Source organism: Mya arenaria, chromosome 4 (genome assembly GCF_026914265.1).
Source record: "Mya arenaria isolate MELC-2E11 chromosome 4, ASM2691426v1".
Taxonomy (NCBI): domain Eukaryota; kingdom Metazoa; phylum Mollusca; class Bivalvia; order Myida; family Myidae; genus Mya; species Mya arenaria.
In genome coordinates, this window is record NC_069125.1 from 37,239,718 (window position 1) to 37,309,260 (window position 69,543).

The 69,543-nt window shown below is 34.2% G+C and overlaps 1 protein-coding gene across 4 annotated transcripts; it reads left to right on the forward strand.

Moving 5' to 3' along the window:
- The first annotated feature begins 18,358 nt into the window (after positions 1–18,358).
- Positions 18,359–40,293, forward strand: LOC128231232 (protein spinster homolog 1-like). 4 transcript variants are annotated; one of them, XM_052943771.1, is made up of 14 exons: positions 18,359–18,427; positions 18,535–18,693; positions 19,521–19,723; positions 20,206–20,357; positions 21,487–21,553; positions 23,870–24,006; positions 26,221–26,349; positions 26,975–27,170; positions 29,433–29,498; positions 30,062–30,160; positions 31,059–31,239; positions 35,352–35,375; positions 36,485–36,605; positions 38,622–40,293. In XM_052943771.1, exons 2-13 carry the CDS (start codon positions 18,567–18,569, stop codon positions 36,571–36,573), a joined length of 1,470 nt encoding a protein of 489 aa, XP_052799731.1. In that variant the 5' UTR covers positions 18,359–18,427; positions 18,535–18,566; the 3' UTR covers positions 36,574–36,605; positions 38,622–40,293. The 4 variants fall into 4 exon arrangements, with proteins under 4 accessions (XP_052799731.1, XP_052799728.1, XP_052799730.1 ...); XM_052943768.1 differs by having other exon boundaries at positions 18,365–18,693; XM_052943770.1 differs by lacking the exon at positions 35,352–35,375 and having other exon boundaries at positions 18,365–18,693.
- The last annotated feature ends 29,250 nt before the right edge of the window (positions 40,294–69,543 follow it).

Genomic DNA, 69,543 nt, shown 5'->3' on the forward strand with positions numbered 1-69,543 from the left:
CCAAATTGCAGAGAAAAATGCAAAATAGTTCGCTCGTGTTGCCTAAAAGAACATATAACACACGGGAGGACCTTGAATTCACGACGCCGAACAGATATGCAACACTTTCTGCCAATATAAGTGATGTCCCAGTGAGAAACAAACCCCTTTTCAGGTATTTTCACGCCAATGAAGAGACTTAAGTGAAAGGCCCCCCGCAACGATACAGACGAAAAATAGACTCACAGTTATTACCTCTAAAACCAAGACTTTTGAGTTTAGAGGTATATTTTATCGACACGAATTCACTCTTGTAATGCTATTTTTAACGTTGATAGAGTCTGAATAAAAGTACCTAGAAGTGTTATTTGCTAGAATTGGCTCTTTTTGTAAAGCTTAAGAATATAGTGCAAACCAAGCTACAAAAGCCACGTTAAGTTTGTTCACAAATGTCTATCTATTGCCTTACAAAATGATGTTTTAAAGAAAAATGAACAAACGATTATAGTATATGTATGTGAAGTGCGTAGCTACGGAAATAATCATATATTAGAAAAAGTACTGTTATTTTTTTAAGCATGTATTGAATATGTTAAGCAGTATACTAAAGTGTATGGTTTATTGCGATACCAGTGTAAAGCGATTGCAAATGGAAATTGATACACAAACGATCAGTTATAGGTCAAAGCTAATAGTCCCACATTACCCATACTCAACTCCCAGTATTGATATATTTTGGTATGCTTAGTAGATACATGTATATGCATGATGATAGAAAAAAACAATGGATAAAACACATATAAAATATATCTGTAAACTGTTGTATGATTAATATTTGGGATAATCATAAATTCTCAAGCACATTACGCCAATAAACGAGGTTTATGATTAATATTTTGGCTACTGAAGTTGTTTCTGTAATTTTTCACATACATATTCAAAGGTCCGGTCAAATGAAACTATATGATTTATAAATAAATGATTGGTATTCTACTTTAAATACATCAAGAAAGTAGCTATAGACTGTATAAAAAAGCTTCCAATTGGAAGAATATTTAGTAAAAAAACTGCATTTTTTGGAAATATTTAGTAAAGTTTAAAACAAAAAATATTCGACTACCATCTGAAGTAGGAAGCTGGAATAATATACAACTAAATGAAAGGAAATGTGGACATTGTGATAAAAACAGTATTGGTGAAGAATTTTATAATGTACTAGAATGTAGCTTTTTACAGAATACAGAATAAGATTTATCGAGAGAAAATTATAGAAATATCCTAATGGTTCGAAATTTAAAGAAATTATGAAAAACATTGAAAAAGATAATACAAAATCATATAAATATGTAAATTCATTAAGAATGTAACACTATGTCCTCCTCCATAAGTAAATATTGTTTGAACAGAAATAATAAGTTTCAAAAATGTAGTAAGTATTAGAAACTCTGAAAAAATATATATACTAGTATATCCAATATGTTTGTAATGCCTCATTTTGTTGTATTCTATCTTTTATTCATGCGCATTTTGTCCTGCATTTCTGATATTAGTGATTTTTAATAAACTTGCAAATTTCTTTCAGAACAATACATCTAGAAATAGTGGTTCTGGTAAAACAAACAAGCCCATTCACATGTTACTTAAGCCATTAATTTATTATAATAAAATAATTAATTTCAATGCAATTGTATTGAATAACCACAAGTAATACCTGTTACAGAAAGGGATTGTAATCAACATAAGGAAATACTATTAGTCGATTATGTTTCAGAAAACAAATATAAACGACATAATTTATTATGTTATTCGGGACATGCATCAACATAACTGTGTCTGTTCATCTTTCCCAGTCATATTACAAGACACAACCAGACCTAAGATAACCCGCCCACAAAATAGTCATTTAAAAAAGTCTGATTGGTTTTACTTAAAGTGCAGTGAGGCAAAATCCTTGTATAAAAATGTTTTGTATGTACTAAACTGTAACAAAAAAATGATGATAACAGGCTTTTTATGTTAGACTACAAACTATCCTACTAGCGTTTGGTTAAGCGAAAACGTAGACAATATGAAAATAAAAATTAAGAAATAAAAAGGCTAAGATATTCTAAGCCTCGTGCTTGGATATAAATAACAAATGTTTGTATGGGAGATTTTGACAATTATTTTTCATCATTGCAAAATGATAAAACTTCTGCTGAAAACTATGAGGCAGGCGATTTTACAATCATGATTTTGAAAACTTAAATCGCAGGTTTGAGGAACTGGATAATTTTGGGCAGAAAATTATGACGTACTGAGCGATTCTCAATTTGGATTTCGCAAGGGTCGGTCTACATCAGATGCAGTTTTTGTTTTCAATGCAATTGTGCAAAATATGTTAAATGATAAACAAAGATTGGATTTTTCCTTCATTGATATGAAACGCGCATTGATAGTGCTAGCTTTAATAGCTTCTGGTTAAAGTTATATACATGTAGATCAGGAGTTGATGGAAAAATGCTCGGAATTGATAAGAATATGTATGCAATTGTCAATTCATGTGTAAAAAATGAAGCTGTCCGAATATTTTGATTGTGCCGTCGGCCTTAAGCAATGGGAGGTAATGTCCCAAATACTTTTGGCCCTTTTCATTGATAACCTTACGTTACATGAATATTGTGTTAAATGGGGCCTAGAAGTTATTTACGATAAAACAAAGGTCTTGGCTTTTCCTATTAAGGAAACTACGTAACAATAAAAAATGGTTATACGACAATAAATACCTTTAAACGGTTGATATTTTTTATTACCTTGGTCAAATTGTTTGACGCTCTGTAAGTATCACATTGAATTATGGATGTGCAGTGTGGGGTTTTCCATATCAAAAGAAGCGTATTCACTTAATATTTGGCAAAAATATACAAGGGGTTAAAACGAGCTCATGCAATATGGCCGTTTCTGGTGAATTAGGTAGATATCTTTTATATGTACATAGATATGCTAGAATAATAAACTTTTGGTGGAAGACTATTTCAGATAGCATTATTATAAATAAGCTATACAATGATATGTTAGGCAGTCTTGCTAATCGAAATAATTGGTTTAATGATGTAAAGACTTTGTCAAATGTTGTGTGGATAAACCAAAACTATGTTAATTTGACAAGTTTCATATTGTGTTTAAGAATAGAGTGCTCGATGAATTTAAACAGTTATGGTCTGAAAATGTTCACAACAGTAATACCCTATGTATATTTATATCTATAAATACCTTAAGGGATTTGGAATCGAATTATATCTAGATGTTTTACACACAAAAATAAGAATGGCTTTGTCTAAGCTAAGATTGTCGTCAAATATACTACATATTGAAATAGGCCGATATAGCCGTAATATAATTGATTTGTCCTTATAGTTATTTGCCATGTTTCACTGTTGCCATATTTAGTATTTGGTATGTCATGTTTTGTCAAGAGACTGTTATGTTAACAACAATAAACAAACTCTGTCTGACTGCCTCTCCAATTTTAAGAAAGTGGTTCTCAAATATCATAAAATAACACAACTATAGGGGTGATTGGTATTTGTATTTCACAATAGTGCATACAATTAAAAATACAAGAATGTACTTAACTATGACGGAAACTTAAGAATAACAAAAAAAAAATACATAAATGGGTTGAATTTTAAATAAGAACACAAAATACGAAAAAATGATACTAAATTATGAATACATAAATACATAGCACAATGTATATAAACATTTTGGCCATAATAAATCTAATTACTTTTTAATGACTTCTTTTAAAGGTATAAATGAATAGCGCATAATATTTACAATAAATGTATTTACTGATATAAAAATAAAACATATATTAACTCATAACACAACGTACACTTTATTGTAACCCATTCATTTATATTATCTTTAGTTTTACTGAATGGGAAGCAACATCAACATTATGGCATTCTGTCTATTTCGCCAGTTTGCAGCTATTAATGAGCCTTTACTCTCGGTAAACCATTGGACGTGCTAGTGTTGACTTTCGCATCGGATATTTTGTTTTAACAGTTGCAGTAGTGTCTCTCCTGTTTTCTGGTTTTCAGGCTGTACATGTAGCCATTGACAACTAGAGTTTTTCTGCTATTCTTTATGAACCGTATATTTACTAGCGATTGCCATTTTAGGTGGGTTACGGATGCTGAGGAGACTGACCATCTTTATATACTATGTGTAATAATGACTTACAGTTAGTGACCCTTTCTTGGTGTCCAGCTGTTAATTATCGGAAATGTTAACTTAATTGGGACTCATCATAATTGTTTTTAGACTTTTGTACGTTTAGATATGCATTGAAAACATGTGACAAAAATATAGTTATATTATACAATCAGTATTTTTTAAACAGGATGAAACACGATACTAGTATCTGAAAAAATAAAGTGAGAAAAAGAAACGGTTTGGAAAGTGGGAACAAACCGATTTTATTTATTGAGGGAAGCTTCATGAAGTTGAAATGTTTTGTTATGTTTTATACTAATTTCTGGCGTTTATTGGTATTTTGAATTAATTTCGTATAACCCCTTTTTGAAAAGATTGTTTGTTTCGCCGCTACCCGTGGGACTGGGACAGAGTATGTCATTTCTTTTTTCGGTTTGTTGAAAAATACTTCTCAGAGTTTATCTTATTGATATCATTTAGTCGTGTTTTAGTGCAAACATTTTAATAAGTGAACAAATAAAAGATATTCCCAAAGCAATAAATCGTCAACCTCTCGTTTACCTATTGCCTATCCCAGTGATGGTAAAGAATTCAATCGCATATTAAAATGGCTTAAAGAGAATAAAAAATAAAAAGAATATATTGACATGAACCAAAATAAACAAAATGAAGAAACATAAGACAAATGAGAATCTTAAAATATCAGATGAGTATGAAGGACAAAAAGAAGAAGAAATTGGAGTAGTAACAGAAGAAGAAACTGATTGAAAAATAAATATTGAAGAAGAATTGATAGCAGTACTAGGTCACAACGATGGTATTGAAAAAGATGTGATTGAACATTATAAATTACCCTTCTTATCTACACTATTGTCCAAATACGATAAAGAAAAATGGAGAGAAAAACAAAACAAAACAAAACGTTAAAAACTTGTTGGTAATGATTTAAAAAGTTTATCTCAGGATATTGCTTGGTATAGAAACAAATGCAGCAGAAACTACTACATTTGCAAATTTTAAACCACTAAAAGTAGGTGATAATTTAAAAAAATGAAATAATTAAAAGAAATGATTAATATTCACCATAGCTTTTAACAGCATGAAAATAAAAAAATAGCAAAGGTTTCACAAAAACTACAAATGGTGAACAATATCTCGGTTTATCAATTTACATTCCTAAACAAGTTAACAATAATGAATTAATTGCTAAAACAGCGACAATGTTGTATTAAATGTAAAAGTTTATTCTGATTTGATGAATCTATTAACAAACAAATTTATTCCAAACAATGATCATTCGAAATAAGCCTAACATATGTTTAAAAGAATAAACACAACTCTTTGGAATGTAACCACTAAAAATAAGTAAACCTTAATCTAATTTGCAAATATGACATTATTTTTCTTTTTGAACCTTGGGGAAATAAAAATTCTAATTTTGAATTAAGTGGCTTTAAATGTTTCAATTTATTTAGAAAATTTCAAAATCGTCGAGCGAAGAGACATAGTGGCGGGGTTGTAGTTTATATCCGCAATAATATTTCAAAAGGTGTAAATATTGTCAAAAAACATTTTGATACCATTGTTTGGTTAAAATTGGACAAGACGTATTTTAAACTTGCTGATTTATATCTTGCCGGTGTGTATATTTGGGTCGAGAGTTTCCCTGCATATAATTTTATTAATGAAGATTTATTTGATATTGTTCAAAATGATATTAGTTATTATCAAATGCTTGGTAAAACTATGTTAATAGGTGATTGGAATGCGAGGGTCGAAAACGGGGACAAAGGGATTGCATTGATTGTGATCGTTTTGTGCACAGTATTGATGATGACGAGTATTGTCCGATCACAAGACCAAATTTGTTACTGTCATGGTATTAAATTATTAAACTTATGTAAATCATGTTCAATTCGCATTGCTAATGGTAGATTAAGTAATGATTTTCATAATGGGGATTTCACATACGTATGTTCAACAGGTGTTATCGACTATTTACTGTTAAGTGACCATGATTTTAATTTAGCACATAATTTTACCATTGGTGTATTTAACGAGTGGTCAGATCATGCCCCGATTTATTTTAGCATGCATACCTATTGGTCATGATCTAATATATAATTCTCACGAATGTGTCAAATCTAGTATTCGATGGAATGATGCACTTTGTGACTCTTTTCGATGCAATATTATTGCAAAATTGCCCGTTTTCAACTCTATTTTAAATGATGTTACATTTGATAGTCGTATTGCAGTTAATGATTGTATAAAAACATTTACACATGTCATTAATTCTGTAGCAGAGCCATTGTATCCGATAAGCCTATTGTTGATCAAGGCGTATGTAAAAAGGCTGACTGGTTTGATGAAGAATGATTTAATGCTTAACGTCTGTATATCAATGCACTGAATAAATATAATAGTTGTAAAAATGAAATAAATAGGCGATCATTTTGTGAAAATAAAAAGCTTTATAAATGCCTTGTTAAAAAGAAGAAAAGACGTTGTAAAATTAATAAGATAAAAGCAATTGAAAAGCTAAGGCACTGTTAACCAAAATATTTTTTCGGCATTTCAGTAAAATGAAATCTAATAATGATTACAGCACTGATGAATTCCTTCACTTTTTTCAACTTTGAACGATGATATGCCAACTTGCATCAAATGTAAAATGCAGAGAAGTTCTGTAATAATCATGATTTTGATAGTAATGATTGTATTTTTGAAGAGCTTGATACTCCAACCACTGTGCAGGAAATTGAAAATATAACAAAAGTATTAAAAAAAAATAAAGCTTTCGCCGGTGACAAATTGTTTAATGAATACTTCGTTGCAACTATTGACGTTTTATCGTCTTATTTGGTAGACATTTTTAACGGTATTCTTCATACCGGGGGTTTTCCCGACCAATGGATGGAAGGTTTTATAGTTCCTTTGTTTAAGAAAAATGACCCCCTTGATGTTAACAATTATAGAGGTATTACGCTTGTCAGTTGTTTCTCTAAAAAAAATCAGGAATACTTAATAAACGTATTACAGATTGGGCTAAAAATAATAATATTATAAGTGATGCCCAATTCGGTTTTAGAAAAGGTCGCCCAACAGTTGATGCATTTTTGTGCTGAATGCTGCTATAAGTAAATGTTTGAATGAAAATAAACGCTTAGCCTGTGAATTTATAGAGTTTACGAAAGCCTTTGATAGTATTTATAGAAATGGTCTTTGGGTTAAGTTATATAATGTAGGTGTTCGTGGAAAAACGTTGAAAATTATGCGCGATATGTACTCCAAGGTAAGAGCACGTGTTAATAAGTGTAGCTCATTTTCTGATTTCTTTAAATGTTCTGTAGGCTTAAAGCAAGGTGAAGTCATGTCTCCGATATTGTTTTCTTTATTTTTAGAAGATCTAGAGTTGTATTCATTTTATAGTATTGATTCAGGTATTACTTTAGAAGAAATATCTTTCATATTATGTTATTTGCAGATGATATGGTTATAATGGGACAATCTCCAGAAGATTTGCAAAAAAAAGCTTAAATTTGTTGAATTCATATTTTAAATGTTGGGGATTAGAAGTAAATCCAGATAAAAGTAAAATAGTTGTGTTTAGAGAAAGAGGTCCTATTAAAATTATTGAAAAATGGACGTACAATGGCTGTAACTTAGAAGTTGTTGATAATTTCAAATTATCTTGGAACGGTATTTAGTTATACTGGAAGTTTTATATTGAATCAATCGACACTTGCTGGTTAAGGTTTTAAGGCTCTTAATGTCCTTCTTTCAAATGTTAAAAATAAGCCTTTAAAACCAAGTACAGTATGTCAACTGTTTGATGCATTTGTCTCATCAGTTCTTAATTACGTTTGCGGAATTTGGGGATTTAAAAAAAATAAGGAAATCGAAAGGGTTCATCTGTAGTTTTGTAAATTATTGTTATTATTAACATGTTAAACAGTCCACATCGACAGTGTCAATTTATGGTGAACTAGGAGGATATCCATTGTATATAACAAGACATACACGAATTATAAAATTTTGGTGTAAAACACTAAATAACGATAATATTATCGTAAGTACATTGTATAATAATCTTTTATCAGATTGTGCGAAAGGGAAAACTAATTGGGCTAGTAATGTAAAACTGTTGCTTAACACAACTGGTTTTTCAAATGTGTGGATAAACCCTAGCTGTGTCGATGTGAACAGGTTCTTTTTAGTTTTAAAAGAACGCCTTATTGATCAATTTAAACAATCTTGGTATAATTATATACATAACAGCCCAGTCTTGTGTACTTACAAACATTTTAAAACTTCTTTCGAACGCTTGTATCTGGATACATTTTCTTCAAAGTATCGAATTCCTCTTACTAAACTGAGACCCTCGTCTCACCAGCTACGTATTGAAACTGGGCGTAATGGAAATAACATTGATCATCATGAACGTTATTGCACCATATGTAATAATGGTGACATTGAAGATGAGTTTCATTTTGTTTGTGTGTGTGATGTATATGATAATTTATATAGAATGTATTTGAGAAGAAAATATATCGTTAGGCCTAGCATGATCAAATTTATTGATCTTATGCAAGGTACGAATTATTCCGAACAGCTTAATTTGTGCAAATTTATTTCTAAAGCATTTGAACATCGTCATAACATTGTAAATATTGTTTCATGATCTTTATTGAAGGTTTACATTTTGGCATTTTGCATACCATAATATACCTTTAAAAATCTAGCTTTCATCATGAAAATTATTATATAAATATTTACTAATTAGTTGTTAGGCCATCCTCACTGTGTAAGTGAAATGTTAGTGAAATGTAAAAGTATCTAATGTTAAAGTTTCATGTTAAAAGATTGATTATAAGTTCTTTTCTCATGTCTGAGATTTCAAACCAATCATGTTATCGTTGTATATATGTTTAATTGAATGTATTATATTTATCATGTATTGAGGAGCATTTGTGTTCAAGTTACTTAATAAATAAGTTGAATCTTCAATCTTGAATCTAATATTCTGAAGGTGGATGCAGAAAGAATTTGTACAATAATCGGGATGAATTATTTGACTTTATAGAATTAACTGTAGATTTGAATGCTGCAGGAAATAATAGTTTGCATGTGATTATTGCAATTATTGATGAATTATTTAAGTTGGTGGCAATCACGGCGGATAAACATCAAGACGTTTATAAAAAAAAATGTATAATGGCATCATATTGCATAAAAGAGAAACAAAAGCTAACACAATTATTAAATCCTTAGTATGTCTTTTCTAAAAATAATCCGTTGCCGTTTTTTAATGAGAAAGGTAGAGAAAAGACATCCATAAAGCGATTTTTTCATTGCTTTCTTATAAATTAAACTTACCGTGAAATAAGTACTGTGGACCAATTTTGAGGGAAATAAGCAAAGATTGCATATAATTTAATTGTCACACCAGTTATTAATGCAAAGTATAATGTAGGTCTGTGACAAAACGGTAACACCCCCCCCCCCCCACCCGGAAAAATGACTATAACAAGGTAGATTTGTTAGAGTCCAAGTAAGCTGATACATTAGCGAATGATTTACACAAACCAATTAAATGAACATTTCGAAGCAGACGAGTTATTTCTATTGATGAAATATGGTCAGGAGGTTTGGTTGACATGCAAGGCTTTTCTGCATTTAAACAAAATAACAAATGTTTATTAACAATCATTGGCAAAGTTAATATGCGTGGATAATACCATCAAAATATAAAACAGGTATATCTATTTTACTTTATTAAAATGGCTTTAAAAAATGGCTTTCCAAAAGTTATATTGATATATGCCGGTTCCCAGTCTTAGTGCGTCCCATAACTACCTTCTAATTGTAACAGCCACTAAAAGTAAGTCAATGTGCTTGTTTTACCCAAATAGTGGGTCCCCAGACGTTGAGGGTCAAATTTGGTCAAGCTGACCATAAGTTGGAAGTTATTCGGCGGTACCGAGTGATATCCCTGAATGTCTCCTACATGCCAATACCCGGTCTTGGGGGGAGGGGGTCACATCGCCTCCTTCTGGTCGTAACAGTTACCCAAAGTAGTTAAATGTGGTTGTTTACCCAAAAAGCGGATCCCCAAACGTTTATGGTCGATTTTGGTCAAGCTGACCCCAGAATGGAAGTTATTTGGGTGTAAGGTGATAGCTATGGATATCCTCTACAAACCTTTTCCCGGTTTTAGGGCGTCACATCGCCTCCTACTAGTCGTACATGAAACCGATAGTAAGTCAATATGCATGTTTTACCCAAATAACGGGCCCCAGACGTTTTGGATCAATTGTGGTCAAGCTGATCCAAGATTTAAGTTATTGGGCATTGCTAGGTGATAATCCTGGATGTCCCCTACATTCAAGCACCTTGTCTTAGAGCGTCACCTGCGTCATTCTGGTCGTAACAGCAATCTGAAGTGCTTGCTTTACTCAAATAAGGGTTCATAAGACGTTGGAGTTATTTTTTGTGAAGCTGATCCCAGGATGGAAGTTATTTGGCGGTGTACGCGATAGCCATAGATGTCCTCTGTATGCCAGTACCCGATCTAAGGGCGTCATGTCGCCTCCTTCTGGTCGTACCAGAAGCCAAACGTATGTCAATGTACATGTTTTATCCAAATAATCGGCCCAGACGTTTTTGGTGGAGTTTTGCAAACCTGACCCAAGATTAAAGTTAATGGGCGGCGCTAAATGCTGTCGTCCCCTACCTGTCAGTACCTGTTCTAAAGGCGTCACATCACCTCATTCTGGTCATACTGCTAACCCAAAGTAGTCCAATGAGCTTGTGTTACCCAATTACGGGATACAACGCCGTTTTTGGTCAATTTTGGTCAAGCTGACCTGAAGATGGATGTTATTATGCGTTTTAGGTGAAAACCCTGGGTGTCCCTTCCATGTCAGTACCCGGTATAAGGGCATCACATTGCCTCCTTTTTGCCGTACCATACAACCAAAGTAAGTTAATTTGCTTTTTGTACGTAAATAGAGGTTGCCAAGACGTTGAGGTCAATTTGGTCAAGCTCACCACAAGATGTAAGTTATTGAGCGGTGCTAGGTGATAGCCATGGATGTCTACTTCATGCCAGTACCCGGTATTGTGGCGTCACATCGCCTCCTTCTGGTCGTTCCAACAGCCCAAAGTAGGTCAGTGTGCGTGTTTTACCCAAATAGGGGGCCCTGGACGTTGGGGTCGATTTTTGCCAAGCTCACCCCAAGATGGAAGTTATTGAGCGGTGCTAAGTGATAGTCCTGGATGTCCCCTGCATGTCAGTACCCGGTCTCAGGGCGTCACATCGCCTCCTTCTGGTCGTTCCAGCAACCCAAAGTAGGTCAGTGTGCTTGTTTTACCCAAATAGGGGGTCCTGGACGTTGGGGGTCGATTTTGGTTAAGCTCAAGCCAAGATGGAAGTTATTGAGCGGTGCTAGGTAATAGTCCTGGATGTTCCCTTTATGTCAGTACCCGGTCTTGGGGCGTCACATCGCCTCCTTCTGGTCGTTCCAGCAACCCAAAGTAGGTCAGTGTGCTTGTTTTACCCAAATAGGGGGTCCTGGACGTTTGGGGTCGATTTTGGTCAAGCTCACCCCAAGATGGAAGTTATTGAGCGGTGCAAGGTCATAGTCCTGGATGTTCCCTTCATGTCAGTACCCGGTCTTAGGGCGTCACATCGCCTCCTTCTGGTCGTTCCAGCAACCCAAAGTAGGTCAGTGTGCTTGTTTTACCCAAATAGGGGGTCCTGGTGGTTGGGGGTCGATTTTGGTCAAGCTCACCCCAAGATGGAAGTTATTGAGCGGTGCTAGGTGATAGCCCTAGATGTCCCCTTCATGTCAGTACCCGGTCTTGGGGCGTCACATCGCCTCCTTCTTGTCGTTCCAGCAACCCAAAGTAGGTCAGTGTATTTGTTTTACCCAAATAGGGGGTCCTGGACGTTGGGGGTCGATTTTGGTCAAGCTCACCCCAAGATGGAAGTTATTGAGCGGTGCTAGGTGATAGCCCTAGATGTCCCCTTCATGTCAGTACCAGGTCTTGGGGCGTCACATCGCCTCCTTCTGGTCGTTCCAGCAACCCAAAGTAGGTCAGTGTGCTTGTTTTACCCAAATAGGGGGCCCTGGACGTTGGGGTCGATTTTTGCCAAGCTCACCCCAAGATGGAAGTTATTGAGCGGTGCTAGGTGATAGTCCTGGATGTTCCCTACATGCCAGTACCCGGTCTTAGGGCGTCACATCGCCTCCTTCTGGTCGTTCCAGCAACCCAAAGTAGGTCAGTGTGCTTGTTTTACCGAAATAGGGGGTCCTGGACGTTCGGGGGTCGATTTTGGTCAAGCTCACCCCAAGATGAAAGTTATTGAGCGGTACTAGGTGATAGCCCTGGATGTCCCCTACATGCCAGTACCCGGTCTTGGGGCATCACATTGCCTCCTTCTGGTCGTTCCAGCCACCCAAAGTAGGTCAGTGTGCTTGTTTTACCCAAATAGGGGGTCCTGGACGTTGGGGGTCGATTTTGATCAAGCTCACCCCAAGATGGAAGTTTTTGGGCGGTGCTAGGTGATAGCCCTCTATGTCCCCTTCATGTCTGTACTCGGTCTTGGGGCATCACATCGCCTCCTTCTGGTCGTTCCAGCAACCCAAAGTAGGTCAGTGTGCTTGTTTTACCGAAATAGGGGGTCCTGGACGTTCGGGGGTCGATTTTGGTCAAGCTCACCCCAAGATGGAAGTTATTGAGCGGTGCTAGGTGATAGCCCTCTATGTCCCCTTCATGTCTGTACTCGGTCTTGGGGCATCACATCGCCTCCTTCTGGTCGTTCCAGCAACCCAAAGTAGGTCAGTGTGCTTGTTTTACCGAAATAGGGGGTCCTGGTGGTTGGGGGTCGATTTTGGTCAAGCTCACCCCAAGATGGAAGTTATTGAGCGGTGCTAGGTGATAGCCCTAGATGTCCCCTTTATGTCAGTACCCGGTCTTAGGGCGTCACATCGCCTCCTTCTGGTCGTTCCAGCAACCCAAAGTAGGTCAGTGTGCTTGTTTTACCCAAATAGGGGGCCCTGGACGTTGGGGTCGATTTTTGCCAAGCTCACCCCAAGATGGAAGTTATTGAGCGGTGCTAGGTGATAGTCCTGGATGTCCCCTACATGCCAGTACCCGGTCTTAGGGCGTCACATCGCCTCCTTCCGGTCGTTCCAGCAACCCAAAGTAGGTCAGTGTGCTTGTTTTACCCAAATAGGGGGTCCTGGACGTTCGGGGGTCGATTTTGGTCAAGCTCACCCCAAGATGAAAGTTATTGAGCGGTGCTAGGTGATAGCCCTGGATGTCCCCTACATGCCAGTACCCGGTCTTGGGGCATCACATTGCCTCCTTCTGGTCGTTCCAGCCACCCAAAGTAGGTCAGTGTGCTTGTTTTACCCAAATAGGGGTCGTGGACGTTGGGGGTCAATTTTGGTCAAGCTCACCCCAAGATTGAAGTTATTGGGCGGTGCTAGGTGATAGCCCTCTATGTCCCCTTCATGTCTGTACCCGGTCTTGGGGCGTCACATCGCCTCCTTCTGGTCGTATTAGCAACCCAAAGTAGGTCAATGTGCTTGTTTTAACCAAATATGAGTTTCCCATACGTTTAAGTTAATTGTGTTTAAACTGAATCTAAGATGGAAGTCATGCGTTACTGCTAGGTGATAGCTCAGATGTCCATTTTATGCCAGTTACCTGTCTTATGGCGTCACATCGCCTCCTTTTGGTCGTACCATCAACCCAAAGTAGTTTAATGTGTTTGTTTAACTCAATCAAAAGGGCCCAAGATGTTGGGGTCAATTTATTCAAGCTGACCCTAAGATGGAAGTCATTTGTAGGTGCCAGTTCATATCCAGTACCCTGTCTTAGAGCGTCAAATTGCCTTCTTCTGGTCGTAACAAGGGGTCCCAAGGATTTAGGTGCGGCATCTTGTTGTCGTACTAACAACACAATTTCCTTAATTTCTTAGCCATGCACTGACCCCGTCTTGGAGGATACATATGGTCTTCCTAACCCCAGTACTACGCTTATTAAATGAGTACAGGGAATAGATTTTTTAAAGGGTCTGCGTCGTATGCTTACCCTGTCTTCTGGAGTTTTTATTTGATCAGCATGAATCTTAGATAATTACACTATCAACAAAGCGGGATTTTTTCTTTCAAAAAACGCGTTGCCACCGCGGGAGAGAATGCGTCATCGCGGAATATCGCAACGATATATTCCACGGCAGCCAACGCGGTGGTGCGAGTCATCACCGCAATCATCTGCTGTTACTGCTGTTACTGCGTACGACTTAATTCCGTATACATGCACGCGGCAAATCGCTGTAATTCGGCAAAACCGAGATGTTTAGGTATTTGTGGTACAAATAGAATAGGAGAAGTTGATTAAACCGTGCTCGCGGACAGGATTTTATTTTTGATTGCGAGGGTAAACAATCGCATTGCTCTTATATAAATACTGACTAAACACCCAGAATGCAACTCATAGTAAAACGATTGAAGAACGTTGCTAAAATATTTTGATACCAAATTTTACGAGAACGCTATTCATATCATACATATTTTTACTTAATATAGCGGGTGTTTCGGATTAAAAACCAAATACCAAATATTATAAGTTACAGTATTTATTGGGGGAATGGGGGTAAACTGTGCCAGTAATAATATTTTAAAAAGCTGATGTAATATTTTAAATGTTTATGTTATCTGGGGCCAAAAATAAATCCAATTTAAATTATTCCCCCATGTGTTATCAACATATTAGCTGGTTATCCCGGATACTATTTAGCCGCGGGTAGCCTCTACTGAGTACTGTAATACATATTCATTTTATGGTTTACTTTTGTTCGTACTGGTTCTTTTTGATTATGTTTCATCGTGTTTTATTTATATAAACCATTTGCGTTAATGATATTTTCATTGAAACATTGTTGTTGTGTGGCAGGTGTTCTTATTGGCTGCTGGAAAATAGTAGATTCCTTTCACATTTCGTGTTTCGTGGTAAAAGTACTTATTGGCTGCTAAGTCCCTTATTGGCTGCTGTACTTATTGGCTGCTGTTATTGGCTGCTAGCTTGCTGTCAGTTGCAGTTACTATTCTTATTGGAGTATTATAAACGGTGGAGGTTATATGGGAGACGTTTTCTCATTATTCAATGATAGAGGGGATTCAAAATTGGATAATGTCGTAAAATGACTTATTTGCTACATAATGGTTTAAAGCTGTCTATGGGTATAAGATAACTATATGGGAAGCAGTTTTGATATAGCTTGGCCGTAATTACTAATATGATTACTATATTGAAACGAAGTGTTGACTATATGGGAGTCAGTTTTGGTAAAAAAGAAAATCCTTACTATATGGGAACCAGTTTTGGTAACTCAACGAATATATAATCATATAACATAAGACAGTTGATTAAAAGGATTCAGTGTTTGTTAAATGCAATTTATGGGTATACAATTACTATAAGGGAGTCAGTTTTGGTTAAATGCAATTTATGGGTATACAATTAATATATGGGAGTCAATTACTATAAGGGAGTCAGTTTTGGTGAACTGCAATTTATGGGTATACAATAACTATATGGGAGTCAGTTTTGGTGAACTGCAATTTATGGGTATACAATTACTATAAGGGAGTCAGTTTTGGTTAACTGCAATTTATGGGTATACAATAACTATATGGGAGTCAGTTTTGGTTAACTGCAATTTATGGGTATACAATTACTATAAGGGAGTCAGTTTTGGTGAACTGCAATTTATGGGTATACAATTACTATAAGGGAGTCAGTTTTGGTGAACTGCAATTTATGGGTATACAATTACTATAAGGGAGTCAGTTTTGGTGAACTGCAATTTATGGGTATACAATTACTATATGGGAGTCAGTTTTGGTTAACTGCAATTTATGGGTATACAATTACTATAAGGGAGTCAGTTTTGGTGAACTGCAATTTATGGGTATACAATTACTATATGGGAGTCAGTTTTGGTGAACTGCAATTTATGGGTATACAATTACTATATGGGAGTCAGTTTTGGTTAAATGCAATTTATGGTTATACAATTACTATATGGGAGTCAGTTTTGGTTAACTGCAATTTATGGGTATACAATTACTATAAGGGAGTCAGTTTTGGTGAACTGCAATTCAGGGGTATACAATTACTATATGGGAGTCAGTTTTGGTTAACTGCAATTTATGGGTATACAATTACTATAAGGGAGTCAGTTTTGGTGAACTGCAATTCAGGGGTATACAATTACTATAAGGGAGTCAGTTTTGGTTAACTGCAATTTATGGGTATACAATAACTATATGGGAGTCAGTTTTGGTTAACTGCAATTTATGGGTATACAATTACTATAAGGGAGTCAGTTTTGGTGAACTGCAATTTATGGGTATACAATTACTATAAGGGAGTCAGTTTTGGTGAACTGCAATTTATGGGTATACAATTACTATAAGGGAGTCAGTTTTGGTGAACTGCAATTTATGGGTATACAATTACTATATGGGAGTCAGTTTTGGTTAACTGCAATTTATGGGTATACAATTACTATAAGGGAGTCAGTTTTGGTGAACTGCAATTTATGGGTATACAATTACTATATGGGAGTCAGTTTTGGTGAACTGCAATTTATGGGTATACAATTACTATATGGGAGTCAGTTTTGGTTAAATGCAATTTATGGTTATACAATTACTATATGGGAGTCAGTTTTGGTTAACTGCAATTTATGGGTATACAATTACTATAAGGGAGTCAGTTTTGGTGAACTGCAATTCAGGGGTATACAATTACTATATGGGAGTCAGTTTTGGTTAAATGCAATTTATGGGTATACAATTACTATAAGGGAGTCAGTTTTGGTGAACTGCAATTTATGGGTATACAATTACTATATGGGAGTCAGTTTTGGTGAACTGCAATAGTAATTGTATACCCATAAATTGCAGTTCACCAAAACTGACTCCCATATAGTAATTGTATACCCATAAATTGCAGTTCACCAAAACTGACTCCCTTATAGTAATTGTATACCCATAAATTGCAGTTCACCAAAACTGACTCCCATATAGTAATTGTATACCCATAAATTGCAGTTCACCAAAACTGACTCCCATATAGTAATTGACTCCCATATAGTAATTGTATACCCATAAATTGCATTTAACCAAAACTGACTCCCATATAGTAATTGTATACCCATAAATTGCATTTAACCAAAACTGACTCCCTTATAGTAATTGTATACCCCTGAATTGCAGTTCACCAAAACTGACTCCCATATAGTAATTGTATACCCATAAATTGCAGTTAACCAAAACTGACTCCCTTATAGTAATTGTATAACCATAAATTGCATTTAACCAAAACTGACTCCCATATAGTAATTGTATACCCATAAATTGCAGTTCACCAAAACTGACTCCCATATAGTAATTGTATACCCATAAATTGCAGTTCACCAAAACTGACTCCCATATAGTAATCGTATACATATAAATTGCAGTTAACCAAAACTGACTCCCATATAGTAATTAAAGACCCATAAATTGCATTTAACCAAAACTGACTCCCATATAGTAATTGTATACCCATTAATTGCATTTATCCAAAACTGACTCCCATATAGTAATCGTATACCCATAAATTGCATTTAACCAAAACTGAATCAACTGTCTGGTGTAATATGACTTTATAATATTTGTTGAGTTATCAAAACTGAATCCCATATAGTTTTGTTGACTATACGGGGGTCATTTGAAAGTCATTTTCATTTTTTGTTTATTTATTTTTTATAAAATCTTTAGCCTTATTGAAGTGTGCAATTGACTAAAATGGTTCAAGTTTCGGTTTATCGCCTTATCTGCCAAAATATATAATTGGATACAATTTGGATAACTATAACCATTGTTATCAAATGAAGGCATTTAGTTTAAAGTAAGAGCATATTCAATAATAATAACTCCACAACAGCCATCGTACTATTATGATATTAACTATAGCAGTCCTATCGGAAAGTGATTGCAAATACCGGGTACCGGTAACCGTGCTTTTGCACCGCCCTTCAGAACGATTTACGTTAATCAAAATCGAATCCCCTAAATATTCGATTTCGTTTCCCATATAACACATACCGCAAAAAACTTGTGACTTTGTTTTTACGCAAACCACAATGTAGAAAACTACAAGTTTGACTTATGAACTGGTGATCTCTGCTTTATTTTATTTAGAATATGTCCAATTACGATTCTAACCTAACACCACCATTCGACGATTCCGTTCAGTTGTCAGAAATGCAGGTTGATGTTTCAGACGATCTTCCGATAGACGCGGCTGGTGGAGATATGGAGCTCCCTGAAGTAGAAATCGTTGAGAACACAAACCATATCAGCACAAAGAGGGGATATGTTATAGTGGCTATACTGTTCTTCATTAACTTATTGAATTATATGGACAGATTTACCATTGCAGGTGTGTTCTTGTAACTGTTAGCAACCAAATTTAAGGAAATTTATTGTTTAACAGAAAAAGTTGAGTCAATCAAACTTGAATGGGTCACATATTTATTATTGATAGGCAGGATTGTAATTTAAATGGATAGAAATGGGTGTCACCTTTGTAGAATCTATTTGTCAATTTATGGTTTATTAAATCTTAAAAATTCAAGGCCGTTTTTCCATGAACGAAGATGTGAGACGTGAAAAATAAACAAAGTAGAAATCTGCTGTGGCTTTTCCACAAGTAAATTCTGCTTCCATGTTCCTTTGGCAAAAAATTTGGCAAATCACTCTATGTACTATTTTTTAACTGAAATAAAACAGTTACGTATATGGGAAGTGCGTATGAAATGTTCATGCATATGTTTTTATTTAATGTTTTGGTGTCAAGAAATACTGGGTGATTACCTAAATCGGAACACTTTCGGCACTATTTTTTAAATATTTTTAGTTAGATTTGCACCGTAACCCCAGAATTTTTCATCAGCATATAAGGATTTAAGACCAATTGTTTTATATTAATGGTATAGAAAAAGGGTAAACTGTTACAATATTGTGGACCCCTTAAATTACTATAAACTCTCAACATGAAGGGTCCCATGGACTCTCAGCTGAAAAATGCTAGGGAAAACCCTGGTATCATGCATAGAGCTTTCATGGAAAAAAGGCTGAATTCTTTGCATTTGTTATTAATAATAGCGACAATGTGAATAATTTAATAACGTGATTTAAGTTGCACCTTAAAGGAAAACCTAATAATCAATTAAATTCAACTATAAACCATAACATTTTACATTTCAGGTGTCCTTAAAGATATACAGGATTATTATAAAATAAACAATTCTGAAGATGGTTTACTGCAGACAGCATTTATATCATTCTACATGGTTTTCTCACCAATATTTGGCTATATGGGTGATCGATTCAATAGGAAAATAATCATGGCAGGCGGAATCTTCTTCTGGTCAATAGTCACACTTGCTGGAAGTTTTGTTCCTGCTGATGTAAGTTTAACTACGTAACACCAGTCCCTGTTTTAGAGGCCTAATTTCCAAGCAATCTAGTCTATATTTTTCTCAATCATCAGAAAAATCTTGGAAAGGAGAAATGTTGAAATTTACCAGGTTTTATATGACAGCACCATATTTTATCCAAACTTTAAGTAGGGATTTTAACAAAATTACGAGAAAAACCCTATCACTAACAGGACCTATATTTGCTAACATTTTCCGTCTGAATTTGAGACTCGTACAAAAAAATGCATTTGTTTAAATGTTAAAAAAATAACTTTTATCTTATTCTGATTCACAAAAGATGTTTGGATGATAAAAACATGGGATTTTACCTACAGCAATTTCAGCATTTAATTACCTTCTGATAATTTTTTAACATAGAAATTAAAAAGAGACGTTAAGAGGAGTCTCAGATGCAAGACATCAGTGAATATAAAGCCAGATCTAATTTGAGATATTTCAATATATTCCAGTATTTCTGGGGTTTCATCCTGATGCGGGGTATGGTTGGAGTGGGGGAGGCCAGTTACTCGACCATCGCTCCCACTCTCATCGCCGACCTGTTTACTGGTGGGCTGAGGACAAGGATGCTAATGGTCTTCTACTTTGCCATTCCAGTTGGCAGGTAAAGTCACAAGTAGTTCTAAGGATTCTGACCCATAAATCATAAATTTATAGAGGTAGGATCTGTCCAAGATTTGATGAATTCCACGGGAGTCATGGCTCCAGGGACCAAAAAATATTTGTAAAAATGAAATAATAAAAAAAATATTAAAAAAAGGTTAGCTGGTAGCTTTTGGTTGTTACTTTTATTTGTTATAAGTACTGCACTCCAGTTTGCTTTGAAATCAGGAGAGCCCTCGAAAGGGCTTCTAAAAAGCCAGTTTTACTTCTGGGGTAGGGTGCTTCAGATCCTTTGACCTCCATAGGGTCCCTGAAACCATTGCCAAAAAGGATTCGGCTGCCTGGTCAATCACATGCCTGAGATGAGCTAGTTCTCTGATAATTAACCTAAATTCTAAATTTCAATTTAAGTATCATTTAAATGGTATTTGATGATTTCTATCTTATAAAAAATAGCTGAAAGTACAGTGTACATAAAATGATGACTGTTTGTATGTTTGCTCTTTATTTCAAATAAAATTGGACGTGAAATGGCACATATTGCATTGTTTGAAAAACAAAAAAACTTGTTTGTCATATCATTTGGTTTTGTTTTACAAAAAGAATCTGCAAATAAGAGCTTTTCAAATGTTACAAAAATAATATGGGGCTCAGAAGGCAATTCAGAATTCATACTTTGTTTATTTGATGCCGTAACACAAATCTGTTCAGTTGTGAGAAAGGTTCTTGATGAAAGAAAGATCAGCCATCAGACATGGATGGGAGCCGATTAGTTTTCAGTATGCTTTTTAATTAAAAAGATGTTTATTTCTTTTCTGTCTTTTATTGTTTCTTGAGTATTTATTATGATGATATTTAAAGGAATTGAAGTCTAATCTGTTAATTGTCAAGTAAATCTTGTCTAAGATACACATTTGGCTGAGTCAATTTTTGGCATTTTCATTGTGTTAATAACAATAACATTAACTATTACGGTATTCAATCATATTTACACTTTTGTATTGAAATGGAAATGAATGTGGAAAAAGATGTTACCACCTTTAATATTACTTAACTTCATTGTATGCATTTATTTCCTCAATAACTTTGTCTCATGGACTTTAACACTCTACATTTTTTTTTTTTACCAGTGGCCTTGGTTACATTGTGGGGTCCAATGTTGCAGAAGCTTTTGGACAGTGGCAGTATGCTCTAAGGGTAAGTAGAGATAGCTTAAACAGTATTTATTTAACAACTGTTGTGAAGAGAGTCTGCCAAGTCACTCTTGTTGGCACACTTCTGCATCACCATGTCCCAAGGGGTCGACACTAACCATTTTCCCAAGGGATCCCGAAGGGACACCAACATCTGAAATCAGGTGTCCCTTCCTGAAATTAAGAGTCCCTTCCATTTTTTACATTTTTTTCATTAATGAGACTGTTTTAATATTAAATTGAACATACAAATCCCGTTCCTTTTACTTTTCAATTTGTAATTCAAGTATACACCATATTATACATGTTTTCAACAGCATGCAATGGCAAGTTAGTTAAAGCACAATGTCACCCATGTGAACCTCTGACAATGGCAGAGAGGAAGATTTGGGTCTTAAGTCGGTAGATTGGGTTCAAAAGTGGAAGAATGTCTAAGTCACACAATGGGTACAATGCAAACAAAAACTTGATGTTGTTACTATTTTTAGATTTTCGGAAAATACGCATTAAAAATGCCATGGTTCAGGGTCTTGTCAGATGTCATTGCTTTTGATTGAAAAACAGTAGGAATATTACATCTGGCTTGTGAATCAATCAGACTGCCCAACAAGTGTAGTGCATACTGGAAGAGCAGACAACTGGAAAATAGTGTATGTTTATTTTCGCGCCAAAATGTCATAATTTTTTTATCCATTGATTGAAGATAAATAATAAAACTTTGGGAATTTTATTTCTATGTTTTGATCAAGGCATAAAACAAAGAATGCTGAATAGTAGGATGGCTTCCCAGTAAACTAGTTCCGTAGGATGCCAGTCTTTTGTGCCGTAAATATTACTGTAACAACTCGATGGTCGCATCAAAGTCAGCAATTTTGGCATCTTTTGGGGCGGTTCTGACACATGAGCAAACTAGTTCACCATAATTATTGTACCGATTATAAAAGTCTGTCACCTCTGACACCATAATTATTGTACCGATTATTAAAGTCCGTCACCTCTGACCTTGTTGAAAATGTAAACAACAAAGCGGAAGTTTTAATGAGTTTTTAGTGGATTTCACTTCTCGAAAACTGGATTTCACCTCGATTTCCGATCTATTTCCGAAAGTTGCTCTAACTTCTTTATTTTTTTGACCAATTTCAATAAAATTTGAAATATAAACCCTTTATGAGGCACTTTCTAATAAATATACAAAAACAGAAAATTATTTATTAAAATTAATGAGTTATGAGTGAATTTCACTTATCGGAATCTGGATTTCACCTCGATTTCCGATCTATTTTTGGAAAAAAAAAATGAAAAATTGCTATAACTTCTTTATTTTTTGACCAATTTCAATAAAATTTGAAATATAAACCCTTCATGAGGCACTTTCTAATATGTATACAAAAATAAATAAATTATTAATTAAAATAACTGAGTTCTGAGTGGATTTCACGTGAAATCCACTGGATTCCTGTATCACCCCGCACCGAAGCGGAAGCATTAATCGGCATGCGCACTGTGAAATGACTTGTTTATTTATAGATTCATGACGTAATTATAGTGAAAAGGTCAGCCATACTTTCGCTTTAGTGTGTGCGACGTATTAATATCTTTTTTACCTGCACTGTTAAGAAAGTTAGGGGGACCCAAATTTAGGTAATAAATTCATGAAACGCTATTTATTTATTGATATTTAGCTTTTATCGGTCAAAATTTAAGTGTCCCGACGGAATACCGGACTTTGAAGTTCAGGTGTTCCTCCCGAAAAATTGGTGTCCTCGGGATCCCGGGACCCCGTTAGTGTCGAACACTGTGTCCCTCTTCTGCATCACCCTGTCCCTCTTCTGCAGCATCCTGCCCCTTTTCTGCAGCATCCTGCCCATCTTCTGCTGCACCCTGCCACTCGTTTGCAGAACCCTGTCCCTCACCTGCCATACCCTGCCCCTCATCTGCAACACCCTGCCCCTCTTTTGCAACGTCCTGCCCATCTTCTGTTGCACCCTGCCCTGTCTTCTGCAGCATCCTGCTTCTGCTGCACACTGACCCTCTTCTGCAGCACCCTGCCCCTCTTCTGCAGCACCCTGCCACTCGTCTGCAGATCCCTGTCCCTCACCTGTCATACCCTGCCCCTCGTCTGCAACATTGTCAGCAGCATCCTGCCCATCTTCTGCTGCACCCTGTCTGTGACACTCTGCTCCTCTTCTGCAGCACCTTGTCCCTCTTTTGCAGCACCCTGTCCCTCTTTTCCAGCCTCTGCCCCTCTTCTGCAACACCCTTATGTTTTTATTTGCAACATTTGAGTCTAGTCTCATCCAATTATTTCTCATTTGTCCAGGTGACCCCGCTGTTGGGGATCGTGTGTGTGGGTCTCATCCTCATATTGGTAAGGGAACCAGTACGGGGTGGGGCGGACGGGGCCCACCATCTTGTCAACACTTCTTTCTTCACAGATCTCAAGGAAATCGCCAAGAAGTAAGGCTTCATATATCATAAGGATTATGTTTTCAGGGTAATAGCTAAACATACTATGCTAGGAAAGATAATATGCCGGAAAAAACTGAGATTTTTTTAATACCGTAAATGACTGGGTATTAGACACACTTTTTCCCCCTCAGATTTCGATGTAAAAAAATGCCTGCGCATTATAACCAGTAACAAGCTTTTGAACTTTTTTTCTGAGGTCGATTTCAGGCTGAGAGTTTGTTTAGATTTATGTAGAAATGGATGTTACTCGCGTCATATCGATCAAGTATATACGGGTTAAAACGGCAGTTGAAGATCGGGATATGTTATATCGTAATTTAAAAAAAATTGTACGATTAAAATTATTCAATATTATTTTGAATATAACAATAATTAAACATGCATATAAAGAAGCAAAGCTGTGCACTGTCAAAAGGTTTTTTGTCAGTTGTATGATAAGGTGTAAAAAAACTTGCACTGCCTTTTAAGCGGTTTAACATATCAATACTACAAACTGTTGCGATAATGGTCTTGTTTTTTTCGCACTTTGCCACATTCTTTATTCTTTTCTGTAGGTGTTGACATTTTGAGAACAAACCCGTACAATATAAGGTTTTTGCATTACTAAACTTTTCATTCTTGACAGGTTATCATTTACGATATACTGTCAGAAAGAACTCTTACAAATTGTCATAAAAGGTACCCTTCAGTGCCATCCAGCTACAAACTTTAAATAATTGGTTATGTTTTATATAACATGAAACGAATAAACAATGAAACATATTTTGCATTGTATTAGTATTGTATGGTTTTAAAAATAACCATTGCCATTTTCACACAATGTTTTTTTTCCGTCACTGTCAACAAACATGGTGGCCGATCGCAGCAGACGATTTTGACATTTTTTCTATGCGTCCTTTAACCCAAAACATGGATTAAAAGTTTTTCCCACAGATTTTTTTGCCTGCGTCTTATAGCCCTATCACCTTATACCCAGTCATTTACGGAACTATGTTTAGCATGCAGGAAAAAAAAAATTAAAGGTATCCAAGTAAGTAAATGTTCTTGTTTTTTTCCTTTCGGGAAAATGAGACAAACACATTGTACAGGGTTTACCATGGCTGTAATGGTTATAGTCAGGCTGATTGTCAAGAACTGTTTAAGTAATCAACATGATTAACAAGCATATCCATTAAACTTCCAGAGCAGTAACAACTTGAAAGTTAACAATGATGACATAACAATGTTGTTAACCAGAAATCACGAAAGTTCAAATAAAGTCTCGGTCATTCGGACCGACAGCCTCTGATATTTTGTTGGTCCGGAAAAAAAATTGCTGGTCCGACAATTTTTTGTTTGATAACTTGCTTTTTCAAAGCCTTTGTTGCTAATTTTAAATTTACAAGAAATAAAAACGTATTAAGATATTAACCTGAGTTAAACTTGAGCACAAATACCAGTTCACAGAGCTTTATTTGACAAAATATTATTAAACCAGCTTTATTTAAGGTTGCCATATTTTGACAGACACTCGCACTTAATCGTAACGAAAATTTCGATTGGGCGATTTTTTGGCAATTTGTATTCTTTGGACCGTACCGGTACTGTTTTCGTAATCAAATAGCATGTTCCAAAGGATAAGATTATTGTTTGGATCATTTTGAACTATCATTAAAGCATTCCAATGTTTATGACAAAAGTTTATCATTTTAGCGTTTCAAAACATCGCGCGATATATACACAGTAGTAAACATTATTTGGTACTGTATTGCAAAGGAAGGCAAATGCTGCATGGTGTTTGATTTAATGCGGTACGCATTCCGACATTTACACTATCGGAAAACGACATCGGATACGTAAACAAATGGTTATTTGATAATTTCATTGATAAAAACACGATTTTCTGTTAAACCAAATAAATTATTCTTACATTTAAGCGGTGTTTGATAATTGATAAAGATTAAATCTTCATTATTTTTTACACTTAGCTGTGAATACTGTCGGTCAGACAGACAGACCCCATCACAAATTTAGTCAGACTGAGTCAATATTTACCAGTTAGGACCGTCTGACTGACGGTTTTTGCGATGTCTGGTTAACTAACAAAGTTCTAAACAATCGGCCCAATTATTGACAAGTTACCTTGTGACTTGGTACTGATAAAAAAGAGTTTGTTTTTTTTACTTTTACGATACTAATTGCAGATATTATTTAAATTTACAGCAAGAGTTTTATGCTGTCATCCTTTGGGTTCACCTGTGTGGCATTTACTGTTGGAGCCCTGGCTCTTTGGGCTCCCATATTCATGCAGGATGCAATGTCGGTCCTGGGACATCCCACGAAGGCGTCCACGTAAGCTTGGTTTATATTATTGATATCAAATGAGTGGGACAATAAAATGGCGCAAAAACCATTGTAAGGGCCAATATTTATAATTAATGAATTCAATGGCATTATAACCATTTGGTCCTTAGACAGATGTTGGACAATAAAGACAGCACATTTTCATATATGGTGTAATCGTATGCAGGATGTGATTCATAGCGGGGGCCAATCTGATGGCGCCAGCCCCGCTTTTTCAATGGCAATTACATCCCTGTTATGTCAAAACTGGTCAACTTTGTGTATAGCTGCAATATTTTACAGGATCAAAACTTATTTTCACTTATTTTTGTTCATTGTCTCTTGTAAATTTGGTGAGAAAAAATGTCAAATATAGCAAGCCTTAGAATGTGGGTCTGACAGGTTTCACAAACTTTGTAATGGTCTATGAATGAATATTAGAATTTATGTTATACAAATAAAAATATGAAACATTGAATGAACATAGATTTCTAGTAGCATTATAAAATTGTCTGAGCTTATAAGTGTCCAATATCACACAACAAAAAGACTTCAAAGATATTTCTGGCAGTGGAAAGTAAAACAGTCATACCTTTGTTTTCTTGATGAATGATAACTAATCATTAACTTTCAGGGTATCATTCATATTTGGTGGTATCACTGTAGCAGCAGGGTTTATAGGCGTGGCTATTGGGGCGGAGTCATCTCGACGGTATAAGCTCATCAACCCACGTGCCGACCCTCTAATATGTGCGATGGGTCTGCTAGTGTGTACTCCTTTCCTGTATTTTGCCCTCGTGTTGTCAGGAATAAATACAACAGTAACATGGGTGAGTGGATTTATGGTTGTTTTTATAGTACATGAGTATGATATTATATTTTTAGCTCGACTATTCGGAGAATAAGGAGAGCTATCCTAATCTCCCGAGTGTCGGCTTCAGTGTTGGCGTCAGCGTAACCACTTATGTTAAAGTTTGCGTACCACCTCAAATATTTTCTAAGTCCATTGACATAAATCATGCCCCGAACCTGTACACAGAAGGAGGTAACTCTATCAAGCATTTTTTTACAAAATTATTCCCCTTTTTCGACTTAGAATTTACGTTAAAGTTTGCATACCACCTCAAATATTTTCCAATTCAATTTATGTAAATATCTCAGCACATCATGTATTGCATTGAAATCTAATCTAACAGTGACCCATGCATGCTTCGCCAAAACTTTTCAATCCATACACCGAAAAGCGGCATAATATTCGAGCTCTGTGACAGCACTTGCTTATGATAATTGTTTATTTCAAACAGTTTACCATATGATATAACTATTTATGGTATGTTTTGCATTGGTTAATAGAGATTTATCAGTGAAATAAAATTGATATTTTACTGTTTAAACAGAAACAATGTTATATGCAAGTTTGAAATAACATTTTGTGCGCATACAAATTGGCACGTTTTTATAAAAAAAATGTAATTGAATGATTTTTAATTCCAGTATAAGGCATAAAATAAAAATAAAAATTGTTTGTTTGAGTGTAAGATATAACAGCAATATATTTCACCTCTTGAACACCAAAAATAAAAAGAATTCAATATGAATTTTGGTGCTCAGCTCACTTGGTGAAATATATTATGATCTTACACTGAAACAAACGATTATCCTCTACTGGTTGAGAAGCAGTTTCCGACAAATCGCTTTTTCGAGTACTTTCTTTAGATCTTCATAAAGAAGGTACTGCAATTCAACTATATTGTAACTAGGCAATCAAAAGATGAAATTCTTACCGAGACACGTAACACAAACTTGCACGTGGGGGATAGGCACGCGCATCGTATTGCACATGCGTGTGAACCTTATTTGCATATCTATGAATAGCTACAAGGTTTTCCTAAATTAACTTATACAAACGATGATCATTGTGTACATATTTGTGCATGCTGGTGTCATGCTTGTTTCGCACCCACATTCACTAAATTGTATACAAACACAAGTTTCTATCAGAAATGAATCAAAATATCATTGATATTCAGTGTCAACCTGATTTCGAATATGAATTGACTGTCGTAAATTTTAAGGTTTAAATTTTTCGTAAATGCTGAAAAATTAAAACATATTTCTCTTATTACAGTCTTATATTTAGTATACTAGTATTAAATAAACGGAAAATAAAAACACACAATAGGCACCTTAAGTCTGCCCCACATTCGATTTGTTGGAAACAGTTTCTCATCGAAATCTAATCAGAACAATGTAAGTACCCTCTTTGCGACCCTATTAGATACACTATAAGTGACGTCACACATGTGAAAACTATATCGACAATAGCAGCTTGAGCTGTAGTTATCTAAAATGTGAACAATTTTAGTAGATTAATATATATAGTTCAATAAAAACGTATAAAAACTGTCGGAAACTGCTTCTCAACCTGTATTGAAAAGTGCACAATAGTTTAAAGTTTGATTACTGCCCAGTTATATGCCTAATACAGATATAATTTAGTAGTTCTGAAATTGAATTTAAATTTTGTACTGCTTTTTGCAAATAAACTAAGTGTTTCAAGTATTAACAAAGCATTCAAAGCTTTAACTCTGCCACAATCAGTTGATTACATTTTAAATTGACTGCAACATCCATAGCCTATCAATTGACTTCGCACTTGACAGCCATCATCAGCAATAACATATACTTTTATTTGTTACATAGTATTAATGACTGCACAGGTAAGCTCAAACCGTGCAATGCATACATGTACAGTTCTACATTTCTCTTCAAATGACCAATTAAATAGTATCCTGATGTTACTCTCAAAAGAACAGCACAATGGCAAAGTGCTGAAACTGACTGTTTGAAGCCCCTTTTGGGTTCATACAAATTCATCATCTCTTCGTTGTGAAATGGCATTGCAATTCTGCTTTGTGTAACTGATTAACAAACATGTTTCGTCAAGTTAATTTGCAAATAGTATTATATTTTGTATCCTGATTAAGATGTACTTATCCCTTAAGCTCTCTTGCTTGTTTATGCCATGTCAACATTTACATAATATATCAGTTCATTCTGTGAATTAATTGTTTCTTTTGTTTTATTTTCAGGTTCTAATATTTTTCGGTGAAGTTGCATTGTGCTTGAACTGGGCAATTATTGCCGATATTTTATTGGTAAGATAACTTGTTATTACTGCGAACAAATACATTACTATAGACAACAAAATGGATGAATAGTGTCAGCCTCTAATCCAATGGGTTACTTAGCTAAATCACCACAAAGGGTAATGATTTCACCATTTTAAATGGACTTGTCAGATAGTCCACCAATCGGCAAATACAGTATTTCCTCAAAACAAGCCTGGAATTGTCAATGTGATTTAGGAGGAGGTCGTTAATACATCAATGATCATTTTACATGATTAAAAGAATAAATGTAATTTGTCATATTGCTGTCTCATCGGATTTAAAAACAGTGCATAATGGTTTCCCAGTTTAAATCATATCTGTTTATGAGTACAAAATTTAATTAATACACCGACGCTATTTATAAAATTACCGTAGGCAACCTAAATGGACACATGCAATTGTCTTTACCCAGGAAAACTTATATGCGTTTCAGCTTAAATTAATTGTTAGAAACTAAACAGTAGGACGTTTCGGAAGCTTTGACATGAATAGGACCATGTGAACTCAATCATTGACGCTGTTCATTGTGTGAGATTTCTTTCTTTCAGTATGTGGTAATTCCGACACGTAGGTCAACAGCAGAAGCAGTACAGATTCTCATGTCCCACTTGCTGGGTGACGCAGGCAGCCCTTACCTTATTGGAGTGGTGCGTAGATTTGATTATTCCTGGGCCCATGTGTAGGAGCAGTCACTGTCTCAAATCTATATGTTTATATTCCAATATTTCTATTAAATGTATGTAAATAAAGTGAATCTTCGGGACTGTCGTAAACATGAGCCCAAGAAATTTTGATATGAGTTCTGGTCTTTAGCTTTTAATTTTTTTATAAAAAATCTTTCAGTGATTTGTGCATGCCATTTTTCTGGGCTTCAAAGAGGATTTCCCATAGAAAAAACAGGGAATTTTTCGCACAACTAGGGTGATTTTTATAGATTGTCTTGAAAATCTATCAAAGAAATCTAGTCTTAAAATCTCCATTTACACACAAGTTTTTGAAAACAAATATATTTTTTATTTATTTTTATATTGAATTTAATTATTACATTCATACAGTTGGACATCTAAGAACATGAGGATACTGTTTTACTTAATGTGTTGAATTCTAAGTGGCAGACATACTTTCAAGGGTAATCCCTAAAAAAAGTTCAATCGCTCCAATATTGGCAATAAAATAAATGAGAGTTTAAAAATGCAAAAATACTGTCGAAACTTGTTGGCTTGATTTTCAATTGTTGGCTCGAACTTGATTTTGAGGACCGATTTTGTTTTACTCCATGTAAGCATTCCCACTTGGCTCGAAATTGGTGAGGCTCAAAGTATTTTGATCAATCGCTAGGGGTTACGACTGTACTTACAAATTATATTTGATAAAAAGAAAATTAACAGTGAACCAAATTGCATTCGAACAAAATTCCGCTTAACTTTTTTTCGTTTATCAAAAATAGTTTGCGAAGTGCATGAATCTCTCAGTGTAATTACTGTACCTCACTACGTTTAAATGTGTTGTATAATCTATTGATAATCCTGTTACCTTTTCTTCTAGATGGCAGACGGACTGTCAAAGGGATACAAGGGGAACCCGAGTAGCCCAGCCATACAGTTTGTTGCGCTCCAACAGTCGCTGTATCTGACCACATTTATTTGTGTAATAGGCGGAGGGTTCTTCCTGGCGTGTGCTCTCTTCATAGTTCAAGACAAAAAGAAAGCTGAGCGCCAAACTAAAGGTGAGTCTCTTGATTTAAGCTGAACTCCCACAGATTGACAGTTTTGACATATTTTTTATTTTTTACTTAGAATCTGCTTATTTTTGCGTCAACCCCTTAAATTCAGTCATATAAGATGACTCACAATAGAACAGATCGCAGATCGGAAAACAGCCGAAAAAGTAATAATCCTAAAGCATTAGTAACGCTTTTAGCCATTAAACATAAATTTTCGAACGTTATTATGAAAATCTACGATCTGATATTTTGTCAGCAGTTCTTTATTACTGGTTTCCAGACATTTACGCCAAAATTGGCTTCATTCAAGACAAAAAAAAATTAAAAAAGTTGTCAAATGGTCAATCTGTGAGAGTGCAGCTCGAAGTTATCCAGTGTACAAATATGTTTGTCATTTGATCAATCATAGGCAATATTGTTAAATTTAAGTGCCATGTAAGCCCATATAATTTTTGTATAGTTTAAAAGGGCATTGCATGCTGTTTATAACTATGTTAAATAAATAACTGGAAATACATTATAAAGTTCTGTTTGATATTGCTTTTTGTTATATTCTTAACAAATCACTTCTTTACTCATTTAACTTTTTCAAATGAAACCAAAGTAATATTGGGTCTTGAGGTATCCTTAATTCATAATTGTACACGGAACACCTTAAAGCTGCACTCTCACAGATAAAATATTTGAACAACTTTTTTTTTTATCTTGGAAAGAGCAAATTTTTGCAAGCAAATGATAAAATATTGCTGACAAAAGATCAGATTGCAGATTTTCATATTTCCATTCGAAAATTAATATTTTATTGTTTAAACTGTTACAAAATTTTTTTAACGGTTTAAGAAAAATGCATAAATCATCAATTTTTGAACTTAAATACATGTATATAAATCTGCGATCTTAGTTTTTGTCAGCAGTCTTATATAACTAGGGATGGAAACCGGATACCAAATCGGTATCCGGATATTCGAATATGGATACTCGTATCAAATTGTTTTCATAATAAGTAAATTTCCTATTATATGTCACCCACCTTCTGTTATTTGACATAAGTGTCCACTTAATTTATAATTCGTCATATGGCAATTTCACTTTTTCATTCATTCTTTCTCAGTCTTAATAATTTATAATGTATTAATCAAAGCTAAACAACTCATTTTACGTCATAAAACTCATGATGAATACCACATAAACACCTCGCGAATTTGATAGTCACTTCGACCGAGGTGGTTGCTTGGTTACTGCCACGTGCTTTCGAGTTTGTTATTTATCAGCAGGTTTCATGTTAAATGACGCTTTGATTATTTGATAGTCGATTGTAATTTTATTTCATTATATTGTTTGATTTAATGTAATACCTACAATTTCTGCGGTGTTTTTTGATGAAGGATATAATTGCGGAAAAGATAAGAAGACAAAAAGACGATCTGATTTTTCTTTATTTACATGCGTGTACTTTTTTTATTTATCAATAAACTAAACATGTTTACATATCGTATAAAAATAAAATAGTGGACATGGTGACGTCAAGAGTTGTCTGCCTCATGGTGGACTTTGAAGGCGTAGTCGGTGGACTGCATACGGGGTGTTTTTTTCATGTGATTTCTAAGATTTGAAGTTCCACCACAATATACCAGTTTAACCTTACACAGTTGACACACAACACTTTTACCATCCTCGGATTTTGTGAAATACTTCCAAAAACTTGAAGTCAATGTTGGAGGCATATTTCCGTTGTCGTGATACAGGAATAACGATTAATAATTCAAAATACACTTACAAGATGCAAAATGATGGAAATTTGAATGAAAAGAGAGAAGATAAACAAATTTGTTCACCTGTATCGTGATAGATATATTGTTTCTCTTAAGCACACGTGTTGAATTTATGATGCAATACTGGGATAATGCATTTTAGTCTGGAAAATTTCGGTGAAATTTGCAGGTAGTTGGTTCGTCAAGTAACATGTTTTAGGAAATTCCGGTTTGAAATTGCATTTTTTTTCGTTGAAACTGTACATTTTCTTAAAGATTGACGCAAACTCTACAAGGAAAGTCCAAATATGTAGAGTTTGGTTAAGATTTGATAAAGTTATGGCCTCTTAAACAGGGTCATGTCGGCAAATACATAGAAATTCAGGGTCAAGTCGTCACCCTTTACAAAGATAATAAAATAAAAAATTAAAAAAATTTTTTTTTGCCAATTTTCACAAGTTGCAGTTACCACATCATATTCTTACTAAAATTTGATAAAAAAAAAATTGATAAATAAAAAAAAGGACGGGGGCGTGGTGTGTCAAAACAACTCAACCTGCCCCTGTGAAAACAACACTTGTCATTGTAAACAAGGTCATAGAACTTCACAGGGTGCTGCACAAGGACACAATATCACGCCTTGTGCAAACACCAAATTAGCAGACGATTTGTGACACATACCCACTTCGCGACAGACACTGTTGATCACCTGAAATATTTCAGTTTTAAGTTTTATAACAATTGCTATGTCTCTGCTAAGCTATTTCATTGAAATTTTAATTCTTAACGAATATTCGAATATCCATTTTGGTATCCAAATACTTGCGTGATATCCGGATATTCGGATACTCGGATATTTGCTTCCATCCCTATATATAACTGGTTTTCATGGATTTCCCAAAAATTGGCTCGTTCCAAGACAAACAAAAAAAAAAGTTGTCAAAATGTTCAGTCTGTGAGAGTGCAGCTTTAGGGTGGCACAATATGGGTTTATGCACAAACAAAATTGCTTTGATTTTGGTGCATTATCTCATTCGACTTTAATGATCAAAACAAAAAAGCATGTGATTTGCGTACAGTTGAAACCTGTTGATTCGATATCTTTTTTTAATGATCAAAACAAAAAAGCATGTGATTTGCGTACAGTTGAAACCTGTTGATTCGATATCTTTTTTTAATGATCAAAACAAAAAAGCATGTTATTTGCGTACAGTTGAAACCTGTTGATTCGATATCTTTTTTTAATGATCAAAACAAAAAAGCATGTGATTTGCGTACAGTTGAAACCTGTTGATTCGATATCTTTTTTTAATGATCAAAACAAAAAAGCATGTGATTTGCGTACAGTTGAAACCTGTTGATTCGATATCCCCGTGACCAGCCAAAATACTTCGAGCCTTGTGAATATGGAGCCAAGCGGGAATTTTTACATAGAGTAAAAATAAATTGGTCCTTTACACTATGTTCGAACCAACGAGGAAATCGAGCCAAGCATTATCGAGCCAATGGGTTTCGACTGTTAATATAAAAAACCTAGCCTTTATAAAAAAAATGTATAAATAGCTACGCAAGTTTAAAAAAGCTCCAAATTATCGCTAACACTTTTTATTTGTACACAAATGGTATGCTTTTTTGTTTTGATCATTAAAGCAGAATGAGTTAAACATAATAAAGCATTGAAATAAAAAATATTATACGTTGTTATCAACCTATAATGTGCTCTTTTAAGTGAAAAGACAAATAATTTGTATAAAGTGCATGCACAATAAATGCTTTCTTCAACAAAGAGTAACATTCCTGAAGCTTATTAATAAATCCAGTAGTTGAAATAAGCACAAGCCTGCAAGGCCCGCACTGGTAAATTGCGATCCGGGCTTGCTCAAATTCCGGACTTAATACAGCAGGGCTTGTTCAATTTTTTGGCTGCTAAACACTTTTGTAAGAAATTTGGCTTGTTCATCCAAAAATGTTTATCTATTAAGAATATATTTTAATAGTCAGAAATCATATACTGTACATGTAATATACATGTACATGGCTGTCAGAGCAAATGGTTTTATACATATAATAGTGATTAAAATGCAGTAGTTTTATGGAAAAGGTGGTCGAAATAAATGCAAACCCCAAATTCTTTTAGGGCTTGCTAAATGCTTTCCGGGCTAGCTCCAATTCTGGGTTTTATACAGCAGGTCTTGTTCAAAAATGTAATGCCAAGAAGTAGTATATGAATTCTGGCTTGTTCAACCAAAAGACTAATTTCATTGACTGGTATATGGTATTGAAATCCGAGTTAAACTATTAAAACTATGACTGTTATTTATATCACTATATATTTTCAAAATATTTGTTATAAACGTATTTTAGAGCAGTACAGCCTACTAAAAGAGGGTAACACTGTTAAATACCTCTACTCTCACTTTCTTAAATGCCAAGATTTCATACATTATTATATACTTTTCTGTTTCAAGGCATGCATTGTCTTTTAACACTGTGAAATGTTTGGAAAGTTTATTAACAAAAATAAATGTCCAATATTGTTGTGTCAGGTGTATTTGTTGGAATTCAATTTTTGTGGTAAATACATATGTATATAAAGTTTCACTACTGACACTATTTTTAACTTCCTTACGGTTAAAAGTTGTTGATTATTATAATCTAACATGCATGATGTGACAGAAATTCAAAAAAATAGTAATATAAAGATGTTAACAATATGGTATCTTGTTTTACAGTCTTGTATACTATACATGTTATAACCTTGCATTTGTTTTTTCTGCGACTGTTCCAGAAAGCAATCTCATTGTCATATCATAAATATATCATACAAACAATATCAGTAAGGCTGGTTTCCATGTGCACACTGTGTTCGCATACGTCAAAACCGAACTAGTTAGAAACCAAACTAGTTAGATACTGTGTGTCTATACCATGCGTATGCTTGCTCATTTGATTCTTGTACGATTCCGTTTCTGCTTAAATCACCATTTTAGTGGACTGAGTGTGGCTTTAAAAAGATAGACAAAATTGGCAAAAACTGTATTTTGTGAACAATTACGGAACTAGATTTCATTTAAACATGTCACAAAGCATAACATATGAATGAAATTTTCAAGTCTACCTATGGTTCGAATGTATTTCTACATGAAAATGAAACATTTCAGTGAAGACTATGATTGCATATGAAATATTCGTATTTGTATATGGGAAAAACAACTGAATAATATTTTCTTTTTTATCAGGTGGTATTTTTTTATCAAATATATCATTTTTGTGGGCAGATGGAATATGGTTTCCATTTCAAAATGCGGAAGACAAATGCAAACAGGATAGGGTGCACATTGAATACCAGCTTAGCAAGTTAAATAGTTCATAAAAGTTAATGAATTTCAATTTGAACAAATTGATAATAAAACTTATTTTTTGATAGACAGCCAATGCTCAAAGTTTCTAATATAGTTATATACTTTTCTACAAAATATGATTTTTCCCAACACCAGGACTGGCAATAAACGATGACAGCACTTCGGACATCGAACCTATTGATATTGGGGATGAAAACGTCAGCGATTTGCGACCGATCGTTTAGTTTATACTCAGGGACCATAGCTTTGATTTCATGTAATAGCAACACTTGAATTTGTTGTGTTAACAGTAGTTTTCTTTTGGGCATTTATCTTGTAGCTTTTACAATTCTTACATAGTTCAAGCATGACCAGAAGGAGAGTAGTTCTTGGACAAATTCTCTTTCTGGGAAACATTTTCTTTCGCGGACACATTTTCTCAGACACTTTTTGAGATTTTCTCAGATACCAGTACTATTTCTTGGGATAAAAATAATCCTGACCAGTAGAATGAGCTCTATTAGGAACATAAAAAATAAGCTAAAATTGTATCCTTAATTCTATGGTCCGGAATTAGGTTTATAAAAAGAAGTCATATTCTTGGTTAACAGTAGTGGTTGAAATGACATCACTACTGGGTTATAAGAGTTAATTATGGTCTTGATTAGTTAAAAATGGTCTAAAATATCTTGTGTCTTATTAAGCACCTACACGCTTGGAGCTTCAGATGCATGTAGATCAGCATTGGCTGATGTTCATCTGCTATTTTAGTCACATTTCACATAGACTTACAATTAAGTTATGGCCCTTATATTAGTTCAACATGTCTAAAATATCTAATGTAACATGAAACACCAAAAGTATTGCACCTACACACTTGGAACATCATCTGAATGTTAGTCAGCATTGGTTGTTGTGCACCTGCTATTTAAGTCACATTTCATATTGGCTTACAAGTTCAGGCCGTTGCCATGGTAAAAAATGGTCAGAAATACTATCTGTTGCATAAAGCACCAAAAGTAGTGCACCTACACAATTGGAACTTAATATGAATGTTGGTCAGCATTGGTTGTTGTGCACCTGCTATTCTAGTCACATTTCACATGGGTTAACAAGAGTTTTGGCCCTCGACTTATTAGAACATGGTCTAAAATATATTGTGTGGCATGAAACACCAACAGTATTGCACCTACACACCTGGAACTTCATATGAATGTTGATCAGCATGGACTGTTTGTGCAGCTGCTATTCTAGTCACATCTCACATTGGCTTACAAGAGTAATGGCCGTAGACATTGTAAAAATGGTCTGAAAAACTTAATGCACCACAATACACAATAGAAATAACAAAAATGCCAATGCATCACACTACACAATAGAAATAACAAAAATACCCATGTTTTTATTTTCAAAACACGACATTCAACCAATCCTGCCCGACATCTAGGCATTGTTTCTGGGGATAACATCATGACTGTGAAATAGTTCAATTATACCATTTCTATTTTCATGTCTCTGTCCAAGATCTACTTCTGTCAGAGATCTCCCCCCCCCCCACCTCCGAAAAAAAAAATGAGTAGTTAATTGATGAGCTAAATGCCCAATAGTTTTGCATGAATCTTAGTTTCTGTTGTAAGCAGTGGTTGTATTATTTTATTTTTGTTTTACTCTATATTTATTGCTGCACTAACATTTTGCTTTTGATTATCTGTTCCTCTGCCTACTTTGTTTTAATTAATACCAGCTTATTTATATGTGTTTTATTACAATTTTCTCTCTAGTAAAAAAAACAATAGTTTCGTGTGGGTTGGAAAAAAAAAAATTGGTATATATTTGTACTGTTTAAACTTACAGGCTTTTGTTTGTTTTTACTGCGCTTTAACTAATCGCTAATTTTTGATTAACTGAAATGTATTTTTGTTTTGTTGGTCAAAAACTCTCAAATTTATTATAAAATTATATTTATATGATTTTCACAAGATGTACCCAATGGTTTAGGGCCGTAACACAAAATATACTGTAGAGTATCTTAGAAAATGTATATTATATACATATATATTTATTATATAGAGGCAATGAATTCTAATAAGATCTCAATGGGATGCCAAAAACAAATAAGTTTAATGAAGAACTGAAGTAGTAGCAACAACCAGGATGAATTTGTCTTGAATATTTGAAATTGTTGATAGTTTGATTGTATAAAGTGGAAAAATGCTTGCAAGCATTGCATCAACTTATAGCTTTCGCCCAAATAAAGTTTAAATAAAATTATAAAAATCTGTTCATATTTCAGATATGTCGATGCAGACAGGGGCAGATAACCCAGCCTTTGATGATTTTGTTAACTCCACATCGTCAAATCGTTCATCGGAAAAAACTCCAATAAGGAACCCATGAGAGAAGGAATTTGTAGCTAAGAGCTATATGTTATGTTTGAACTCAGTAAAGAAATGCTGTTTTAATCTTGTTCTGACTGAACTGTAGCTAATGAGATTGTGTTGATGTATTTTAGTTCTTTTGCTAGAGCTGAAAGTGCTGTTTTGTGACAAAAGTATTTTAAGTGTGTTAGAACATGGACTGTATTTTTTTTGTGTTCATGGAATGAAGTTACATTGAAAAGTGTTTTTAAAGTTTTATTATATTGAAATGTAAGGGCAATCACTCTGTACAAAAAACAACAACAAATTTTCCCGCTTTTTTATACCAAGCTCATTTTCATGTTGCTTCAAGGTGGTGGTGTTGTCAAGGTGACATTATACACCTGCCTTTTTTGTAGCTCACATGGTCCTCCAAATATTTTGACCCTTGACTTTGTAAAAAATTGTTTGAAATTTGTGTGTGTTGCATGAAGCGTAAAAAACATTGCACCTATAGTCATGAAACTTCATTGAAATATTGGTCAGCAAAGGCTTTCGTGCACATGTTCTTTTTTTCACATTTGACTTCCTATTTCCCCATCCAGACATTTAATCATTCCTGTGTCCATGCAGTGTCTGGGGGAATTTATCATGTGTGTAATAGCTCAATTATATTTGATTTCAGAATAACTTTGTTAAATAAGAAACACAAATCATGTTTTAAATTAGTATGTTGCCAAAATGTTAGAAATTTTCATGTAAAAAATTGCAGCATTGTTATAAAGTGAAACTTGTTGAAGATATCTTGTTCAGTATTTGATTTTTTATTAGATGATTATATTTTTTAAGAAAAAAGTGTGTGTTGTCATAGTGCTTTGTTGACATGGCAGTGTGTAAAAACCCAAGAATATTGAAGATATTACCATGACTTAAAGTGTAATCAATTCATCAGCATGAGGAATCTATGACCTAAATGATTCAATTTGATTTAATTTTATGGATAGATGCAAAGCTGAAATTTTGTCCATGGATTGCATCATTAAAATACAAGCAAATATTTAATTGTTAACACCTTTAGAAATAGAAAATAGCATTGTCTTTTATAGGTTTAGAAATATTTTCATATCTTTTCTGCCAAAAAAGGAATTTAGCAATTAACATCACTTCTTTGTATACATTGGTTATGACCTGTGGTCAACCGTGTGAGAACCCCTTTGAAGTCACGTGATTCCTCATGCCGGCATCCGTCATGTAGGCATCCATTTAATTTTTCTTTTGTTTGTCTTTTGAATGACAAATGGAATTATGTGCTTACACTGTTTATTGTTAAGATTGCAAAGTTGTTTGTTCATGTATTTCTAACAATTGTACAACATTATTGAATGAAATGATGAAAATGTTTTGTAAATGGATAAAACGAGCTAAACCACTGAATAATAAAATGTAAATAGGTTATTTTGACAGATGAATATATTATTTGTCTGAAAAATTATTTTCTTTATTTTCACTTCTCATTTTTTGCATGTAATGTTCTTAATCGATGCAAATTATTATTTGTTTAAAGTCTCACATAACTTATTTACGAAATAAATGATGGATTGAAACAACTATGATTGTTTTCTTTGAAAAAAGAAAAATGACATCATTTTAGCTTAGAAAGTGCTTCTGAGCTGTTGTGATCAGCCTTGATCAGTTGTGCATTTAACTAGCAGCCAAAGTACTTGTTTCACTTGTCAATGCTGTTTTTGGGTGTTTTTCAGTGTATTTATTGCTTATATGACTGCTTACCATTTTTATTAACAATAATTTATCCCAATATTGGCCAACTGATAATTTGATGTTGCATTTTAAGACTGTTCTAGCTGCATTTTTTCCCAATCTTCATGAAACCTGGTCAGATGTTTTTTTCTCCATGAAATGTACATCAACCTTGATTATTGGTAACCATGGCCATATGGACAGAATAACTACAAATGGTGCTTATTCTTTTCTGTAGCCCAGAAATTTCATAATTGGTATGCAAGTTAGTCATGATTAGTAGATGACTTATATTGATTTTATGGTCAGAAGAAGGTTCCTGTGACCTTCAGGTGAAAGACGATTAAGGATCGCTAATATTATGCAGTAAATGTTCACTATTGAATGCATGTGAATAGCCCAAACTTCAAGGTCACTGTTTGTTTGTCTCCAGTCCAAAAGTACAAATTTCATGTAAATCAATGATAAATTCTCAGTACGACCACACAATGGGGTACAAATTTAACAAAGGGCTTGGTTCACGAAAGGTAAAAAATGGCCCCATCTGCAATGTGCTTGATTCCCGTGAATTTTGGTAGAACAACCAATGGCAGTTAAAGAATGAAATGTAATATGATGATTCTATCAACATTTCGGTTGCCATGGCAACATATCAATCAAGGGGTATTTTTCAGTTAAAATATATAAATGACAATACCCTGAACATGAATGATGATATATTTTACTTCTAAAGCATTATTGCAACATATATATAAAAAAAATGTTATATACCAGATTTCTGTACTTAATTCAATTAAAAATTAGGATGTTACCATGGATACAATTGCAGTAAAATCATTCTTTATATATATTAAATTAATCAAATATGTAATTTTATATTGATATTTTGCATTGATATATTATAAATTGTTACTTCAGATAAAGTGATAATATTTCATGTCATTTACAACATAGCTGTATGATGGTTGCTATGGTAACAATGGAACAATATGAATTTACAGTTCATATATGGATTTTTGTGAGTATGACAAAAGCTGTTGTAATACATGTTTTTAAAATTTGTTTCATAGTTTTCATTTTACTCTGTGTAAATATAATTATATAAACAACAAATTAAAGCATTTGAATTATATTGGTAATGAATATTTAGAGAACCTTTTAGAGAAAACATATTTTAAAGTACTAATTCATTAAAAATGACAAGCTAACTGGACATAAAAACAACTTAACAATTCCCAATATGGACTTTGTATAGTCTATTCATATAAATTACCATTAAGCATTTCTGATGCAAAATAACAACTGTTGAAACATGAACAATAAGTCATAAGGTTTATCCTTCAAAAGAACATTAGCATATGTTTGTAGGCTGTTTAAATGCTGCGCCATTTAATCGCTGTCCGAGTCTGAACTATCAACTGTTGGTGGAACAACACTAGCATCATCAACATATTCACTCCAGTCACGAACACCAAGAGCACCTAAAAATCTGTGCTTTCCATAACCCAAGTACCAAATCACTGCTGCACAGTGTGCACACATTCCAACTATCCTTGAACCAGATCTACATTTGCAATACCAACCAAGAATTTCATAATTGTTGAATTTAATCCAAAGATTGTATTGTTTCGCCGAGACATGACGACTTTGTAAACGCACACGAATCAGCCCACTTCTTTCTTTATGTACACGAATGTCTTCATCGCCCTCAAGGTGTTCTTGGATGTATCCAGGGCAAAGCTTCAACTGATAGACACCACATGTGAGGGTCCGTAGTATGTCCTCAGTGAGACGAGGGAAGTCTTCAAGATCAGTGTCAGAAACTGGAACCCACACGGCTGTGAAAATGATTCTGGGATGGGAAATTTACAATATGGTGAAAACCGGTGCCATTCATGTACTTTCGTGAACCAAGCCCTTTGAAAATTAAATTTAATTTCATTTTTTCTGTTACTGATGTTTTATGAACAGTTGCATTACTTGGCCATTTCTTTTATTGGGATAGAGCTACCTTTTTTTAAACTGTGTACTCATATTTTGATTATTCGCAATACCTTAACTACAAACGAAACACAAATTACCAATGACATGCTGGCGCGTGGCTGCCTATACTCGAGTATGCGGCTGAATCCACATGATTCAGACAACAATTTCTTTTTAAAAATAAGCCAAAATTGTAGTATGCGTTGGTTTAACCAGTATTTATTGCAGAAAATATTGAACAAAGTAAATAAGCATTTGAGCTACAGAAATGCATAACATACATACAAAATAAGGAGTGATGAAATGCATAAACAGTGAGTAAATAACAGAATTGAGAATTAACCATAATTGGTTTTACTAAGTCTCTCTTCTGAAAGTATGCGTTCTTGACTACATGATTCTAAAACTGTCCATTTTCCAGCACCTCAGAACGCCCAGGATGCACCAGATAGCACCCTGGTTTTCAAAATATTCTGCGGAGGCATACATGCCCCCAACTCCCCTAGCACAATAATGAATCCACACGAATAGAGGGCTAGCTACGCCCCTGACATGATATGTTTGTTAACAATCCTTCTCCGATGGTAAATTGTTGTAAATCCAATACGTTGCCAAGTTTGTGCACTGGTGGATTATTTTTAATAATAAACATGTTACTATATATAGTAACATTTTACTATAGAAATTCGTTTCCGCAAAATGATAATCGTTTCCACCCGTGAGATTATCACGACACGTGGAAGTCCATATAAACAGCCGCTTCAGTCTTTGATAATTTTTGTGTTGGCGACTCTACGTTATAGGGAACACAATAAATATCCAAATGTTAAAAAAGGTTCCCTAAACGAGCATTATTGTGGCTAGGCACGTGGGGGCGATTATGGCATAATTAGGAAGACGAGCAAGTGCACCATGAGGTCATTTTCACGAAAAAAGGCGCACGAAAACCTGGTAGGCAATTATTTATACAAGCAAAACTATTAAGGGATTTAAACGGAACTATCGGTGTAAGGAAAGTGAAATTAGGTTTACCGGTAATGACACCTTCCGTGATTCAGGAACGAGTACTACCTGGATCCGTACCGGATGTTTACATTAGGTGAAGGTCAAATTGCACTGATACAATGAAGTGTTTTGGTGAAACGGTTTGTGTTGCTTTATCCGCTGAGAAATGTTAATTATTCCAGCGAAATGGTTGTGGTTATTCAAACATCGGACCAATTATCCTACTCTCAGCTCAAGTCGAGATTCTTATGAAACTGTTTCAAGGTTAATCAACCCTAGCTATCCTCACATAATGAAATGAACGTCAAAATCAGCCATAATAAAACAAGAAGTATTTGAAGAATGGGAATATTTCAGTTTAATTCCGAAAACACGTGAGAAAAGGTTTGCTTTTTTATTTTTTCCAGCTCCTCGATATTTTTTACAAGCTTAAATGCATTTCAAAACCAATTTGTTCTCTCTTTTTTTTACTTTTCTGTCTTCCTGCTAACGAAATCACTTGTTGTTCCATAATTTAATTTTCAAAACCGGTTAAAAGCATTGACAAATGATTAAACATATTATACCTATCATAAAACGTATTATACAGGACAATTCATTGTTGACCATGTCTTTGGTTGATAATTACCCCAGTGAAAAAAATAATAACCCTCGCGCTAAAGCCCTCGGAAATTATTCTTCCCAGTGGGACAGTTATTATTCGAAAGCCATGGTCAAACATGTATTATTCCATAACAACATATTCTAAATTATATTCAGTCCGTGCATTTATATACTAACGCGAATTCAACACTTCGCGGAACTGGATCAAAGGAATTGAATTATGTACTAGTTTTTCTTATATTAAAAGTATTGTATGAAAGTCCCGTACTTGACTCATTCAGAGGGACCTTGTACTTGCACTTGATGTGACATTTCTCCGCAAAGGCCACAACTGTCAGAGTTTGATTGCCCTCACATTCATAGCACCAACTTCCTGGGTATTGGTCCTGAAAGGCAATTTAAACTGCTCGCAAGCACCACTCCTCTGGTGAATTGCAGACACTCATGAAAGAAAAACGCATTGAAAACAAAAATGAACATTTAAGAACATGATGTATTTATCTATTTCCTAGAATAAATTCATTTGAAGGAAAACTCATGCTCTTCACAGTGAACATTCGTCTGCTGATTTGTTTCTTTTTGTCTGTCGAATAAAAGACAAAACCCGACATTTATATATATTATAATTTGCGTATTGTCTTTAGCAAAATGTTACCCAAGATTTATATGAAACGCTTCAACGGTTTTGGGTAATTGTCGAGTTTAAAGTCTTTGCACTACGACACCAATACCAAGGCTCAGTGATTTTTTGAGAATTATTCTAACGCCTGTACCTTGTAAAAAGGGAAGAAAGTCGACTTTGGGAAAATACAAAATCGGGCCAAAACTGCTAATTAAATGGCAAATATACATGTTTTAACTTTTTTTATGCAAACATTATGCTGTGAAAGAGTAATTCTTGTCAAGATTTTGTTTATATTTCAACAAATTCATTGCTTTTTTTTAATTTTTATTCATTAACGTAATCTGCATTTGTCAAATAGGGAAAAATATATAAAAAAGTGGAAACATGGACAGTTTTTCGCAAGGGGAAACAGCCTTTAGAAGGCAGCAAATTGCACCAAAAAATCACTGAGCTCTAATAAAATTTCCACCCGTACACACCAATGGCTTGAACTTAGCCCTTGGGTACAATAACGACGGTTTCCTACGGTGATAAAATGAATATATAATTGTATATCTTGCGCTGCAATATTTAAATCGTGGGTATTTCGGTATGAGCCTTTCCATGTCTTATTTACAATATAAATTTACTTTAAGAGAACCATTATGAGAAGCATAATAGTTTTGCATAGAGGGCTTAAAGAAATCAAAGGGTCCTGATGCAACTTTATAAGACGCAATCAGTTATGATGTTGATTGGCAATCGTAGTAAAGCCGCAATTTGTGGAAATCTCGAAACGAATGTGTCCCGATTGGTTGCCCTAGGTTATGTTGGGTAAGCGAAAAGTACAATTTTGAAAAAAAAATGGACTGGACAACTGACATTTTATTTTAATATGCGTCAGGATATTTTCTATGCAGTCCACTTTTCGGACTGGAGGGTGCAAGAACTACCGGGTTGGCTCCTTGTACAGTTGCGGCGAATGGATGTTACAGTTGCTGACCAGCATCTCGAATCGCAACAGGTAAACTGTTCAGTCTAAGTTTTTCTTAGTTTTTGTGTAATACCTCATTGTCATAAACGTATTTCTTAAGGTAAATGAACAATGTTTCAGGGGAGGACAACATCAAATTAATATTGCACATGAGTGTAGTTACTTTATTTGACCATTTTTAGGCATTAACCCCAAAATGCACACCGGAAAAACCCAACCCGTTCACTGTGGTCCGATTTGGATTACTTGGGGTGTATTAAAGTAAATTGAAGATAGTAAGACCCTAAAGGGAATTATTTAAAAATATTATCAGCTTGATGATTTCTTATTGTGTATTATACCTTGCATTCAAAAAGAAGATTTAAAAGAAATTTACCATCAAATAACAATATCATTTAAAATTGAAATAACCTTCTCCTAATTTTTTTTTTTATCTAAACGACATTAACCGAGAGATAAGAAAAAATCCTTTACGTCATTTATATTTTAACTTTTTTGGTATTAATCATTTTGATACCAGAATAACAAGAAATATATTTAATGCCAGAAATCACATTGATCACATCATCAACAAATATAACCAAACTGTACTGAAATAGCCAAATGGTATTACAATCAACTCGTTATAGAAACACCCATGACCTATTCTTTATTGATAATTTACTTTAACCTTTTGGAAAATTATGCCACAAAATCTAAACTTTTTACCATCTTTTACAAAAAATCCCTTCCCAACCACCTACCAGCCGTACATGCTTGCAAATAATGGCATCTTCAAAGAAGTTAAATCAATAGCAACTTCTGTAAGAAATGTTAGCTCATGAAAACAAAGAACAAGAAAAAAGAAAGAAAATATTTGTGCTTATCTTTAAATATGAATTCGAACCACTACCCTGAAACCCTTAAATTTTGTTGCCTCGTTATTAACAACAAAGATTGAAGCATTCAAATTTAAAAGCTTCAAGTGGAGGTTTTCACTATTAAACTAGGGTTGTGCTACCTTTATATCAATCATTTATCGCAACATTGCAAGTACATATTGATGTACACCACACTCCACACAGCAGTTACTTCCCTTGTCGACAGGAATCAATGTCAGCGCCAATCACGTGATGATTATAATTATTCTCTTTTTCACAATAATTATTATCCATAAATAATATCATTTTAGGGGGAAATTACGTCCCATTAATTGTGTTCGCATTTTTTTACCTAAGATAAATATTCATTTCCCACAATCTGCTTTACTAAATGCGGCGCATTGCTCTTACATTAAAGTGTAGAAAAATGCTATTCTACACGTCTGGCAATGAACGAACTTCTATGGCTGAATGTTTGGACAATTTATCAAAAGAAAGCATTCTCAATAGCTTTAATTTTCAATAGCTTTAATTACTAACGAGTTACGTCTGTTACAAACAATTTGTTCTCAAAACACAACCTGAATCATATTTCGGTAGTTGTCCACAGTAAACATGATAGTCCCTTATCCTTTGTAGGTACCAATTAGCTACACTTCTCAGTCAACAAATCTTTATTTATACATACATTTATTTTTGAAAAAAAAAACTTAAAAAAGGTTTATTATTATATTATTATTTGGAACTGAAATAATTGCATATTCCATGAAGAACAGACTTATCGGAGAAGAATGTACATATATGGTTAATTGTGGAAAACTCATAAGGTAGGCATTCGCCCATGCGTACAAACTACAATGATGAATAACAAAATATTGTTAGGTTTTTTTTTTAAACAAAACTATTTTCTGAATTAAATAAGTCTTTAATCTTAAAACATAATTATTGGTACCGTATCTTTTTATAAGTGATTGTCCTTATTCTTTATACATGTAGCATAAACATTCAGATATTATTTGAAATCAATCTTCTAGAGTGTCACAAAATGAGCAAAGTTTGAATATATGTAGGTTTGTTTCATCTACCTGTTTCTATACAACGTCTTTGTGAAAAATATTGTTTTACTATCTGCATTCAATTCTTCCTTATATTAATAACTTATTCTTTGTTTTACATGATATAAAAACATATTAGCATTCCTTTCTGTCTGGAATAACCCTGCGTTGTAAACTCGTTTTAATTCACTTTTTAAATATCTTTAGTTTAGTTTTTTGACGTTTACATTTAGCTTCTATCTATCACAATATTCTTCCAGTATATCTAAACCATATTGCAATCTCTTTTATGTTCCAGAAAGAATACACATATCATCTGCATTTAAAATAAGATTTAGATTTAACAAATAATTATCAATGCCATTAATGCCATCATGACTTTTAATGGTCAATGCTTCGTCCAAGTCATTTAGATACATTAAGCAAATGGGGAAGACGAAGAAGACGATACATTTAATACAAAATACACAGTCGTAAGAGTTCAATTATGGAACACTGATAGATCGAAACCTTTCTTCTAAATATCGGACTTTGCTTGACTGAAGGAGTGCAGTGAGAACGGTCAGTTTTTAGAATCATAACTAAGATGAAATGCAGAAATCTACGGTTGCTTCGAGATCGCGAGTGCGTAACAACGTGCGTCGTTTTTTTTTCTCTCAGCTACTTATCATGAAACTTGATGCCTATAATGGTTATTATTTGTCTCGAAAAGGATGGTCCTTTAGAGGGAAAGCCTTCGATTGAAAAAGGCAATATCTAAATATGTAATTGAAATATTTAAAAACGTACTTGCATGCAGCACAATTGCATTTCCGTCTTCTCATATGAATTTTTGTGTCTGTATTTTTTTAAACGCTGTGTATGTTTAAAGTCCCAATTTAAAACAAAAGTGGCATATTATTAGGTTTTCAGACGGTTATTCCATACGATATTTCTTATAACAGAGCTTAGGTAATCTTGCTTTCAAGGTCAAGGGACCACGTTGCGCAAAACTAAAATCATAAATCACTCAACATCAGATCATCAACTTAGAAATTGTTAAAACATATATAGTTGTTTTGTCTATTCTTTGAACTGTAAACTGTACATGTATATCTTTAAGGACTATAAAATAGACCCATTTTTTTACTTGGAATGTTTAACTACATTATGTAGCAAGTGTTTACGTATAAATGTTACTTTGCTTGATCTGTATATACTTTGTACTTACTGTTGGAAGCAAGTGTTTACGTATACATGTTACCTTGCTTGATCTGTATATATACTTTGTACTAAATGTTTGAATAAATGAAATGTCCATGAAAAAAAAGAAAACAAGAAGAAACAAAAACGTTGCGCAAAACTTATGTTGTTGTTATTGCATTAATTCTTGTGTTCTTTTCGTGTGGCAAATATAGCAGTGGCGAAAGTCTTGACATGTCCTATCTTAACGCGTCTCTTAAAATGTTGTATCTCCCAAACATATTTCTATGAACTTTTATAAGAATGTTTGAGTAGTTATATACCTGCGATTTGTAGACCATTTGATTCGTTATGGGCCATGAATTTGAAAAAGTGGTCTATAATAGTCTACAAAAAGTTAACCATTCGGTTCGAGCGGCAATCTTTCACCTCTGTCACGGTCCTGCATAGGTCTAGTTTATTTATTTTAAGAAAATCTTTGTAAAATTTGAAACACACGTCAGATTTTTATGTAAATTACTGTTGATGTTTTTATTAGATCGTCAGAAAGTTGGTGTTCAACAGTTATCAAAGTGTTGGTGTTATTGATGTCATGACTGTATGTAAAAATCCTTTCAAAAACTGAAAACATATTCAAGATATTCCCTCGAAACTAGTATAAATGTCACCTATGACAACACAATATACCTGTGAAGCAAGTTCAATAACTGTGACTAGAATTAGTGCAAGTCAAGCTGTTCGATCAGTTGAAGAAGACTGAGGAGCTTCGGTATCCACTTGTGTTTTCTGTTGTTTCTGTTTTGATTGACAAACGAAATGATGTGCTTGCGCTGTTCATTGTACAACGCTGTTAAGCAAATCGACGAAAAGATCATGTTAAGGGATAAAAGGAGTGAAATCACTCATGAATTAAAAGTAAATGATTTTTCGACAGAATATTTAACATGCCTAAAATTACTGAAACTATTACAAAAATATATTTCTTTTATTGTGTCTCATATTCTCAACTGATAAAATAATTATGTCGTATTTGTAAATGTTACTTTATTTATTTACAATACAAATTGATACACTGTGATTGCTTTCTAGGACATAGATACACTTAGTATGCTCACAAAGTGCTCCTCCACTTTTGTGATCGGCCGGTGTCCTAAGTATAATTAACCAGTCGCCAATTAATGCACTTCTCAATGTTTTTCAGCTAATCAATATGACAATAAGATGGTATGCCATTATTATATAAATTAACAATATGTAATCCCAATATTTGCCACCTGATTACTTGATAACCAGCCCTCGACCTGTCAATTTCTGATGCTCTGTCATCTGTCATAAACATGTTAAAACTCTAGCTGCCATTTTTTACCAAATTTTCATAGAACTTGGTCGGAATGTACTACATTTCTTTGAAGTATATAGTTCAACCATGCTTATCGGTCATCAGGGATATTAATAAGGGCAGAATTACACCAAAAAAAGGGTTCCATTGTCACAACATGATACTATCACATTTGTCAAGAGCGAACTCTTATGTTATTGACTACAAAGTTAACATTACATTTCTTCATTGTCAGCTCTAATACATGGCTAATTGGGTCTGAGTACAGCTCTTAGAATATGGTTGTGTTGCGGCAGAATACAGCTCCTCGAATATGGTTGAGTTTTGTTTGCATGCCGGGTTCGGCCCTTGTGCATATCAAAAGTACTGGCGCAGATCTGTGATTCGGTATATAAACAGAATTCTTGGCAGTTATTAAAAAAATTGCGAACACGCGTCTCGTTTGTGCTTGTTGAGCGATTGCACCTTCTGAACATGCATGCGACGTATACAGTTGTTTTATCGAAAATATCTTGTAGATCGGAGCTCGTTTCCATACATATGTCTCAATCTCATGGCCTGTAAACGCCAGCTCCACCACTTTACGGTGGTGCAAAGAAAAAGAGCTGTCGACACTTCCGTGGTGGAGCTGTGCCCTATATTTACATGAACAAACGTGAGTATGATTTATATTTTATTTGATAATTTTATTTAACGGACATATTTCGAAAATCGGAGAATGTGGTACCGCGTAAGAACACTTCTACTGTAGGCTGGTTACTATTTCGTTTAAATATTGTGCAAACTGTGGTGTCAGGAGCTTTTCTCCCGAATCGAACTTGTGCATATTTTGAGATCTGATTGCATATCAAGTACATTTCGGTGCTTACTCACCACGTAAGAACATTCTCATGCATGCAAACATTACTGTTATGTATAGCACCTATGTCGGAATACAAAAAAAAAATCTGATAAGCACTTCTTAAAAAGGAAAAATGCACATATTTATATATTTATTTATATTGCCCTAGTGGTGGCGCTGTCGAGGAGTGGTGGCGCTATCGAATATGTTTTGCGTCCGAAGTAGCATAATAAATGACATGTTACATGTATATTTGAGAGTTAAGTGTGTGTTCATTTGAGTTGTATGTTTTAACTAAATCCATGTACCGATAAATGCCCGTGTTATTAAATGTAGTATTGCTGATATGCCTTCAAATTTAGTAAAATATACTATTTCCTTATGTTGCTATCATTTTTAAATTTAAACAGCGTACACTCGTCCTATCAGGATTTCTTCACTCTACTGTGTTTTGGACTTTGATATAGTTAAGAATCTTGTGTAGCTTTTACCAAAACAAAGATAACGCCGTATAACTGTCTGTACATTACAGATGGGGATATATAAAGGTGAAAAGAAAAAAGGCCTTTTTCTGACAACCAGAAAAAAGAAAAAACAGTTTTAAGACTGCTTCATGGACAGGTCCAGTAAAAACGAGCACACCATGGAAAGACCAACCATTACAAAAGGCTTCTTAGGACACCTTTATCAAGATAATATATCAACACACTTTTCACGAGTACCCGTATGGTATAAAAGCTAAACAAAATAACGGTGTATGGATTTTCCGAAGTAATTTTGGAGAAACTTAATACTGAAAGGTTATATAAAACTTTACTTTTTCTCGGCTCCTACCCCAAATATCAGACTTTGCTTCGATGACTTAGGTTATGAAATAGGTATTTTTGCATACCGGACGAGTGTTTCCGGTCATGTGACCAGAGCTGGAATAATAATATCTGTCATGTGTTCCCGTTACGAATATTAAAATCCGACCCAAGGGCACCTGCGTTGCCAGGTAACGAGGCTTGCCGAGTTACCGTCTACGCGCGTGCCCGGGGGGCGGATTTTTCTATCCGAAACGGACACACATAATAGATATTTTTTCTAGCATACCTTTAATAACATTTTTTGAAAATACATACAAAGCGCATTTTTGTACATTTCACCAAAAAGCACGTGCAAAGGTGTTTACTGACGTCATGGCGCGTAGTAATTTGTATTCACTGCAAACGTTCCTTCGAGATCACGTCTTTTAAGGGTCAGTTTTTTCTTTATGAAGATATATTTTTGCAAAGGTATTATTGATGGAACTCATCTATTGAAATATCATAATTATTGTCACATAAAGGTTATAATAAAAGTAATAAAAAGTATTACTTTAGCGCGTGACCCAATAAAGTATATAATTAAAGAAATAAAAAGTATTAAGTCACAGCGCGTGACTCATCTGGCATGGGGGGGGGGGGGTGCCAGATGGAACTTTCCAGCACGGCTGATGTCACCAGAAAAGCCTATCCGGTGTGCTATAAAAACGCATCTTACACCCCCATGTAAGATGAGTTATGCGCAACAACGCGCCACTTTTTTTTTATTGTATGGTTTTTGAAAAGTAGATTATTTCATTTCAATAACGCGCAATCAGTATGCAAGACTCTTAATTAAAGTTGATAATAAATAATCGTAAAAACGCTATTTTAAAAAGTACTGTTTGACGTCAATAGTGATATAAAATTACTGCGCTTTATAACGTCAGTAAACAACGTTGCACGCGCTTTGTGGTGAAATGTACAAAAGTGAGTTTTCTACGTCAATTTTGCCACCAATTGATAATGATAGATATGCAAGAAAAAACTTAAATCATGTTTTTCCTGTCCAGATCGAAAAATCCGATTTTCTATCCGTACCGGACACACATGATAGATAATTAAAGTTCTATGGTAAAATTAACAGCACCTAGCCGTTTTATTATTATCAAAATAGTTTTCAGTTAGGTTAAGGTTGTTCGCGAAGAGTATTGTTTACGCAAGTAGTAGACATAACCAGCATAACAATGAATGATAAACATAGCAACTGTTGTTTTCATTCCAAAAGCGTTAACTTTTTATATTACTTCAAGCGCAAAACATACACGATAACTCCACCACTCCTCGACAGCGCCACCACTAGGGCAACAGCGCCACCACTTTTATAAATATGTGCATTTTTCCTTTTTAAGAAGTGCTTATCAGTTTTTTTTTGTGTTCCGGCATAGGTACTATACATACCAGTAATGTTTGCATGCATGAGAATGTTCTTACGTGGTGAGTAAGCACCGAAATGTACTTGATATGCAATCAGATCTCAAAATATGCACAAGTTCGATTCGGGAGAATAGCTCTTGACACCACAGTTTGCACAATATTTAAACGAAATAGTAACCAGCCTACAGTAGAAGTGTTCTTACGCGGTACCACATTCTCCGATTTTCGAAATATGTCCGTTAAATAAAATTATCAAATAAAATATAAATCATACTCACGTTTCTTCATGTAAATATAGGGCACAGCTCCACCACGGAAGTGTCGACAGCTCTTTTTCTTTGCACCACCGTAAAGTGGTGGTGCTGGCGTTTACAGGCCGTGAATCTGAAATCTGCTATCCTTCATAACTTGTGAATGATAAAGATTGTATGAAATTTAAAAATATTTAATATGTAAAAATAAACGACCAAAAGTGGATTATTTGTTTATTATGTGTATCATAAAGTACTAAAACACATTTTTTTTTATTCTCAGTCCAAGAGATCACCCCAGGGACCAATCGCTCGACTGGCCAAAAAATGCTGTCCAAATACCAAGTAACTGTGGTACAGAGTAAGGCTTCGACGTTATCATCTGCATGTTGTGAAACACCATATACACCAAGAAAACGCTGCAAAATCATCGTAGAAAGCGACAGCGAATAACTTTTAAATCCGTGCACACAGTAAAACTTGACAAACCGATGTAGGTCACATAAACAGCGTAAATGCATGTACTCTGAGTGTGACGTCATCAAATTGTGTACTTATTGGGGTTTTTTGGTTAAAATCGTTCGTTATTCATGCTGTTGGATATTTTACTACACATAGCTATATTTGTGACTTGTTAAACGCTTTATCAGATTTTAAAACTTGATAACTGCTATTTATATGGCATCGTTGACATTCTACTCTGAGTACTTTAGCTGTCAAACAATCGGTTCAGCTTACTAACAAATTTCATGAACTCGTTTAATAAAATCTTGTATTAAATGAAAATTAACTCGTGTCAGATCCTATATGTGTTGTGTCTGAATACAGCTTTTCGAACATGGATGTGTTTAGTCTGAATACAGCTACTCGGATATGGTTGTGCTGTGTCGGAATACAGCTTCTTGAATATGGTTGTATTGTTTATGAGTACAGCTTCACGAAAATGGGTGTGTTGTGTCTGAGTACAGCATCTCGAATATGGTTGTGTTGTGTCTGAATACAGCTCCTCGAATATGGTTGTGTTGTGTCTGAGTACAACTCCACGAAAATGGCTGTGTTGTGTCTGAGTACAGCATCTCGAATATGGTTGTGTTGTGTCTGAATACCGCTCCTCGAATATGGTTGTGCTGTGTCGGAATACAGCTCCTTGAATATGGCTGTGTTGTGTCTGAATACAGCATCTCGAATATGGTTGTGTTGTGTCTGAGTACAGCAGTTCGAATATGGTTGTGTTGTGTCTGAATACAGCATCTCGAATATGGTTGTGTTGTGTCTGAGTACAGCTCTCGAATATGGTTGCGTTGTGTCTGAGTACAGCTTTCGATTATGGTTGCGTTTTGTCTGAATACAGCATCTCGAATATGGTTGTGTTGTGTCTGAGTACAGCTCTCGAATATGGTTGTGTTGTTTCTGAGTACAGCTTTCGAATATGGTTGCATTGTGTCTGAATACATCATCTCGAATATGGTTGTGTTGTGTCTGAGTACAGCAATTCGAATATGATTGTTTTGTGTCTGAATACAGCATCTCGAATATGGTTGTGTTGTGTCTGAGTACAGCTTTCGAATATGGTTGCGTTGTGTCTGAATACAGCATCTCGAATATGTATGTGTTGTGTCTGAGTACAGCTTTCGACTGTGGTTGTGTTGCGTTTGAATACAGCATCTCGAATAAGGTTTTGTTGTGTGTGAGTATAGCTCTTCGAATATGGTTATTTTGTGCCTGAATACAGCTCTAATAAAATGGTTGTGGTATGTCGAAAAAGCCCCAAGAATAATCACAATTGTGTTATATCTGAATAAAGTTATACGAATATGACCATTTGTGTCCACCAGGCGCACTATTTAAGTACTAGCTATCTTTAAAAATGTAAGTGTTTTGATTTATGTATCCGCCTCTCATCGATCCCACTCGGGATATGTGTTCTCTTGGCTTTTCAAAAATGGACGCCAGCTATGGTATCTTTTGGAGTCTGATACACGACAGCCATTCTTTCAACCATCAAGCTCTTAATGAATTATAATAAATGGATCACTCATTTAAGAAAAAAAAGACATGCCTGAAACGATGCTAGAGTAAACCTCATAATTCAAGAGCCGTTGAGAACAAATGAAGTGAAATATGAAACACAAAATGATGTTGATATATATTTATTCTGGATTCAAATATGTATTCATCTATGTTCAATACATAACATTTGTATAAGTTCAGATACAATAATTGATTATTTTCTTTCATAATTTATTCTTTCACAAAACAATGACACCCTTATTTCGTGTATTTGGACGGTATTTGAACAAGGCGTTAAAAAATTTATACACAAGTAAAGCACAAAAATCATACACAAATAAAGCACAAAAATCATACACAAATAAAGCACAAAAATTCATACACAAATAAAGCACAAAAGTCATACACAAATAAAGCACAAGTACAACTCAATAATAGCTAAACTATAAGAAATACTGTCAATAATTGAAATAAGCAGAAACAATTAAAAGTTAAACAATTAAAGATTAAAATAAACAAAATGAGTTTTAAAAATGCTGGATATGTTGAACTTAAATGCTAATGATAATACTAAATAGCAATATATTTTGGTTGTTTTAAATATGGACATGTTTTTGAGGTTCTTTTTTGTTCTGTAGCTATCATATATTCTGCTTTTCAGAGTATGTTTAGACAAAAAAGCATGCTTTCATTCCCCTGCATACGAATTTTAACATGAGGACTTGTATTTTGATTAATTTGAAAAAAGCAATATTGGTTAGTATCGATAATGTCTTAAATATGCATTTTTTGTTCTTCCATGCTATTGAACACACATATCAATGTGTAAGCATCATAATAAGGATTGTTTAACGCAATTAGCAAAATCACAGAAAATATCTCAGTTTGCCTAAACAAAATATTAACTTTAAGGCTTTAGTAAAATATCCAAAAATTAATTACAAATCAGGACATTCATAATACATTTTCATTTAATTTCCTTAATTGGTAAACTTACTCTGCCCCTTATGCTATATGTTCTCATTTACATAAACTGTATGACAGTTTTTTTCCAATTTTTTTCATGGACATTTCAATTATTCAAACAGTTAGTACAAAGTATATACAGATCAAGCAAAATAACATTTATTCATCATACATTTTCTTTTAATTTCCTTAATTGCTAATCTTACTCTGCCCCTTATGCTATATGTTCTCATTTACATAAACTGTATGACTTTTTTCATGGACATTTCATTTATTCAAAAAGTAAGTACAAAGTATATGGGTGCTTTTCAAAATATGAGGCTTTTTCTTTTATCTCTCCTAACTTTTATTCCTTCATTTTTGGAAAGTGTTTGCAGGCAAATTATGGGCCAATAAATTGTGTTAACATATTGGTTGAGTTTCAAATGGATGGCTCAATCGGCAAAAAAGTTATACTAGAATATGTTGCTAAATTTGTCCCCTGTGCACCCCAAAAAGTGTGACATTTTACATGAAGGTCTTAATTCAAATGTGTTTTATTTTTTGAAACTGAATTATATAGTATTATGATTTTGTTTTTTATGTAACTTAACCCTTTCTCATTTTAAAAAACATACTTCAAATAAAAAATGATGTATTATTTTAACCAAATTTTAATGTCATATGACGGACCCCCATTCATTTAAAAAAGAAGATATATTATTCAATTTACATTGGGAACACTACCATTCCATTTAAGCACTATTTATCTTAAATATTTATGTTATTTTAATAACTTTAACCTGCTAGCTTTAAATAAATAACATAGTTTTATAATTTCATACATTATTTTGTCCGGAACTCAGATGCATGTCTTATTACCCCAAAATGTCCCCTGTGCACCTTTTCGGTTGTTAGTTGTCAGATTTCTATAATTTCTTCAATAAAATTATATTTTGCTGTGTTTCCCTAGAAAGGAAGTGACAATGGATGCAAAAACAGCTTTCAGCCTCTCACAAACAGAGATGTAAAGCATCTGTATGGTTTAAAGCAATGTCCCCTGTGCACCCTGTTTTAGCAGATTTCAATAATATGTAATAACTGACCAATATGGTGCTATTTCCACATTCTGAGAAGTGTGTATGTTATATTTAGGCATCACTTGATAGTTTAGCAATTGGAAGTTTAAGTGTATTATAAATACTGTTCTTTATTATTTAATTATAAAGCCATTAATTGTTTACTTTTAAAGGTTTATTTAATTAATTTAAATCTAGTTTCAATATTGAGGCACATAAGATAACATATTTTGTTTTAATCTTCTATTTTAGTTTATTATCACAATTAAAAAACATCAAATCAAATTGAAATGATTCATCTATTGTTTTTATATATGCAAGGTATTATATGCATCAATTCGGTGCACAGGGGACACATTTTTTTTATATGTATAGCAAATATACCAGATTATAATTTTGAACAGGAAATAAGTACCATAGTGGAAAAGCTGGTAGTTAAGCTTCCTTTTCCAAAGAGATCACATAGAAAATATGAAAACAAACGAAGAAAAGACTCAGAAAACATTAAATGAAGTCTAGGAAGTGCAGAGAATGACTTAGGAATAATCAAAAGTTGCAAAAAAGGTATGGCAGAGATCGAGATACTGAGAAAAAGAGCAGAATTTGCCGGGTATTGCTCCAACGCTAAGAACGAAGACAAATAGATCCTAAATATGATTTACAAATAAAAGAAAAGGAGAAACTAAAAAAGCAGAGGCAGAGAATAGAATTAAGCGAAATGAGCAAACAAAACAAATCCAGAAAATGACAGGCAGAATAAAAGGAAAAAGGTCAAGATAAGAAGGCATGAACGCACACAGTTGAAGCAGCATCAGTACGGAGAAAACACAACATGCAAAACAATTCCTTTGGAGGGTTTCCATGGCATGGGCCTCCACAATTAACCATCAGGTAAAGAATGCTACACCAAAGAGAAGGTCTTAAAATAAGTCATGTTAAAGAAAATTACACTATTGGTGATGTCTGACACTAGAAAAGTAGGCACACCAACTAAATCTGGAAAAGCTTTAAAAAGCAGCTAGTATACACAAGCAATGCTAAGAATATGTGGAGTTGCAAGTAAAGGCTTTGACAATTCGAGCAGCGAAAACGGACCAGAGTAAAACCATGTCAAAGCCAGGTGAATTTAAATCCTTGTGGAAACCAAAAGTTGAGAATATTCTTAAATTTAATTCTTGAGTAATGCCTACTGAGAGAGATACTATTCTATTGAGTAGGATGAATTTAGACATGCTCACAAAAATGTTAAATGGTAACATTGAGCATTGAGACCAAAAACTTTATTTCACTCTACGGACACATTTTATTCCATTGTTTATAAATTTGGTTTTGTAGGCTCTAATGTACTCTTTCAAACATTTACAGTATTGTTTCATGCTTTACTGAAAGTACAGTTCCTCTTATTGTTAAAATGTTTACCCGGAAAAGTCAAGTTACAAAAAAATACATAATTAAAAAAATATTACTTGAAGTATGAATTCCAGTACTTTATATTACCATTTATGAAAATTTCTTATTTTTATACTCAATATGAAGTAATAAATGTTATATGTGTGATTGTTCGCTGTTAGTTGTTCTCTTAGCCACTATTTTCCATTTGCATCATTTCATGCTGTTGGATTTTGAGGAAATTGTTGTGAAAAAATGTGATACTGAAGAAATTTTGAGGAATGCACTCTATCATATACCCAGAAATGTCTTAAGTTGATCACAAATAATTATTTTATTAACATAAAAGTGATTATAAATGCATATTATATGGGCTTTTAATATGTGTCCCCTGTGCACCGAAGAATAGTTCAATTTTGAAAAAAAAAATGGCAGTTGTAAGTTACAATACATTCTTGAAATTTGGTATGTGGTCTATAAAGATGCATAAGGTGAGGTTAATGTAGATTTTATCCTTATTTTATACTTGTTTGAATTACAGCAAAAACTTTGTGAGGTAACAATTTATTTTTGGTTTCAAATTTAGACAAAATGTGTTTTTTTCTTTATTTTTCTTAAACAACTGAGTAATTATGCATATGACTACACACAGGTACCAATTACTGATTATATGATTCAGAAAAATGCATTTGATTTTGTCTTGGTTCTTGTCATAAGACACTTTTATAGATCATCCATATTGTTAGAAATGTTTGCAATATTTGGATTTAAGGTCAAAATATTTTTTTATTTGTATTTCCTGATACTTTCCCAAAGTTATTTCCGTGTAATTTGAAGTATTTACTTTCATGTAAAATAGGTGACAATCATGAAAACTGGGTTTGAATTTTCAACCCCTATGTCACACTTTTGCCTCATTATTTTGAAAAGCACCCATATACAGATCCGGCAAAGTAACATTTATACGTACACATTTGCTATGTATTGTAAGCAATTAAAGCTTTCTAAGCAATAAAAAATAATTGGGTCTATTTCATAGTCATTAAAGATAAACATGCACAGTACAGTTCAATGAATGGAAAAACTATATATTTTTTAACAATTTTAAGTTTATGATCTTATGTTGAGTGATTTGAGTGATTTAGCCTCACTCAATAATAAAGCGTTTTAAATTATAATGCTTTAAACGCTGAATTAATATCCATGTTTTCAATGAAAAGAAAAAGGGGAGGGGATAATAAAAAAAGAACATGCAAGTATATCACATATTGTCAATGTTAGTTATATATAGAATTATTATTCTAGTAAAACTTTATTAGAAATATAGTTACAATAGAAAACGTTCTACAACTGTCCAATTAAATTTTCTTTTATCTGATCATTTTGTGTTGTTATAAATGTTCAGAGCCAGTCTAAGGCTATTATTAAACTCTTATACTGTTGGAATTATATTTTTTTTTTCTTTTTACAGAGAAAAATGAATCTTTTGAATTCAAGGAACAATAAGTCAAAACTGAAAATATAATTTCCAGACCCTAGCTAAACAAACATACTATCTATGGCATTACTCGGATTAATGGAATGCATCAATCGTAACAACTCGGCCATCTCCGGCAAGCTTCGAGATAGACTTATCTTGATACTAGCCGAGGAGTTCCGATTGCGAATGCATGTGTGACTGGTTGGTGCAGTGTGACATATGTAAAAGCTTGGACCCATTCGGAGCTCCTCGGCCATTTTTTTTTCAAAAACAACCTCGGATGTATTTGGACGGTTTACATACTCAAAAAGTGGTACGTTTAAGTCCGCTGCAAATAGATCGCGTAGTAATCTTATTTAGCAGTTAAACTTTATGACTTAACTCTTGGGAATCTTAATTATGTTTGCAATAAAACACTTCACTGGCAATCAATTTAAACTGAGATCAATTAATACAACTCGTAAACCCTACATTTAATTAATGATATTATTAAAAAATTTACGAACTACTTCAACTGATGTACCGGCATACATCCGAGGTTGTTTTCGATAAAATGGCCGAGGAGTTCCGAATGGCTTGGACCAATATTGATTGTAGATTTTATTGTATTATTGAACCTTGAGACATATGATTTTTTTAAAAGAAAACATATTAGAAGATGGTTCTGCAAAGTTGTGCTTATAATATGATATCGTTATCTTTAAGTTGTTTCACTTGTTTTCTTTCTTTCTTTTTTGTAAAATTACTTCAGTTGCTAGACCCTAGATACTTGCCACACAACCATATACTAGGAAAAGGGGTAGAGGTTGTGTACTGGAACCCACTTCTTTGCCCTTAATTTAAATTCCATATGTATCAAATGAGAACTTTTATTATCATTATTGTATATAAAAAATCGCTATTTTTTGGGATTGCATTTACAATTTTCTGTTAGAATAAGTATCGGTCAGATGTGCTTGGTGTTTATTCATAAAATAGAATAACAAATCAATTTTAATACATTTTGAAATATACAAAAGGAATTATTATATGTAAGAATCCTTTTAACAGGCGTAAAACAAAATGTTTTAATGTTTTAAAACTTGATGGCAGGATCTTTTTTTAAACAATAAAATAAATTCATTTTCTTTGTTAATATATCTTTAACTTTTAAGTATGTCTCATATTTTGATTATTCGCATATCCTTAACAGCAACATATTTAAAATTATCAATTGCATAATGTGTTTTTTAACATTTTTTCTTTCATTGTAAATTGTTCTAAAGTCGGATTTTATTACGCTGAAAAGTCCGTTAAATGGTTGCCTATTATGTTGGAATCTGTTTTATTTCACGTTCCTAAGTTCGTGCATCGAGACATAAGTGCGTGTAATTTTAACTTATATTACGATGCGAAGTCCATGCATTGGCAAATACTGTTTTGATCATTATTTTACAATGCAAAGTTCGCGCATTGATATACGATTGCGTGCAGTTCTAAATGAACTGGATTTCTGCATCCAATCTTTACACTAAAGTCTCTGTACTTGACCATGTCAGAGGGACCTTTTATTTGCACAAGATGTGAACGGCCTCCGCACAGGTCACATGCTGTCCGAGTTTGTTTGTCTACACATCGAGCGCACCAATGAACTGGACACAGGTCCTGAAAGGCAATGTAAATTGCGCTGACGAACCACTCCTCTGGTATATTGCAGAAATATTCTCCTGAAAGAAGAAACATAAACGCTGGTCTGTTTTTTGTTTCGTAATCGTTGAATGATGCAAATATATCGACACTTATTGAAGCAAGAATAGTTGATCTAATAGGAGTTGCCAAGAGTGATGGGTCCGGCTACAGATGCTCGTTTTGTCTCTATCTGAGCTTTAAAAAAATATTCATCGATTATTTTATTTCCATCCATTGACATAAAGGGTTTCGGATTGTTTATAGGTTACAACAGCACCTGTTTCCCGGAATTGATAAGGATAATATATAACTGACAAGTACCTTGTGTCGCATTTTTCAACTCATTGAAACTTCAGTATAAGCATTTCAATGTTTTATTTACCATAAATGTACCATGCTAAGAAACACTTTTATTAAAAACAAAAAAATTCTCATACAGAGTTTTGAGCATAAGATAATAACCAATTGTCTTCCGATGTGTTGGTTAAAATGTAACTTTCCGGCGCTTTATATTTTAATTGAGCGTTTGGTGGTGCGGAAACGTGACACAAACAAGTTAAAAAAAATCCGCGAATAGGATTGGGAGGTTTAATTAATCTAATTATCAACGCACTGAATGTGTCAGGATATTAACTACACTATCAACATTACGGACCTTTTCGAACTGAAGGTCGCAAGAACTTACCGGTTTGGCTCCTTTTACAGTTGCGGCGTATGGACGTAACAGTTGCGGAACACCATCTAGAATTAATACAGGTATACTGTCCAGTGAAGTTTGTCTTAGTTGTTGAGTATCTCTTCATTTTCGTGAACGTATCGCTTGGAGTATACGTGTTTTTATTTAAAGGAGGACAGCAAACGCCTGAAATAAACAGCATTCAATAAGAAGTACAACAAATGAAAACGATTGATGGCAACTGCCATGCTTTGTAGTGTATTTCCAAATTGACCGTTTCGAGACATTTAATAACCCTGATATCCACACCAGACAAACGGCGTCATAGTGACCAACCCCGTCATTTAGGGCAAAGTATTGCAATTGGATGTTATTGTACAAAGTTACATGCTTTATTCTTGAATATTTACACTTCAACTTCCATTCCTTAAATGAACTGCCTTTCGGCAATTGCGTTCATCAATCGATGAACGCAACATCTTCGGATATGTTCGGATCGTAATTCATTGCATAACAATATACATGAAAGCTATTGATCTTGTTATTGGTTGTATTGTGTCTGCAGGTCCCGTAAAATATAGATCAACATTTTTAAAAGTGTTAGTTTATTATATTTTAAATATATTGGTACCAGAAGTGTTTCAATTTTACGTTTTAAAGTGATTTCAAGTGGTTGATCTTTTCCCGCGTTATTGTGACGTCATTTGAAAAAAATGTTTCCGGTTATAGTCGGGTCGTTCTGTTTACAGAATGGGTAAAAACGGATTACTGAAAGGTTTTCTTAAATGAAATGAAGTATTTTTTTTAACAATTCTTGAGTGAAATAATGAACTATTGGTGTAAATATAAGGAATGAATTGCGGGGTTGATGTCATTATCGGGAATATGAACGCAATTGGGTTGGTCCAAGTACGCGTGGAGTCCTTCGGACTCCACACACATTGACCAACCCAATTGCGTTCATACCCCGATAATGACATCAACCCCGTAATTCATTCATTAATTAAACATTCTAAATGCTCCTGTAAAATAGCTAGAAATGATACGGAAATCATATCAATGTCATATGGACATATAAATAGCTGAAATATTGAAGAAACTGTGGGAAAGTCATTGGACTGTTTTATACATCTTTATTAATATGACGGTATACCAGCCTGTCTGGATGCGCTCAACACAGTTTTGGTATTTTATGATGTTTGTTTCTAGAAAGAAATTATTTTTGTATACATCGAACAGATCTTATTCATTATGAAGGTTTTAAATACTACATTTTAAAGCCATGTATGATTTCGATGCTTAATTATCGCTCTGATAGCGTGTTATTAGCCTATATATACACCTCAACTTCCATTCCTTAAATGAACGTCATTTCGGCAATTGCGTTCATCAATCGATGAACGCAACATCTTCGGATATGTTCGGATCGTAATTCATTGCATAACAATATACATGAAAGCTATTGATCTTGTTATTGGTTGTATTGTGTCTGCAGGTCCCGTAAAATATAGATCAACATTTTTAAAAGTGTTAGTTTATTATATTTTAAATATATTGGTACCAGAAGTGTTTCAATTTTACGTTTTAAAGTGATTTCAAGTGGTTGATCTTTTCCCGCGTTATTGTGACGTCATTTGAAAAAAATGTTTCCGGTTATAGTCGGGTCGTTCTGTTTACAGAATGGGTAAAAACGGATTACTGAAAGGTTTTCTTAAATGAAATGAAGTATTTTTTTTAACAATTCTTGAGTGAAATAATGAACTATTGGTGTAAATATAAGGAATGAATTGCGGGGTTGATGTCATTATCGGGGATATGAACGCAATTGGGTTGGTCCAAGTACGCGTGGAGTCCTTCGGACTCCACACACATTGACCAACCCAATTGCGTTCATACCCCGATAATGACATCAACCCCGTAATTCATTCATTAATTAAACATTCTAAATGCTGCTGTAAAATAGCTAGAAATGATACGGAAATCATATCAATGTCATATGGACATATAAATAGCTGAAATATTGAAGAAACTGTGGGAAAGTCATTGGACTGTTTTATACATCTTTATTAATATGACGGTATACCAGCCTGTCTGGATGCGCTCAACACAGTTTTGGTATTTTATGATGTTTGTTTCTAGAAAGAAATTATTTTTGTATACATCGAACAGATCTTATTCATTATGAAGGTTTTAAATACTACATTTTAAAGCCATGTATGATTTCGATGCTTAATTATCGCTCTGATAGCGTGTTATTAGCCTATATATACACCTCAACTTCCATTCCTTAAATGAACGTCATTTCGGCAATTGCGTTCATCAATCGATGAACGCAACATCTTCGGATATGTTCGGATCGTAATTCATTGCATAACAATATACATGAAAACTATTGATCTTGTTATTGGTTGTATTGTGTCTGCAGGTCCCGTAAAATATAGATCAACATTTTTAAAAGTGTTAGTTTATTATATTTTAAATATATTGGTACCAGAAGTGTTTCAATTTTACGTTTTAAAGTGATTTCAAGTGGTTGATCTTTTCCCGCGTTATTGTGACGTCATTTGAAAAAAATGTTTCCGGTTATAGTCGGGTCGTTCTATTTACAGAATGGGTACGAACGGGTTACTGAAAGGTTTTCTTAAATGAAATGAAGTATTTTTTAACAATTCTTGAATGGAATTATGAACTATTGGTGTACATATAAGGAATGAATTGCGGGGTTGATGTCATTATCGGGGATATGAACGCAATTGGGTTGGTCAAAGTAAGCGTGGAGTCCTTCGGACTCCACACACATTGACCAACCCAATTGCGTTCATACCCCGATAATGACATCAACCCCGCAATTCATTCCTTAAGTAAACATTCTATTTTGCATAAGCTATGGAAGAGTAAGTGTTCTCTAACCTTTATAGCAAAATTGCAATTACATGTTCAAAGACATAAAACTCCACACAACGGTTGCTTCACTGCCATCACGCAAAATGATGACGTGATGCTGATCAAAATCCAGTGATGTCATTAAAAATAAAAATCTTAATTTAAAATAAGTCTCTATTGGTTAACTTTGTAAACAACGTTATTTTATGGAACTTAAATAATATATTGCACAAATACGAGTTAAGAAATCTATATTTTAATATAACTGAATATCCGCCTTTTTCGTACGTCGTGGCAGAGATCTTCTCTTCTCGTTGAGGGATCACTCTGTAGGAGATCGTAAAGGCAATTCGGAACTCCTCAGTCATTTTCCATTGACAACAACGTCGGACGTATGCCGGTACATCAATGGAAGTAGTTCGCAAAATTTTAAAAACAATAGTATCAACTTATTGTAGTGATGAACGTGTATTTGTATTTCTTAGTTTTAAAATGATCACAATAAAGTGTATTATTGCATTAATAATTAGAATCTCAAGAGTAAAGTTATTAAGTTTCACTGCTAAATTTAAATTACTACGCGACCTACTTGCAGCATACTTTAATGCAAAGATTTCTGACATTGTAAACCGTCCATATGCATCCTAGGTTGTTTTCGATAGGAATTGGCCGAGGAGTTCCGAATGATATACAGTAATTGTTGCCCACATTTATTTAGAGCATGCGTTAATGATGAAACTGAAAAGGATGAGATGAATGATAACACAACCGTTAGTCAGTTATCTTACCTTGGGGATATAGGTTGAACGAAACCCTTCCTTGTACAATCACGGACTCTGCTCGGGTGAATGACTCCTGTGGTAGAACGGCCTGTTTTAGAATCACAACTAAGACTGAACGAAGAAGTAAACTGTGGCTCCCAGGTCGTGAGATTATTAAACCACTTCCAGTTCTAGGTGCCATGGTGTTTCCTTGTCTTAACAGCGAGATGAGAAACCGTGCGCCGGGCTTTATATACGTTCAGATTCTTATCATGAAACTTAATATCCAAGATTTTTTTATCAATTGTCAAGGAAAGGATGGTCTCAAGGAGAGAACGTCTTCGAATAAAAAATATCTAAATATGTTGAAATATTACTTGCATGCAACATATTTTCCTTCTTCATATGAGTTGTTTGCTACCTGCTTTTGGTAAAAAAACTTTTTTCTCTTATTTTTTTTCAAATGATACCAACTAATAGGGAGTCAGCAGGCATCAAAATTCACATAACAATTGCAATTGTTCGTGGGGATGGAATGATTCGTGTATAGAATAGAAAACTTCTTCAATCTTGCCCTGCTAGAAAGCTCCATTATAGACGTATATGGGAAATACATAGTTAGCAACTTCCTGCCCTGATTGAGACCAGCTACTCTTCTGCCTTAAATGCCTAAAATAACCAAGCATTTTTTTTATTAAAACTTATTATACTATTTTCAGTACAAATACATTTTACATATTTCAATTGGAAGTTGGAACATATTATATCTTCAAACAAACGCGATTCCTAATAAAGAACAGTCATTACATTTGAAATGCAGTAGCTTAAAGATGCAATTTTACTCCAAAATAAAAATTTTCATAATTAATACAAATGTTTTGATATACCAAAAAGGATTAATAAATATCGACAACAGAAATTCTTATGAAGTATACCTAGTTTAATTTAAAAAAAAGGTGCAGAAAACACAGTATTTCATTAGAAGCAATGAATGCTTTAAAAACATCACATGTTCGGATGGGATATCACAAACAAATACTTGCTATGGTGTCAATTGCCAAAAGCAAGATGAATTTGTATTGAAAGTTGAAATTGTTGATATTGTATAAACTTGGTTACAGTCTTCGGGGCATTGTATCATCTTTTATAGCTTCATCCCCAATGAACATTCATCAATTTCACAATTTGTCCCTCTTTGTTCGTCAATGAAATCGCTGCCTTGTGTTTGAAATTTGAAAATTATTTCTATTAAAATGCCAGGACGCCTTGATAAGGAGAATAAAAGTTGTTGTTTTTTGAGTGCGGTCTACATCATGTACATAATCAAACTCAATTGCGTACGTGAGAAAAATCGGTCAAACAGTAAATTTGTTGTCGTTCGCTACACTCGCTTGTGAAATATCAAATTAAAACTATGAAAGATAACTTATACATACAACAACAACCTTCCGTTCATGCATTTCCGAAATGTCTATGCAAACAGGGGCTGATATCTCTGTTATGTGTGCATCCACAAAATGACATTTCAGTCATGCTCTGACTGAGCTAAAACTAATGAGAATGTGTTTATGTATTTTTTCTCGAGCCAAACATGTGCTGTTTTGCGAAAACGTACCCATCAATCGTGTTTTGATAGAATAAAAAAAACACTTGAATACTTCGAGAAAAAATATTTTTTTCTGATGAGATTGTGGTGTATGTTTACCAGTGCTGAAGAAATATTCTTGCATAGCGGACGTGTGTTTCCGGTCATGTGACCGATGCTGGAAAACCTCATCTTACACCCCCATGTAAGATGAGTCACGCGCAACAACGCGCCACTTCTTATTTCTTTTATTGTATGGTTTATGAAAAGTATATTATGCAATTTCAATAAAGCGCAATCAAAAATATAAGTATATAATACTTTTAATTAAAATTGAAAATAAATAATCGCAAAAGCGCGATTTTTAAAGGAACTATTTGACGTCGATAAATATTTAAAATTACTGCTCTTTATGACGTCAGTACACAACGTCGCACGCGCTTTTTGGTAAAATGTACAAAAGTGCGTTTTTTACGTCAAGTTTTCCACATATTCATAATTTTAGGTATGCAAGAAAAAATATCAATCATTTTTTCCGGTACGGATAGAGAAATCCGACCCTGGGGCACGCGGCGTGACCGGTAACTCGGCAAACCTCGTTTCCGGCTTACGCGCGTGCCCTCGGGTCGGATTTTTCTAGCCGTACCTGAAACACATGATAGATACGTATATGAATTGGCAAATTATGATTTGTCTAAGTAAGTGTTGTTTTGTTGGCGTGAAATCAGTCGAGGACCATCCTTTGACAAAATAACGCAAAATCTCCGTTGGTTTTTGAGCTTATCTCAACTTAAAGTCACATTGCCTCCATGACCATGACATGGAATTGGTAGGTTGTGCTAAACTTATGTTGTTTTAATGCATTTCTTTTTGTGTGGCAAATATGGGAGTGGCGAATATCATGTCGGGTCCTATCCTATCGCGTCACTTAAAATGTTGTATCGTATGTAGCTTCAAAAGTATGTCTATAAATTTCATAGAAATGCTCCTTGCACGAGTAATTGTAGACCAGCGATTGTTATAACATTTCAATTGGTCTAACATTAGTGATGGCCTATGATTTTGAAAAAAAAATGGACTAAGATGGACTACACAATCTTTAACAATTTGGTTGGACAGGTGCTTGGGGATATTTATCACGATTGTGCCGAAAGAAAATGCTCTATTGTGCCGAAAAGCGTAGTTATTAGTAACGGCTTTAAGAATTAAATGAGTAACGGCCAGTTGCTGTTTGATCTTTGTTCATAAAAAGTAGGTAATAACTCAATTTCAACAAATAAAAACGAAAGGCTGACTAGGGCCTATGCTCTACTGGCATGGCATGTTTGGTCATTTTCTAGCCAGAGCATGTATGTATGGGTAAGAAGATTTTGTTCATAGGCACCGCCATTCAATCTTGTAACATATAACATGCACAGCGAATATTGCCGATTTCAAGGGGCATTATCCAGTCATGCGTAAGCGGATTTGGCAGATTTTCGAAAGGAAATGAGATCTTATCAATATTTAACTTATGTCTGAGTTTGGTGAAGATCAGATAAGAAATGTAGACTCTATTGTGTTCATAAGCTGTATAATAGCAATTTTGACAAATTCAAGGGCCATAATCCAATCATGCATGGGCGGCAATGGCTAGTTTAGAGTTCATTGATATCTAATTACTGTAGAAGTTTGATTGAGATACA

Excerpts from the sequence above, each read along its gene's own strand:
- LOC128231232 (XM_052943768.1), top strand. The coding sequence starts at position 18,456 with ATGTCCAATTACGATTCTAACCTAACACCACCATTCGACGATTCCGTT. Across the intron at positions 31,240-35,351 it reads AGCTGAGCGCCAAACTAAAG|AGCAGTACAGCCTACTAAAA; the intron begins GTGAGTCTCTTG and ends AACGTATTTTAG. Across the intron at positions 35,376-36,484 it reads GTACAGCCTACTAAAAGAGG|GACTGGCAATAAACGATGAC; the intron begins GTAACACTGTTA and ends TCCCAACACCAG.